Genomic DNA, 58,551 nt, shown 5'->3' with positions numbered 1-58,551 from the left:
ATGTAACAAAGGGGCAGGGAGGGATATAAAATATACTGTGATATCCTCATCATCATAAATTATATAGAGAATAGTATGTATTATAATACATAAAATTAAAAAAAGAACCAAAATTGGATTTATATTTAATGAGGAGATACTATAAGAATATCTTGTCCTAGCTCCCATTTGCAAATGTATTTTTCAGCTGGAGGGATATCTATTCTTTTTTCTCTTTTCTTTCTTTCTTTTTTTTTTTTAAATCTCCATACATGCAAAGGCTAAGACTGTTAACATTCAGAACCTCTTAAATCAAAAATATTCAACTTGCTTATTTGGTGTTTGACTTTTTATTTCAGTTCTTTTACAGGTGTTTTTTAAAAATAAAAGAGAGAGAGAGAGAGGAGGAAAAAATAAGATTTAAAAATTAGAACATTTCTTTATAATTTAATATTCTATTTTAATAAATGCATTTATTACATGTAAATGTAGCAAGGAACTGGGCTAATAAAAATACTTTTTATTAGGTAATTTATTATAAGAAAAAAAAGGATATTTTATTTTATGATAAAGTGATCCTTAAAAAGTTTGGAAGGGTTAGACTATATGTAGGTTAAAAAAAATACATTTGTATCCAGAGTATTGCTTAAAAAGTGTTTTTAATATATGTTTCTTTTTTTGTGTGTGCGTGTGTGTATGTAAAAGTTGATAGTTACAGTGCAAATGGCCCTTCCCAGAAATAAAAGTTACACACAGTTGTATGTATTTTAAAAAAATTAAAAATTAGAGAAGAGAAAAACCACTATGAATTCAAAATCTTGCTGCCATTTAAAACTCCAGTCCTCCCAACAGCTCCTCGTATGTGTCACTTCACGTATGGGAGTAGTCCTATTGCCTGGGGGAGTAAAGTTATCAGCAGGCATGAATCTGCAAGATTGGGCCCTGAGTCATTGCAGGATCGGGCCACAGCCTTTGCTAAATCAGTGACATGTTTCACTATGGCTACAGTCCAGGAACCCATCCCTGTATGGGAAAGCACTTAAGCATATGCTTAATTACCAGTAGAGTCGAGGGTTAATCATATGCTTAAGCATTTTCCTGTCTGGTGCAATCATGCTGTCATTGCAAGCCCTGATTCAGTGAAGCACTTAAACATGTTCTTAAGTCCCTTTGACTTGAGCAGGACTTAAAGTTAAGCATGCACTTAAGGACCTGATCCAAAGCCCATTGCGTGAATTCTTGGCTTCACTGAAGTTCTGCCTTTGACTTCAGCAAGGCCAGGTTTTCACCCCTTGACCCTAATGTGCTTTGGGTCAAGCCCTTTGGTGTGGATCAGAAGCTTGACCCTGAGGACTGTAGGGAGCGGGATTATTGATCCACCACAACCACAAGGGCCCAATCTTGCAAACACTATCAGGTGCCTGTTGTCATGAGTGGTTCCACTGCACCCAGTAGCTTTTACAGGATGAGGGCCTTAATGCAGCCTTCTTAGGGTATAGTAAGTGATACGACCAAGCCAGAAGGATGAGGAAGAGGGTACACAAAATAGAGCCCAACCTCTATCTTTTTAATATAGATTTCTGGCTACCCTGACCTTGCCCTCTTTTGACCTCCTACAAACTAGAGCAGTAACAGCACCTGGTGCAAAAAACCATAAAGATAATGCATCCTCTTTAAGAAAATTGTGGGCTTTTGAATGGGATGGTGGGCATGTTCATTCCCCTGCACCCTTTTAGCCATTAAGATCCCGATCCAGCAAAGCGTATGTTTAAATCCATCCCTGTTCAGGAAAGCACTTAAGTGCTTTGCATGATCTTGGCTCGAGGACCTGACTTGCAGAAGTGCTGAGCACCCTTGACCCCAGTACAAGTCAGCAGGAGCTGTGTTTATTCGCATCAGCTCTGAAAATCCAACCTTAATGGTATTCACCCTTTGCAAGGCATCAGAAAGGTGGTAGTGGGGTGTTTTTAATCTGTTGCCTTCTAAAGAAGCATTTTAAAATAAGAATTGTTTGTTTTTAACCAAAAAGAGAGGGAGGGGGAAGTTTGAGTTGATGGGTATAAAAATATTAAAATAATAATAATAATAATAAACATTGAAATTTATTTCATATAATCCTATAGAAAAGATTAAAAAATAAATAAACTTAACTAGTTCATATAGTAGATGCTATCCATATTGTTTTATCTATAGGAGAGGTGATGATCCCAGACAGAACAGAATGTAAACTAAACTTGTAAACAAGGTCAGTTGTTCCTATTTTAATTTCCCCACAGGTTCCATCCATTTTTGCTCAGTGCTATTTCCTGAAACTTAAAAAAATAATAAATTCAAACCTCCGCCTGGTACCTTCTGTCAATCAAAGTCCTGACGTTATTTTTATAGAGGGGAAAAAGTGGGATCGGATAATAAGTATTTTTTTAGGAAAGATCAATTTGGGGTTTTATGTTCCTTTCTTTAATGTATAAAAATTGGCTATCCACTGAACACACAAAACTGGCAAGTAAGGCCCTTGTTTTTGCCTTATTCTGAACTCCAATCTTGGGCTAGCATGGGTGGAAGTGGAGATTTCAGAGAAAGAAGGTTTAAAGTAAATATCTCGCAGTTATGTTTCTTGTACTATTACTTTGGTTTTTTAAAACTTCTCAAAAGCACTAATGGTTTTGGAAGGTCCCTGAAGCAGGCTGGTGGAGACAAGTTACATTGTACATAGGCAGAGAGGCAAAGGAAAGTGAAATCCCTTCTGTAAAGGTAAAGAAACGTGCTGTAAAAGGATGGTGCTTTTTAACCTCTTTATTCTTCCAAGTGTCTTGAGGTCAGAGGAGTGCGTTCACCACCTTGTGGGTCATGCAGTGTTGGGGCCTGCGTTTCATTTGCACCTAAGGCCGGTGCCTTCAAGTGACTGGTGTGAATGAGAATCAGGCCCTCTGACACTGTTCTGCCATAGGTATGGCTTCTAGGTGTGGGATTCGTCTAGGGTCCTGTGTGATGCACCGGTTGGACTCACGCTGTGCAACTCTCAGAGCAAAAACTGATGGCAAGTTTCTCTTGGAAATTCTAAGTCCAGCCTGCTAATATTCTGCATCCTGACCATCTGAGCCACACAGGGAGAGTATCAGGCCATTAAGCCCAGAGATGAAATACCCCTCTGGATGAGGTTAGCATCCAAAATGTTGAGTAAAAAAGAAAAGGAGTACTTGTGGCACCTTAGAGACTAACAAATTAATCTGTTTGCATTTGGAGAGGAAGATGATGTCTGTCTGTATCTGTACGAGTTTTTTCATGAAGTTGATAGATTTCCACTCCATACCGTGTCAAGTGTCTGTCTGATAGCATCACTGACCCTGTCCATTAGAGGGTGACACTAAACTGCAGAGGCATGGATGGATGGCACAAAAATGAACCTTGGCCTTTGTCATGTGAAAGTCCCCGGCTTGCTAGACAATTTACAGGCTCTGGTAGAGCCAGAGGAATTGCGAGGGGAATGTCATACCATCCGCTTTTTCATCCTGAACAGCTTAGTTTGTGTAGAGAAGCCAGTAGAATGACTGTGCTCAATCCCGTGCGCTTTAGCTCAGCCACAAGTGTTTGGGCTCCCTGCAGGAATCACCAGGTGAAATGTTCTGGCCTGCACTATGTGGGAGGTCAGATGAGATGATCGTAATACCTTGGAAAATCATGACTAGTTTCCATGGACAACTAGCATTAGCGGGTAGACCTAAGCGTTTGTACCATTCTACCAGGGCTCAAGCGCTGGAGGGCACAGAGGTGTCATGTTTGGGGAAAGCCTTTCAGACTTGCTGGGATGGAGGGAGGAGCTGGTTGCTCCATTCTCTTGTGCATCCATCTATGCCAGTTTACATCAGAGCTGTCAGTGCAGATCCTCTGTGGGAAGGTTAATATTTATGTTCTGATTCCTAGATAGAAAAGGAAAGACAGCAGTGTTATCTGTTGGTTAGAGAGAGGGACTGGGAGTCAGGAGTCCCGGGTTCTATTCCTGGCTCTGGCCTGGGAGTGGAGTCTACTGGTTAGAGAAGGGGGCACTGGTTGTCAGGATTCATGGGTTCGATACCCAACTTTAGAGGAGACGACGTGATCTAGAGGCTAAAGAAGGAGACTTCTGTGTTCTTATGCCGGGCTTTGGAAGGGCAGTGTGATCTAGGGGGCTGGTACAGGGAATCAGGATTTCTGGGTTCTATTCCAACCTTTGTGAGAAACAGTGTTATCTCGGGGTTAGAACAGGAGACTGGACATCAGAACTCCTGGGTTCTGTTCCCAGCTCTTGAAGTGAGCGTGGTCTAGTGGTTAGAGCACAGGTCCCACGCAAGGACTCTGGGATTCTATTCCGACTCTGCCTCTGGACCTTGGGCAAGTCACATCCCCTGGTTCTGTGCCTCAAGCTTCCTCTTCTTGATAACGGGGGCTAAAGCAATTTGAGATGCTCGAATGGAGGGGGCCAAGGGAGCGCAGAGTACCACTAAGGGGCAGGGATGGAAGTGAACGAACCACATACCTATTTTGTGGCTAATCTATGAATCCAGAGTGTAAGAGGGAACTATTCCCAGCTCTGCGGCTGAGATACTGTGATCTCAGGGACAGGTCAGCCTCATGCTCCACCTGCCTGACTTTGCCCTATGTAAAAGGGGAGGCAGGACTCCTGGGTTCTTTTCCTGGCTTTAGTAGGGAGTGTGGCCAATGTCTCCCTACCTGGCAGAACAGTGTTCAGGTTTAATGGTTTGATCCAAAAAAGCCATTGAAATCAATGTGACTTCAGTGAGCTATGGATCAAGGACTAGAGCTTTGAGTTCTGCCGATGAAATCTTATCTGGTGTCCTGGGCATTCACTCAAGGCAGGTTTTACAGTAGGAAAAACAGCCCAGAGAGTACATTGGACAGCTGTAGATGGGACAAAGGTTGCCCAGCAACCTTGAGTATTGTCATGCTACACCCTAGTCATCATTCAGAGTAGGGTGAGCCCTGTGTCCCAGAGCAGTGGTGATTGCACCAAAATCTCCCATTTATATATTATTATAAAATAAATAACATAATTTTTAAAATATATAGGTGCTATGAGAAGAAATTAACTACCGCAAAAGAGATGCCTCAGAGAAGTAGGTGTTGCCTTTGGTTTTAGTTTTTAATACTTTGTACTGTGATTCATCAACAATAACATCCTACAGTTCAGTAGCACCCGCAGGATCCCAAAGCATTTCCACAGGCAGTGCAGTCGCTGCATCCCTCACCCCAACTGCTGGAAATGCAGCTGCTTCTGGAGTGGGATGTAGCAGCTGTTTAACAGTGCACAGTAATGCCATTTGGCAGTTTAGGATGGAAGTGAAGACAATTGGTTCTTGTTATGCTCCTGCTTACTGCACTGCAAATCAGGAATAGCTCCATTGGGCCTGATTCTGCTCTCTTTCACAGGTGTAAATCAGGAGTAACTCATTGGGCCTGATTTCTTCTCTCTGTAACCAGGAGAGCAGAAACGGAGCCCTAACCACCATAGCCCAACTTCCAACAAAATTAAAATGGTGGCAGCTTTTTGAAAGCAAAGGGTGATGGTTTCTGGTTTGTGTGCTGGCCCGTTGGAGTTTGTGGTGGGTAGAGTCAAGGTCTAGTCCTTCCCAGTAGGGATCAAGAAGCAGACTGTTTGCTCATTCATTTTTATTTTACCTCATTTTTGTTTTTAATACTTGAACTGTCAGTGATTGAAGTTACGCAGTGATGCCCTGGACTGGAGATCAGATGCACTTTATATTAACTTTTACACTGGCCCCATCCTACCTCTGTTAAGTCCATGGCAAAATTACCATTGGCTGCAGTGATAGGAGTGGACCAGGAAAGGTTAACTAGTCGAAAAGTCGTTTCTCGGATTTTAGGGAGGGATTTGTATTTTTATTACTATTTTTCACATACTGTAGAAGCTGAAGGCCAGATTCTGCTTTCTCTGGTGGAATTCCAGTGTCGCTCCATTGGAGTCAATCTAGAATCACCTCACTGGAGTGACTCCAGATTCTATGCTGGGGTGATTCCATTAAAGTCAATGGAGATAGAGAGACTCCAGATTTTTAATCTATTAACTTCAGTTGAGTTACACCAGTGGAATCTGGACTCACTCTACTGATGTCAGTGGAGTAAATCCAGAGTCACTCTAGTGGTTACTCCACATATGTCAACGGAGTTATACTGGGATAAAATTTGGAGCCACTATTGAAGCGACACCAGATCTAGCCTGGCAGCTAACGGCAGAATTTTTTTTTCAGTCTTGTTATGATTTTCCAAGATTGTTTTGAAACAACTTGCAAAGAAATGTAGCAGCAACACCCATCAACTCTCTCTAACTCCTTGGATCTCTGCTTAAATTGGTTCCTTCCGCAGCTCTTTCGAGCTGGCGGTAGAAGGTCTGGTTCTTGCAAACTGCTTTGCTATTCTGTAAGGTAATCAGCACTTTTTTTTTTTTTCATAATTACAACTGACCTGCTTTTCAAAATACAAATATTCAGGGCCAGATCCTGTTTTGCCTACAGGATTTGCTCCTAGATTAGAAAGGATGTTAAGCAAACGTGAAGGGCTTCAGGGTTATGAGGCTGAGTTCTGGACAGTGGTGGCTGCTAAAATGACACTGCTGTTTTCACCTCAATTTCAGCAAATGCCATTCTCCTGTTCACACTGTTCCACTGTCCTCCGACTGAGCCAGATTCTGATCTCACCTCTGGCATATCTCCATTGAAGTTACACTGGAGTCAAACTGAAGTCGACATGGGAGATTCTTCTTTCATTTGTCTGTCTGGAAACCACATTCACTCCAATGAATTCAGTGGAGTTGCTCCACAGTTCACTGGAGCAACAGAGACTGGAATCCCAATCATGGACTTCAGCATGCTCCATGGGGACCCAGCGATGCAAAATTGGTGAGATGAGAGAAAGAAGAAGAATCAAAATGATCAATGGGTCAGATCCTCAACTGGTGTAAATTGGGTCCACTAATTTCAGTGGAGCAATGCAGATTTACACAACTAACGAATCTGGCTCAGTGCGTTCAAAGTAAATTACAAATGTCCCTTCAGCCCTTTGTGTATTTTGCTTAACAACAAAATTACCATCCTCTTGTCTGAGATTGCACATGTTGTGCAAGCTTGTGCGCGCGCTTCGTTTTCCTTCTTATCTGGGCACCGTTGTACGTTCCTATCACTTGGTCTAAAACAAAATATCTCTCTTGATAAACCAGCCAGCCACAAAATTCCCCAGCGTTAGCTTTGATTTCCCAGTTGTGCGGCCACTCTGTTGAAATGTTTTATTTTGTTCTTATCATAGGAAACCTGTAGTTGGGATTGTTACTAGCAGAAACAGATCATATGTTCCATCCAGCTATTTTCATCTCTCCGGCATCTCGCAAAAATAAATAAAGGCCTGCGAGAGATATAACCGAACATAGAAAAGTAGAGTTAGGCTCGATGTCTGAGTTTTGAGGCATATAGTAAAGGGGAGAAGAAGAAAAAAAATTAAAATAAAATAAAAAATTAAAATAATGATGTTGCACAACTTGTAGAAAACAAAGAAGGGAAAGGGTTAATGTATTAAATGTGCTAAATTACATTAAGAACTTAATTTTATTAAAGTATTATTACTTAAGAAACTTGGCGTCATGTCTTGATTGTTTCCTGCCTCTTCTTGCCTTCACTTTGGGATGGGAGTAATTCAAAGACTTGTTGACTGATCCAGTCAATCTAGCTGTCCATTCAGTGTGGCCTCCATCTAGGGATCCCAGCTTTGGGATTTGAACATAAGAATTGCCAGACTGGATCAGACCCAAGGTCCTTCTAGTCCAGTATTCTGTCTCTTACAGCCCTTTCAAAGTTGTTATAATTATGTCATATCTGGATATTGAAATCCATATCAATGTCCAATCGCTTTCTGAATCTTGGTATGTTTTTGGCCTTGTCAACTTCCTGTAGCAACGAGTTCCGCAGTCTAAATGATTTTTTATTGGTTTTGAATTTCCCACCCTTTTGATTTCATTGCATTTGAATTAAAGATTTGGGATTTCCTCTTTGAGCTTTAACTCAATCCCAAAAAACATTCAGTGACTGAAGGTGTCTTCCATGGAATATGTTTTTAGAACCAAAATCCATCAGATTTAGTTACAAACTTGAAGCATGGTGGTGATTGACCAGGAGGTACCTGAGGCTAGCAGGCTTTTTAATCTAGCAGACAAAGGCAGGACAGGATTCAACAGATGGAGGATGAAGTAAGAAGAAATCAGAGCGGAAACAAGGTGCACATTTTTAACTGGGTGGGTCATTAACCATCAGAGCAGTTTGGAATTCTCCCTCATTTGGGTTGATTTCAATTGAAATGAGATAGTCTTTCTAAAAGCGCCCAAGTGACTTAAGAGTCTATCTCCCTTTTTCAGAAGCCACACTGTGATTTAGAAGTCTAAAGCTCATTGATTTTCAACAACACTTCGACACACTCAAGACCCAGGCCCTCCAAGGTTTTTAAGCGCCTGACTCCCATTGATTTAAGTGGCTTCTTCAAACCTAAAAGTATAAAGAAGGGAGCCAATGCCACAAAAGGGTTCCAAAAAAAAAAAAACCTTATAAATCACTCGCACCCAGGAAACAGAACCTTTTTACCCTGCACCTTGGGCAAGTCACCACCATGCTCTGTGCCTCAGTTTCCCCTCTTGCTCTTTGTCAGTCCTGTCTCTTTATGCCTGTTCTACACACAGTTGTTGTCCCAATATAAGTAAGCTGGTGAGGGATGTGATTTTTGAAAATATGGACACAGTTATACAAGGAAAAAGGTGCCTTACAGCAGTACAGCTTCCTACCCCACAGCTATACCAATATAAAGTACCTTTCTATCACTATAGCTGTGTTCACACTAGTGAGGCTGTACTGGTTTCAATAAACCTGGCTAGTTAAAGCAGGGCAAATTTTGTGCGTAGACAAGGCCTTAAGCCAAAACCACCCTCAGCAGCAAGTTTCAGAGCCTGGGTCAACTCGCTTGAGCTTGCAGGGCTCATGCTGTGGGCTAAAAATACCAGCATAGACCTCTAGACTCAGGCTGGATCCTGGGCTCTGAAACCTGGCAATAGGAGAGGGTCGTGAAACCCAGTCTCCAGCCCTAGCCCAAATCGCTAGACTGTTTCTTTTAGCCTGAGTTGGTGGAGCTGGGCACCAAGGTGTGCTGCCACGGTTTTGAGGTATTTTTGTGGTGCAGTCTGTATGGTCCAGATCCTCAAAGGTAATGAGACTTCTAATTTCCCCTAAAATCAATGGAAGTCAGGTGTGGAGAGAGCTTTGAGGAGCTGTGTCCAAGCTCTGTGGGATAGGGACTGGCAGCAAGAGAACACGGCAGAGACTGGGGCTAGATTTTTTTTTTTAAACACACTTTCCTAAACTCCTTTTACCATGGGAAACTGAACAGTTGCTCTGCCCCTAACCAATTCAGCGTTGAGGAGCAGTGGGCGCTGTCCGGGGTTCTCTGCTCGGTGTCCCCGTCCGGTTCCCTTTGTTTGACCCTTTGACCGCACTCCTGTCCCTGTTATTTCATTAGTTGTCCCCTGGAATTTTTTGGGTATCTAGGTCCTGTGGATCCCCCTTTTAGGCTGGGGGGGATCCTTTAGCAGTGGATGGGCTTTGCTCGCCCACTTCCCGGATCCCAATAAGACCAATTCAGCGCTGCAGCCAGATTCCCACTGACCATGTGACCCAGTCACCTTTCCATGGGGAGGGACACGTCTTGCACCTGCTCCAGCTCCATGCAGTAAGAATGAGTCACCAGTCACAGTGTGTTAGAATAACATCACCCTCCCATTCTCCACCCTTGCAGCGCCAGTGGGTGAAGCAGTTGGGGACTAGGATGACATCACCACCTGGCGCTGAGTCACAGTGTAGGCAGATGGTGGCAAGGAAGGTGTGTGTGTGTGCGGGGGGGGGGGGGACAACACTTGGCTGCTTCATCAGCGTGATCGATGCAGGCCGAGTAATTGCAGCCACTTAGTGCGTGGCTGAGGTGCAATTGCCTCTTCCGTGCTCCACTCGGAAGGTTTTTTTTGCGTGTGGGCTCAGTGCAGAGTCATGCTAGCTAATAATATCATCCCACCTGGAGACAGTCATCTAAAGCTGGCAGGGCCTCAAAGTGCACCACAAACACCACACGGCCAGGGATTGGCTGCTGCACCGGGGATCAAACTGATGACCTCCAGGGCTAAAAGCATGAGCTGAAGAGCCACAGCTCGAAAGGGGGAATTGTAATTACAGATATCTGCTGTGGCTCAGCACAGGGCGGAAGGGGATCTGTAACACATTCCCCTGTGGGTTACAGTTGCTCCATCTGGCACTGAAATGCTGCTGCTTCTAGGGTGGAGCATGGCAGCTGTTTAAGAGCACACAGTAATGTTGCACTGGGATTGTTTCACAGGATGCTGAAATGCAGCCACCTCTAGGGTGGAATGCACTAGCAGTTTATAAAAAAATAAAAAACCCAGCACTCAGCAAAACTCACAAGCAGCGATGTGGGAATCTGGCTCAAGAGGCTCTGGTGGAAGGTCACTGACGCACTCATTCCCCTCCACCCCACTGGCTCCTCACCCTATGCTGAGCCACAGCGTGGCCCCGCACCCACCACCGACACAGATGGAAAGGGACTAGTAGTAGCCCAGCATTTCCTCCAGCTGACTTTCACCTCTGTTGAGCGTTGGCAGGGGGCAATCTCCCCCCTGGCACCCACACCCTTCACATGTGGCACTGCCACTCCACCACAATCCTGTACTGCAGCCCCCTCTACCAGTCCATTCAGGGGCTTCTCTTGAATAGCAGCTGCCTATCACACCATGAGGGTCCCCCCCCCAATACAGGGAAACGTACCAAGCAGCTGTGGCATAGATGAGATAAATGGTGCAATTTGCCCTAGCAGCTTAGATCCACAGTTGAACCCCAAGCCGCAGAAGTTAAAGTCTCATTCACCCCTGCCCCCCCCCCATTCCCCTGGGCCCTTCTTAGACAGGGGATAAAGGAGTAGCAATAATTGATTGGCCTTTAAATCCACCTGTTGAATGGAAAGGCACCCACTGTCACCACTAAAACCAGCAAATAGCACCACCTCGTGGCAGCAAGGGCATATAGCAATTTGATGTTCTCTTCCCATTCACCCTCCCTTAGCAGTTGATGGGGGTGACAAAGGACAGATGTTCGGACCCCTTTGTGCACCGGCAGCACACTGCCCCTGGAGCTGAAATGCAGCCAGTTCCGGGGTGAAGCGAAGTTCACAGCCATTTGGGAAGTGCATGGCACACACCCTTGAATCTGAATGGCAGGTGGGGAAATGAGCCTCCAGGCCACTCAATGTCACACCACACCACCTCACGGGCAGCCTCAGCAGAGAGAGACGGAGGCTTGATTGTGAAGACTGCACTTGGGGCCACCAACTCAATGCTTTTCATAAAGCCCCAGCTGCTGGCGTCCTGTGATTTACAGCAGAATAAACAATAAAAACATACATTTCCAGCCCTCCTGGCTGAGGAGTAAAGCTTGGAGACACGATTGGAGTATGAGCTAAAGGCTCAGAGACCAGTAAGCAAAAGACAGAGCATCCCAATAATCTTATTTTGTAAATGGATCTCACAATATTTTTGAGGCCAGCCACCTGATTTGTAAACTCTTGGGATCAATCCTATGAACTCCCCCTCTCACTCCTAGCTGGGGACCCTCCAGGACAGCATGCTTTGCAACGAGGGTTGCTTGCAAGGTGTTTCCCATATGCCAATCCCCACAGAGTTTGCGATCTGGCATCCTTCACCGCCACCACTGCGTGCCATTTTTAATAGGAACCTCAACTCCTCCTCCCCCAGATCATTTATGCTGGGGAGTCCATGCCACTGACCCCTGGAGGACAACAGCCTACTACCTCTGCCATTTAGAGTTATCCACTTGAGTAGGCAAGGCTCATGCTTTTAATGTGGAAGGTCCCAGGGTTCTGACCCCGCTGATGAGCCTGGTGGTGTGTGCTGAAGTCCCACACCCCATGACAGAGAGAGGGCGGCCATAGGAAAAGATGTTAGATATTTTATTTAAACTTTTTTTTTTTTTTTTTTTTTAAAAACACACGCACATTCAACAAAAACCAAGACACAGTCGAGAGCAGATGTTAAAAGGCTCCATGATATTTACACAGTTTGGGGGATGGGGGGGAGGGGCAGGTTCAGAGCAGCACACAATCCAACCACAGCAGACAAAGGAGGGGGAATAAGCCACCACCAGTTACCCCCCTTCCTGCTCATCACTGGTTGTGGCCCCAGCAGACAGGCAAATGACCATGCAGACTCAACAGCCCAAACTCCCTTCTCAGCCCAGGTCCCTCTGGGACAGAGCACTGGGGAAGTTTGCCCTGATGTTCCCCATTCTTGGCTCAACCAGGACTCAGTTTCCAAGACTGGATCCAGACAAGGGCATGCAGGGGTTAGGACTGCTTAAACTAACCAGCAGCCCCAGCTTGCCCTTTTCTACACATAGAACTGAGCATAGCTGTGGCTACACCAAAGGCTGAGTGGGGCTAATCTCCAGGTGGGCGAGACCTCACGGGCAATTTTAGTAGGATCAGTGCTGAAGAGAGCAAAGCTTTGGTTGCGGCAATGAAGTGACACCAGTTTAAGATTCCAAGCCAGCAGCTACACAGTTTAAAGCAGGGGTGGGGGCGGAAAAAGCATCAAGTTCTTCCTTTATCTCGAGTCCAAGGCTCTGCTCGGACAGCAAAGAATAGAGCCGGTTCTCCACTCCTGGCAGAAAACAGCCCCGCCTCTCGGGGGTGCCCTTGGCTCTCGGGATGTGACAGAGACAGAGCTGGGTGAAGCCAATGGGAGTTGATGCTCAGCCCCTCTGGAAATCCTGCTCTAGCCGGGGACCAAAACTGTCAGACATGGGTGCCCAAAACGGAGGCACCGCAAACTATGAGTCACTCGCCACGTCAGTGCTCAGCTTGCACTTTCTCTTGGGAAGTGATAAAAGGCCGTGGATTCCGATCCCATTGATACTGGAGTAAATCCGGAGTTAACGCCGCCGGAACTCAAACCTAGCCTGATTCAGGAAGGACCAGAAAACTGTCAGCCAACCTGGGCTGGGCTCTTAGTGTTTCTCATGAGATCAGTGGGGCTTAGCCCCAGGGCTTTCAGCAGAGTCACTCTGGATTAAGACGGGTGTAACCACACTCTGCTTCCAGCCCACCTCACCACAGACAGAAGAGCTTGGTGATCCACAATAGACTCTCCCCAGTGTCCCAATCAGACCAGTCTAGCGAGCCTGCCTAGCAGCCACACCTGCAGGGTTGGGCCCTCAGGGCCCTTTGAGTCTTGTGTGAATGCACACACACCCACTAGGCCATTAGGGATCTTAAAAAGGTCTTTTCTTTTCTCTCTCTCTCTCTCTCTTTTTTTTTTTTTTTTTTTTTTTTTTTTTTTAAGGAGAGGCAGGGCTAAAGGGGAGATCCCCACAATGTATCTACTCCCATTAGAGTAGGCCCTATATAAACATACATCCAATAGCGTGTGGGAAGGGAGGGGCATGATACCACAGGAAATGATTATCTCAAATAGATAACACCTGTCTCCCCAAGGAAACGGTGGTGGCCCAGTTATGTTATATAGGAGTTACATTAAGTACAACAGTCCATGGGTTGCGGGAGGGAACAAGAGACAGGGAAAGGACAGGATCTTCTATAACACATGCTCCGACACCCCGCCCCCCTCACAGGGGGGCGGTCCCAGTGAGGGACGACAGCAGGGGTCTGCCTGCCTCTGGTGCCTCCCGTCAGGATCATATGTTCTGGCAGCAGGGAGCCTGTTTCCTCTCCTGGTGAGTGGGCAGGACTTTGACAGGGTCAATGGCCGTGCTGGACCCAAACTCCGGCTCCTGCTGCCCGGTCATCTGCCTCTGCGACACGATGCGGTAGATTTCTGCAGGCGGGAGAAAGAGCAACCCCAGGCGGTGAGGGGGGGTTCGTGTTCATCCCTTCCCACCCTTGCCCCCCCACAACATGGGCCACGGTCCCCACCCCACGGGAGCCAGGCAGCTGTGGGCCCCGTACCTGCCAGAATGCTGTGGAAGGCCGTCTCCACGTTGGTGGAGTCCAGGGCAGACGTCTCGATGAAGGACAGGCCATTCTTCTCTGCGGGGACAGGAAGCGGAGGGTTCAGACGGACGGACACACCCAGCAGAACTCCCAGGCCACTGGCAGGTCCCTTTACCTGGCCCGACAGAGCCCCCTTTAATCCAGCCCAGGTCCAGATCCCTTCAGGCCCACCCCCATGGCCCTTGCCCCAGCTCCCTCCCCAAACCCCACACTGCAATAACCAGCTGCTAGTGTGACAAGCCACCCTGCCAAGGGACCTCCCAAGCCAACAGCAGCACGAGCCAAAGCGTCCCAACAGAGGGTATAACCATTCATCTCCTCCACGGGGCAGAAGGGAGGGGAACCTGTGACGCCCAGTCACCAGGGGGGTACCCTGCAATGTGCCCGTCTGCTCGATCCCCCTCTCAACAGACCCCATCCACCCACCCCTGGGGGAAATTCCAGCTGACTCCTTTAACTGGCCTCTCTCAGAGGAACTGGTGCAACCCACAGCCCAGCAGACCCCATTGCTCATTGGCCAGGTCGGGCTGGAGATGGGACCATCCTGCTGGCTCCCCAGCTGGGGTATTCCCTCCCCTCCCCTCCCCTGGCCTCCAGTTCAGGCCAAGAGGTGAATCTAGCTCTGCCTCTGCTCTGGAGCCTGCCCCCACAACTGTGGCTGTCCAGAGCCCCCCTCTGAGTGCCCAACCACTGGAAGGCAGTGCCCTCTGGACGCTCCATCCATCCATGTCCACGATCCTGGGCACATCCTCGTGTGAATGAGGAGGTGCCTGCTGCTGATTTACATGGATGGGGGGGGCGAGCAATCCCCATCCCTCCCCCCATGCCCTTCTCCTGATGTCCTCTGCTAATTCACCTCCATCTGCATTAGAGCAGCCCTGCCCCCTCATCTGGGCTGTCAGCCCCCTCCAGACAACTGCTCCCCGACCCCCACTCACGCTGAGGAGCAGGGCTGGCTGGGCAGGCCCAGAGGCTGGGGTTTGGGAAAGTCTCTAGAGTGAAATACAGCATGAAAAGCCACAACCCAGACAGGCTGTGCTTCCCACCACGACCCGGGGCCCTCTCAGTGCTGCAGAGCAGCAGTGGGGATGGAACTGGGAACCCCCACACCCAGGCCCCAGCTGAGCTGAGGGAGAATCTCCATCACTGGCGAGGGAGTATGACACACGGTTATGCAGCGCCAAGGCCACCCAGAAAAGGGCAATGTGCTGGCTCGCTCATGCGACCCCCCCCCATTTTCGGCAATATTGAAGAGGCAACACAAACCTTTCCAGGATTCCCATGCACACCAGCCAGCTGTTACTCCCGAGTATCACCCCCATCATTTAGCCCTGCCCCACTGAACCCCAGCCCTGTCCCCTCCCGGGATGCCAGCCCCATCTCCCTGCTCTGCATTAGATCAGGTGGGCAAAGCAAAGAGAAACAGGAGAGAATTCCAGCTCTGTTCTCCCTGCAGCCCTGGGGCAGCTCCCGAAGTGGGGGAGCCGGGCCCGTACCTGCAAAGCTCTTGGCCTCGTCAGTGGGCACGGCCCGTAGGTGCCGCAGGTCGCTCTTGTTGCCCACCAGCATGATTACGATGTTTGTGTCGGCGTGGTCCTGCAGCTCCTTCAGCCAGCGCTCAGCGTTCTCGTAGGTCAAGTACTTGGCGATGTCGTAGACCAGGAGGGCACCCACCGCACCCCGGTAATACCTGGGTGGGAGAAAGAGCAGTGGTGTTGTCACGGGCAAGGCAGGAAGCACAGGGAGGGGCTGGAGTGGAGTAGGTCAAGCTGGATCCAGCTCAGACAGGGGCTCGTTCCAGCGTCATAGGGGGAGCCTGGGAGTCAAGATTCCTGGATTCTAGTCCCAGCTCTGGGGAGGGTAGTAGTGTCTAGTGGGTAGAGATTGGGGGGGACTGGGGACTCCTGGGTTCTATTACCCGCTGTGCCCAAGGTGACATATCAAGCTGTGCCTCAGTGCACAATTAGCCTGTGTAACTCACTGCCACAAGATATCACTGAGGCCTTGTACCAGGTTGCTTTGCCCCTTTAAGGGCCAGCCAGCCCAGTTCAGTTATCACACACAGCTGCCAGGGAAGGGAGGATTAGAAAACGCCAGCGAGTGGCTCAGTTGTGGAGGGAACTGCAGAGGAGACAGGAGCTCCTGAAGCAGCTGTATTGAAAGGGAGGGAGTGTCTTTTCAGCACAGAGAGTTAAGGGGGGCTGGGAGCTGTGGCCCAAGCAGCAGCAGGTGCTGGCTGTTGTCTGAGACAGCATCCTGGACTATCCGAACCTTCGCTCCGACTCAGCCTGTCCATTTCTATATTACTGTGTGTGTTAGACAGCTGTCGTGTTCCACCCCAGAAGTGGCTGCACTCTGAAGGGCTGCACTGCCTGTGCAACTCAGGCTCTAGGGCGAAATGCTACTACTCACGCTGAAGTGATGGCGCGGTAACGCTCCTGACCCGCCGTGTCCCAGATCTGAGCCTTCACGGTCTTGTTGTCCACCTGGATGCTCCGGGTAGCGAACTCCACCCCGATGGTGCTCTTGCTCTCCAGGTTGAACTCATTGCGGGTGAAGCGTGAGAGGAGGTTGCTCTTCCCTACACCGGAGTCCCCGATCAGCACCACTGAGAGGCACAAAGCGCAAGGTTAACAATCGGCCTATGGCACAAGGGTGCTTGCAATCTTCAACTCTCACCTGGCATCCGCTGATGCAGAGGGAGTATTGTCCCCATTCTGCAGCTGGGAAAACCGAGGCATGGAGCAGCAATTTGGAGCACACTCTCAGGGCCTAGTCTACCCTGGCATTGGCCCTGAGCAGCTACACCAATGCAAATCCTTCCTGTAGGTTTTGCACCAGCGCAAACAGTAGTGGGCAGCAGCTTTGCCTGTCTACACTAGGGGCTCCGGCCGTGTGGCTATCCTGCCGGATTAGCACCAAGCGCTCTCCGTTCCATGGCCCAGCGCCACTAAAGTCAGCAGGGCCTGCTCTGACTCATGCTGGGTTTTGGCCCCCAGAGCAGCCCGGTGGCATAAAGCCATGGACCCCCAGTGCACCTTGTCAAGGAGCAGTCCACAGTCGACCCTCGATCTTACCCTAACGCGTCCCCGTCTGCTGCTGTCTCAGGGAGCGTGTGGCCGGGATCAAGGGGAGAAGTGACAGTTCCAGCAGTTGGGTTGAAAGGGACCAATTCTAATTGGGTTGTAATAGCCACATTAGACCATTCCATTTTTTAATCAACAAATCCTGCACCTTGCCGGTGATCAGACTATCTGTGTTTCTCAAGGACCAGTCCGCGGACCCGTGCCAGTCCTTGAGATCTCCCTGACACAGCTTAGAAAGGCAGCAAGCCGGTCCCTGGTATTGAAAAGGTTGAGAAACACTGGACTAGATGACCTCTTGTGGGACCTTCTAATCCTCTGATTCTATGAAATGTGATCCCAGAGCAGGGGTCGGGGAGAAGCAGCTCCTGTTCTCCGATATTGGAACCAAATAACTTATGGCCGTTTAAACAACACCACAGACACTCAACAGGCTTTAAACAGGCCTCAGGAAAATTCCTGCCCCAGAGCTGGAGATTGCAAAGGTTTCAATCTTCTGCCTCCTCCTTCCCCAATAAGAGACACCCAAAGCAAGAAGTTAGCACCTGATGCAAATTTTGAGCCAGGGTTTGGGGTGGATGGAATTTGATGGAGAACTATAAGCAGCAAGAGGAAGGAGGGTCTTGTGGCTAAGGCGCTGGGCTGGGATTTGGGAAACATTGGTTCCATTCCCACCTTTGCCACGGACTCCCTGTGTGACCTTGGGTGAGTCACCTGGTCTCCCTGGGTCAGGTTCTGATTTATACCACAGAGCAGCGTGAAGGGACCTTATAGCAACTGACCGTGTACAGTTACTTACACGGTCACTTCACCCTGATGTGTAACTCCAACATTCTGATCTGGAGCAGCTACCATCCAGTCAGTGGCCTGCATGGAATGAGTTTGCTGGGCCTCAGTTCTTTCCGGACACGCATCAGAAACTGCTGCTATCAATGGCATACACAGCCCCTGCCCTGAAGAGCTTACAATCTAAACAGACAAGACAGATGGGGAAACTGAAGCACACAGTAGAACAGGGACTTCCCCAAGGTCAGAGCCTGGACTAGAACCCAGGTCCCCAGAGTCCTAGATGTGTTCTAGCCACTAGGCCATGCTGCCCCTTGAGGACAAAGGCCTCTCTTGCCACAGAGAATAGTGGCCTACTACTGCTCTACTACTGCTGCCAGCTAATGGAGTTGCTCCTTTATCTCAATTAGCAGAGAGGTCTGCGCCCTTGGTGCTGAATGTCCAGAGGGTGGGTTACAAAAAGCATCTCCAACCAGTCCCAGCTTAGCCCTGTTCCTGGAGAACCTATGCATTAAAGTGCCTCAGTTAAACAAACAGTGGCGCCAGGGGTTTTCTCTCTGTGGTTTCTGTATCAAGTTGGTTCAGTTTATGACTCAGCAGAGAATGATTTTTCCAACCACCGGCTCTGCAAACCCATCTTGGGAGCAGAGACACAAAACTGCTGTCTCCCCCACAAACCAATGCTCCAAGGCAAAGCGTGTGTGTGTGTGTGTGTGTGTGCGCACGCACGCGCACGCACACATTCAATTAAACCCAAAGGGGGTGAATTCCAAACCGAACAAAGGAAAATACTTTTCTCCACGCCACCTACAAGAGTTCTGAGCAGGGTTAAACAAGGATTCGACATTTATACAGAGGATTAGACAGGAAGACCCAGAGTTAGAAGATTGAAAGCTTTGGAAAGGACAGACATCTGAACTATGAACCAAGTTCTAGCTAAGGGATGGTGGTGGGGGATATCATCAGAAGCAGATTACAGTCATGGCAAAAATTCTTGCACTTCTCTCTGGCACTGGCCACAGGACAGTCTCTAAAATGGTTATCTGGCTCCCGTTCTCGGAGCACCTCACAATTTCTAACATATTTCTCCTTACATCCCCCTTGTGAGGCAGGGAAGTGCTATTATGCCCATTGTATAGATGGGGAAACTGAGGGGCAGAGCGAGAACAAGTGACGTGCCCAGGGTCACACAACTGTGGCAAAGTAGGGAATTGAATGCTGGTCTCCCAAGTCCCAGGCCAACGCTGTAACCACCGGGCCATCCTTCCTCACTGGTCTAATCCACTCTAAATTACTATGTTCCCAAGAAAACCCATTTCGGGCTCCCTTTTATCCCCAGAAGGGCCAAGATAGGTGACTGCTTGTTTGCCGAGTCAGAAGACCAGACTCCAAGCCACAGGGAACAGCAAGAAAGTTTCATAAAAATTACTTTTTCTGACTAAAATCTCTTTTTAAATAAGCCCCAGATAACCAAGTAACGCAGGGCCGGGGGGTGGGGAAATCTCTTGACTGCAAGTGAATGGCAGCAATCTATGAAATCTACTGTAGTGTAAAATGAGTTGCTGTTATTAGCAAGGTCATTTGGAAGGCACAGAAGCGTCATTAATGATTGCAATTTTTTTTTAAAGGTAGGACGTAACTGGAAGGGGCTGGACTCTGGAAATCCTGAATCAAAAGTTGCCTGGTGTTAGATGGAGGCCAGGGAGGTGGCTGGTTTCTTGGCATATCAGGAGTGGGAATTGTACCTGGTATGACAGCGTCAGGCAGCAAAAATACGGACACAGGGGCCTGATTCTTATTCATGTTAAGGCCCCTTTGCACAGCTCTGGCATTGCTCACTCAACCTGGGGGCCATTCACATCACTGGCAGCATAAAGGGACTTTAAGGTAAGAATCAGACCTCTAGATATCACCACCTAGCTCTCATCCAGCATGCAAAGGAGGGCAGTATCACTATCCCCATTGTACAGATGGGGAAACTGAGGCACAGGAGGGGTTTGACCTGCCTGTGGTCACCCAGGAGGTCAGTGGTAGAATTGGGAATATAACCCATGGTCTTCTGAATCCCAATCCAATGCTTTATCTACTAGGTCAGGCTGGCTCCCATAAGTAGAATAAGGAGTCAACTGAATATTTCCCACTGCCTACATAGCCTAATATGCAGACCACTGAACTGGAATTCAGAAGACTTTTCTTTCTGTTCTCAGCTCTGCCACCAGCTTGCTGGGTGACCTTGGGCAAGTCCCTTCCTCCCATGGCTTGGGACAGAGCTACTCAGAAAATAGATTTTCCATCCCCCCAAAAATTTCAAGACTTTGCGGGGGGGGGGGGGGGAAGTCCTTCCAGATTGAGAAGAAAGAAAGTATCAGAAATGTTTTTGGCCAAAACAAAATTCCAAACACAATTTTGTCTGGGGTCAATTTCATTCTGCTTGTGACCCTTCATACTAAAAACGTACATTTCAAAATGAACAGTGCTTTTGAAACGACAAATCAAAACTTGCCACGCTGCTAGCGTGGCATTTAGACATTTTCAACATGCCTTTTTAAACACAAGTGTCCAGGTTGATTGGATTTTGCTAAAACCTTCTGGTTTTGTTGAAACTGCATTTTCCAAGGGAAAACTGTTTCAAGGAAAGTTTTCCAACAAGCTGTATCCAGGAAGCGACAAAGCCGGCATGCACACTTCAGAAGAGTGCACACAGTCACTCCAGAAATGTAGACGCTACAGGAATAAACTGGAGTCAGTGAGCTCTAGCAGGCCTCTCTGGGATTTGCCAATCAGCTTTCATCAACAGGAACGTACCACTTCCCCTTGCTTAACCACAGGGCTTCCTCCAGTTGCTGGTACTGCTAGGGTAACAGGTGATTCTTCCAAAGGAAGTAATGCTCACGCCTTTCCTCTCTGCCTACTTGAAAGGCCTGAACAGATGGCTTTCCCCCCATGCTACAGGTAGGTCAAGTTGAGGAAAGGAGAGATGATGTGACCGACCTGGGACAGCAGACCCCACTATACATACCCCCCAGTAAGAGAGTCCCTGCCTCTGAGAGCTTACAGTTTGAATAGACAAGGCAAAGTGTGTGTGGGGGAAACTGAGGCACAGACAGGGGACATGATTTGCCCAGCATCACCCAGCCAGGAATCTAATTCTCTCCTCCAGCCTCTCAGGCTATGCCTACACATAGGGCAGCGTGCAGAGCACAGGCATGTAGCTACACACCGCAGGGAAAGGCTCTGGCACGACACTGCGCTGCTAACAATGGCCGTGTAGATGTAGGAGGCACTGCCTGGGTGTGTACAGAGCTGGATAGGACCTATAACCTCAGGGTTTGAGTGTGTACGGCACTCTAGGGTACTCACCCAAGACATCTACATGGCTATTTATCCCCTTGCCAGCCGGGCCTGCAGTGTCCATACTCAACACGCCAATGTAAGCGTAGACATGCCCTCAGACACACAGGACTTGGGATCGAGTTGATCGTCCCATGAATTAGATATTCGGTGTCTTCCGCCCAGATGAACGGCGATATAGGGTGCTTCCACGGTTCCCGTCACCAGAGCAACTGAGCAGGGAAGCCCCCAGAAATATTTCACGTGGCCCAGGGCTCCCCGCCCCCTTCTCCCAGCCAGCCTCCCCATGCTTGTAGCCGCTTTCGAGGTTGACGTGATGTGTATACGGCTGCAGACGCCATTGCAGGGGAGCACCTGGCACCTGAGCATCCTCTGGGAAGGAGGGAAGTCGTTTCCTCCCCCCACTGTACAGATCAGAGAGGTTGATTGTGAGATCTCTGGACATCTGAGAAGAGGGCGAGTCTCCTACCATGCATATAGCAGCTGCCCTCCTATACAGCGACAACTTCCCACAAGGCAGCACACCTGAAGGATACTGGGATGCCTACCCACAGTGCAACCTGTTTTGGCCAAGCAGAGCCTGATGCTATGAGGCGGCAATGGGCTGGCACAAGCAGCCCAGTGTGAACCCCCAAAATAGCTGTGCCTATGGCCAACAAAACTACTCTCCAGTGCAACTGTCTAGTGCAGACCCAGCCCATGCAACTTGACACACATGGAGTCCACGACCCATAGGGAATTGACCCTGAGTCTTCTCAGTGTTCGGATAGGGTCTTAACCACAAGGCCATCCTTCCTGTCCTCGTAAGCCTCTTTTAGCTGCCTCTATAACCATCACTTCCCCAAAACAATACCCATTTCGCTAGCTGTTTTCTTGGGTCCGCTCTGGCCCAAGGAGAGGTGGAACAGCGTCTTGCCTGTGTCTTTCAGATGATTGTCCAGGTGTCACACATCCCCTAAGCACCAAACGGCTCAGAGCTCCCTGCTCTGGTTTTGTTTGCCGTATAAGAAGTGCTCGGATCTAACTCTTCTTGTTTGTTTCTAGCCCACAGGGGAGTATTGGGAATTGACGCTGCCATAATTGGTCACCGCCTAACTTCCTACCTGGTGACAGGAAAATGCGTCACCGTGGTAAAACCTCAGAAGATTGCGTGGGGGAAAAGGAGAAAGCCCCAGGTCTGAATTCTCACTTATGGTCGGGTCTGGGCTGCACCAGGCTTTTTACCAGCATAGCTCTGTTGGTCGGAGGTCTGTAGGAGTGATCCTTGACAGACATAGCTGTGCTGGCAGAAGGCCCTACTGTAGCTGCAGTTATACCTGCAAAACTGTGCTTTTACCAGTACAACTTGTTCTGCTGTGTGTGTGTAATAAGCTATCTGGTATAAATTGCATCCATCTAAGAGGACTTTGCCAGTATGGAGTGCATATAAGAACTCAAGTCACTGGCTTTGTACTTTTGGATACATTGTGAAAAACAATTACTCTTACTCTGCACTTCTCTAGCCACCTTTCATTCAGAAAGCATCTTACAAATGCATGAGACAATTCCCCTGGGGAGTTGGGCCTGTTTCCCAGGTGGGGAAACTGAGGCACTAATGCAACTTGCCCAAGGTCACACAGCCTGTCAGCGGCAGAGCTGGGAAGAGAATCCAGGAGGCCTGTGGTCTCTCTGCTCAAGGTCCCCATGCTGCTTGCCTGCAGTAGCAAAGGAGACAGGCAAGAAGGCAGGATATAGGGGAAGAGTGAAGAGACTTAAAGGGGCGCATGAGAGTGATTTAACAGAATATGGCTGCAAGGGAAGAGCGCTGGGGCACATTAGCTCATTGTCCTCAGAGGTGAGGTGTGAGCAGTAGGCTGGGAGCCAGGAACTCAGAGCTGTAATCCCAGCACTGACACCCCCATGGTTGCAGGATCCCGGCCTCTGTGCCTCTATTTCTCCATTGGTAAACCACAGACAATGATTCTGACCCCCAATTACAGCATGGGTTTAATTTATATTTGCAAAGTCGTCTGAAATCAGAAAGGCCCTTGTCAGTACCGTGAGTTAGTATGTTGCAAATGCAGTTATTAATATGACAAGCTTGGGAGTCCAGAAGGTAATCAAAAATAGCTTGTAAGGTCACTTAGGAACTATGGTAAGCCCCAAGCTGTTTACATGGCCATTTAGAACGTCACAGCAACTGTGGGAATAGACTCAGATCCCCTGGCACCTAAATAGAGGCCCTACCTTCTGACTTAAAGGAGAATCACCACTAGGTGTTAGCAGTATAGGGTCTATGACATACAGCATTGTAGTTCTGATTCCATCCAACACACAGAGCACATGAAGACGTGAAAGCACTGCAAAGCAGGCTACACATGAAAAAGGTATGTGGTCTAGGGAAGGCTTCCTAGCCTTGAAAATAAGTGGTTATAGGTTCAAGTCCCACTTGATTATTTATAGAAAGGGGTAAAAATACTCTGGCTGGTGCTTTGCAGGAGACCGGAATAGTCCCTTCTGGCCTTAATCTCTGTGCAATCAGATTTTAATAACTTCCATTCTGCAGCCACCTTGCAAACCTGCGAAGAATTCACCCTGCCTTACCCTTCACTCTGCAGTGCCTTTTGCACTGAATATCACGTGTCCTTCAAAGCCTCAGTAGCAGGGACCGTGGATATCCTTGAGACTCTATTGGAGATAACAATGGATACAGCCTTGAGCTTACAGGAGCACCAAGGAAGAAGTGGAGACAGAAGGGTTTGAAGAAAGACTGAATTCACAGCCCCTTTGCATGGCCAGAGCAATACAAGAATGGCCAGACTGGATTAGACCAATAGCCCATCTAGTCCAGTACCCTGGATCAAACAGTGGCCAATACCAGAGCTTCAGGGGGAGTGTACCGAACAGGGCAATTTTGGAGAGATCCACCTCGTGCTCCCCTCCCAGTTTCTGGCCCTCAGAGGTTTAGAGTGGCTGGATTATGGGATTGCGTCCCTGATCCTCTTGGCTAATATCTTATTAACTTATCTGGTTCTTTTTTGAACCCAGTTATGCTTTTGGGCATCACAATGTCCCATGGCAATGAGTTCCACAGGTTAATTGTGCGTTGTGTGAAAAAGAACTTCCTCTTGTTTGCATTAAACCTGCTGCCTATTAATTTCATCAGTGAAAAACTGCCATAAATTGAGGAGAATGGGCCCAATTCTGATCTCACAGACAATGATTTTAAAGCATTGCAACTCCACTGATTGCAATGGAGTTATACTCGATCACTATGGGGGTAACCGAGATCGGACTCCGGCCTGATGTATCCTGCCCGTGGAGCAACCTGCACAGAACTTGGAGGGAGGAGCAGAAGTTGCAGGAGGAAAGAGTTTGGAGGAGGCACCTGGAAGTCAGTCGGTGTGCACATGGCTAGCATGCTAGCTGCAGCTTTTGTGTGAACAGCTCTCTTAAGAAACAGTTTTAGAAACCTGGAGGCCTCTCATGTTATTACCCAGTGTGTGGTACCTGAAATAGACTCACAATGGAGATTTAGTGCCTTATTCTCGTTTATATTCAGGCCCCATTTACAATCCTCTGGCAGCAAAAAGGAGCCTTCAAGAGAGCGGTGATGACAGTTGTACATTAAGGTCCCTAGAGAGGAAGGATGTCCCAATGGTTAAGGTGCGAGCCAGGACTTGAGAGACCTGGGTTCAATTCCCTGCTCTGACTCTGTGGGTGACTTTGGGAAAGTCATTTAACCTCTCTGTGCTTCTGTTCGCCCTGTGGCACAATGGGGATAACAGCTCTGCCCTGCCTCACAGAGATGTTGTGAGGATAAATACCTTGAAGATGGTGAGATGCTCAGTATTACTGGGATGGAGCCAGTTATGTATCTTAGCACCTGTTGCCAGAGGGGTGTAAAGGAGAATCAGGCCATAGAGCTTGTCCACACCCAGGCTTAACTAACAGTGGGGTTGTTTTAAAGTCGACCAGTGAAAACCCTGGTTTATAGCAATTTAGCTCAAGTCAATTTCTTGCCCGTGAAGCTATTACATGCTGCTGCCTCCAATTGACCAGGAACCCCCTCAAATCCCCTTTACCTTCAATGGACTGGCATCTACAGAAGAAGGGCATCCCCAACTCTTTTACTAGCGATTGGGGTGAAGTTTGAGTTCCATTGGATTCGTATGTTTCGGGTACTGCAAATATCCCAGGGTTTTAAATGCCAGGGTGCATGGAAGTCATGAAATGATTCAATTAAGTGAAAATGAGCTGGGAAGGAGGCTCTCTTTATCAAAGCACGGATTCTGTCACCTGCTATCTTATCATTTACACCAGTGCGAAATGCTACCATGCCGGAATGGTAGCATTTTGCCTCAGTGTAAAGTGACTCCATGTGAAGGTGTGCAGCAATGGAGATTCAGGCCCAGGGCATCCTGGTCTCATTTCCCACCTTTAGGTCAATTTCCCCATTGCCCGTAAGAGCTTCACAAGAGACAGGTGTGTCCGGGAGGCGGGCTGGGAGCTGTGCAAGGAGCTGCTGGTTTTATAGGAAACCACCTGAAAGGCACAAGCGGCTTGAGCCATTTATGGCCTTTCAGAGAAGTGACTCATCAGGAGCGGAGCATGACGACTTAATGCATCCTGGACTCGATTCATCCAGTAGATGATATCTTGCCAGTCCAGCCTCTCCTTGCCTCCCAACCCTTTCTCTGTCCTCATTCATCTGCGGCTGGCTGCCGCTAGATGATTGCTAAACGGTCCCATGACAGGCAGGTGGAACTTCATGGCAACAATGAGGACAGAACCCAGAACCCCTCTAGCACAAGAGCCTGCCACCTGAATGACAGGAGGATCCCCATCAGCTGGCAGCAGTAAATGGCCTATGACACAGAGTGGAGCAGTGCTGGTTCCATCCAGCAGAGGACAGTGGCACACATGCGATATTATGATAATGTGTTGAAAAAGTCTTTTAAGTCCTCATAGCTTTTGCTGGAACTTAAAGATAGAAGAAAAGCAAGTGAGCTGGCGGTCAGACACACACACAACTAACAACAGCTGCTAGTGCCTGATATCCATGGATCTCAAAGCACTTTGCAAACATTAGTGCATTAGCTTTTGCATCCCCACGTGGGAAGTCAGTATTATTCCCATTACATACAAGGGGAAGCTGAGGCACAGAACATTGCTGGGACTTGCCCAAGTCACTAGAGATGGGTGTAGCAGAACCCAGGAGTCCTGACTCACAGCCCTGTGCTCCCGCCACAAGCCCCTCCCCTTCCCAATTGCAGCAGAGATAGTGACATCACTTGTTTCAATATTACTCACTTAAAGAAACCAGCATCACCTCTGTGCTTTGTGCACCAGGTCAGCTCAGAACAGGCTAGTGAAACCTGCCAGGTTCTGGGAGGGGCCCACGGTGCCGGGGCAGGTAGATACCAAGGGGATGGACACAGTTCAGACACTAGGGCTGCATGGTGCAGGGGGAGGTTTATGTGGGTCGAACTGTGAGGCTGCACTGAGCAGACTGGGCTAGCAAGGGGTTTCCCCCTCATCACAGCTCAGCTGGGGCATCCCCCATTGATTTTCCCTCAACTCTTTCACACACACTATCCACACCCAGGCCAGTAACCAGGGCAGAGTAGCCAGTCCAGCTGGAGCCAGAGAGAACCACAGGGGCTGTCAGTGTCCAGCAGCATCCATAAAGTAAGCCACCAACCCACCCTGCTAGGACGCTCTCTGGGCCAGGGCGTCTTTCCATTATATGTTTGTACATGCACCTAGCACGCCCTGTTTAGGCCACTAGCGCTACCCCAACACAGACAACCACCACCACCACCACCAATGTCCATCACTTCCCACCACCGACCCCCTGCAATGCGCCTGGTCGTAAAGGACTCTTGCCTCAGTGAGCAGCCCTCTTCCCATCCCCCCACCCTCAATATCCAAGCAGGTGCCATAAAGTCAAGGGGATGCCCCCCACACCCAATTCTGGGTTCAGAGCAACCCATGCAGGTGTTTTTTTTTCAAATGGGATCACGGATGATAATTATTTGCATTGCAGTAGCCCTGGGAAGCCCCTGTCTTGGCCCAAGATCCCATGGCACTAGGTGCTGTACAAATACAGAACAAAATGACACTGCCCCGTAGAGCTTGCAATCTAAACATGGGCCATAGAAGGGGGATGAGGAAGACAGAGTTAGACTAGCAGGATCCAAACCCCAAGGGTAGCTAAGCCAGAGGGTTCTGGTTTCGGGCCATCTCCGAGAGCAGCTGAGACTGATAATAACTCATCTCCCAGCCCAGGCTGGGCAGGTACCTCCCAGGGATAGAAGCAGTGAAGCCAGGTTGCAAAGGAAGCCCCAGGAGGAAAAGTTACCTTTAAAGAGATAATCATACTCATCATCCTTGCCACGCATCCTGCCGCCCGCTCCCTAGGTGAGGCTTCCTCCCCGCGCACACCTGTGCTCTGGTCCCCCTGCCCCCAGACTCTGGCAAGGCTGATCTCAGCTCTCTGGGATTTCCTGGACTGGGCCAGCGACCCCCACTAGGGCAGGCCTCACCAAGCCTTCCCTGCACACCCATTGGTCTGCTGCTCTCCGCCTCTCCTGCTCTGACTGGCCAGTGGGGCTGTCCCTCACTGGCCAGGCTGGCAAGGTACTCACCTGGCACAGGTATGTGGGGTGGGGTTTGCATGATTTTTTTTTAAAGGAGCCATGTCTCCTTTTTCCTCTTTCTCTCTTGGGTGTGATGGGAGAGGGTCAGGAGGCAGATGAATGGGGTGGATGGAGCAGGGAGGCTGGCTCTCTCCCCTAGCTGGCAGCCTCTTTGAGGGAGAACTAGTAAATCACATCCAGTGCCTGTCATATTCCTTTAACTCTTTGTCTTGAACACGCAGTCACATGGGGGGGAGAGATGGGGTGAGGGAGTTTTTGTATGACTATGTTAATAAAATGATCTGTGCACCACTGCCCCTGCTGGATGGAATCAGAACTGCTGGTCTGTGTGTCATAGACCCTTCACTGCCCACGGCTCCTGAACTAGGAGGATCTTTGTTCTAGCTGAGATGGAGAAGCAAACGCACACGTGTGTGCTCAGACACATGCATACTCCCTCTCTCTTGCACACTCATGTGCAGGCACATACACATTTGTTCAGAGAATCACAGGGTTAGAAGGGACCGCAAAAGTCATGTAGTCTAACCCTCTGCCAAGATGCAGGATTTGTATGTTCACTTGCACACTCACACTCATGTTCACTCTCTCACACACTTGTGTGATTGCATACACGCTTGCTTTGCACACTTGTGCGGGTGCACTTGTACTCCCTTGCACTCTCACAGGTGCACACTCCCACATGCACACATGCCTGCTCAATCATACTTGTGTGCATGCACACATCTGTATGCACATGTTTACACACATGCATTAATGCTTGTGCACACACACACACCATGTGGCTCTCACCAAAGTTTTGGGTTTGTTCCAATTAGCCCCAAAATTTCAGCACAAAGCCGGGCTGAATCAAGCCACTGGGCTCGGAACGGTTCCATCGACAAGCTCTAACCCAGCTCCCCTGGGCTGGCTGGGAAGCAGGGCCCCAGCTCTTGACTCCGGGAGCCTTGCAGCTAATCTGACCAGACTTTCAGGTTGATGGCTCATCGTGGGCCCCTGAGGCTGGTGTCATTAGCCAAGGTCCCTGCAGCTCTAGGGAGGGGCTGATTGACATGGCTGCTCCCTGGGAGGTGGGTCTGTATGCAGTGAACTATGGTACAAACTCTGTCCTCCCTCCCTCCCCCAGCCCCTACCCTGTCAAGTAGGCAGTTCAGCCCCCGCCCTCCCCGCAGCAGACCAACACTAAGGAGCCCCCATGGGTGAGATACAGTCTCTCATCCCCCATCCCTTAGCGTAACCAGCTCCTCTTGGGCTGCTAACAGGGCTTGAACCGAGGACTTTCAGAGCTCAAAGCAGGGAGCTGCAGCCAACCTAGCAACCTCTTCCATGGACCAGACACTAGAGGGCGACAATGAGACGCCTTCAGGGCTCCATTAGCTGAGAGTGGCGGATGACTTATCAACCGCTGCTTCACGCTGGCCACTAGAGGGCAACAAAGAGGCAAACTCCGAGCTAGGACAGCCCTTGGGTACGTAGAGTCGGACCCCCTGTTACCCAGAGCGCTGGGGGAACACCCATGACTTTCCGTGTGGCTGACCAGCAGGCTTTGAAGTCTGAGCTTAGAGTCCCCTGACGAGGAGTGCAGACTTGCAGGCCCTTTGGACCAGCTGCCTCTGTGCAAATCATGCCCTCGGCAACCCCTTTGTTCTCCTGGAGAGGGGTCCTCAGCGCGGGAGTGGCCCTGCTCCCCAGCAGTGGCCTGGCAGGATGGCAGAACGCTCTCCAGTCATGAGTGCATGAAGTCTCCCAGCGCTGCAGGGAAGCAATCTCCATGACCCTGTCGCACCATGGTGCAGCAGCTGCTGCAGGACACAGGGATGCTGCTGGCTAGTTTAGGATAGGACATGAAGGACAGCGCTGTCTCCCGCTGAAATGGCAGGGGGCATTCTGGGGGGGCAGTGTTCTGTGGTTTGGATGGGGGCACTGGATGTTCTGGGCCTGGTTCTCCGTCCCTGCCAGGCTCTGCTGGAAGTGCAAAGGGGGCTTAGAGTGGGTCAAAACAGCCCCCAGAGAATCCCCCCTGTGCGGGGGGGCCTCCTCATTCCATCTGAGTCAGACCAGCGTCTGGAAGCGACACGGGCACGACCCGCATTGCTTGCCTGAGCCACCTGGGCCTGGGACTGCAGGGGGCCAAGGGAAAGCACCAGCAGCATGGTGCGGGCATGTAGAGAGAGAGGGAAAGGAGGTGTGAAATCCTGACGTCAATTGTAAAACTCCCATTGACTTCAATGGAGTCAGCGTTTCATCCTCTGTGTGTGTGCATGTCTCTGTGTGTGGGTGTGCGTGTGTGCATGTCTGTGTGTGTGTGTGTGTCTGTGCATGCGTGTGTGCACGCGTCATGCTCTGGAAGGATCCCCTCGAGGGGTGAATTGGCCGCTCAGTCTCCATGGCCCAGTCTGATCTCAGTGTCCCAGCTGAAATGACCAGCAAAGGGCTAAGTCCTGCCAACGGGGCGGGGGGGGGCAGTATTATCATGTGGACGCTGTCTGCTGGACCCTAGACAAGGGGACTGATTTGCCTGGGCTGGGGCTTTGCTTGTGATTGCTAATACTGTAGCCCAGCTACCACTTCAGTTCCCGAATGCCAGGCTCTCTGCTTGCCATGCTCTGTGCTGCTAAACTCTCACTGTCCCCGCTGAGGGTGGTGCTGGGGGGGGGGGGCAGGGCTAGCCAGCTGTTGTCCAAGGCCTGGCTTCTTTAAGAACAGATGTTCAGAAAGGCTCAGCAGACCAAGCTGGGACCAGGGGCCAGTGACAGATCACTACCTCCAGTCCTGAGCATTATCAGGGCCTGCTGTTAGCTCTGCCAAGAGAGATTAAACTCAGGGGAGGTCTGCAGGTAGAGAGGTCTGGAACTGGGTGAGAAACCGAGGCAGGGTGACTGCTATGCTGAGGCCCCGCCAGCCCTCTGGGACTGACCCCTGCTACCCTCCCTTTAAACTCGGATGATTCCCTGTGTGATCTTCGCAGTAGGGCCCTCTCTCTCTCTCTCTCTCTCTCTCTCGTAGCGAGGCCTCGGGCTGACTCAGATCTCGTAGCGAGCAGCTGTGGGGTAGCTCTGCTGAGACCAATGGAGTGATGCTGATAGACGCCACCTGAGGATCGGCCCCACACCCCAGAGCCCTGTGGGAGCTAATACAGCGAAGAGAAAGCAGCTGAATTCTTCTCTCAGCCGGGGTGAGAGTCACCTCTCCGCATCGGCAGCAGCACAAGGGACAAGGCCCAGCTTTGAGCCCATTCAGTTGGAGGGTTTAGGCGGGGCTGGGCTTTGCCCTAGACGAATTACCCGAACTGTCAGCGGAGATCAGCTCTTGCTCCCCTTCAGCCCGTGGGCAGAGTTTCGTCACAAGGCAAAGTATGTAGTTTCTTTCTTCTGCGTAGACCAAATGCAACTGGGGACCATGGAGAGGGAATAAATGAAGCCCCCCCACGTCGGCTATAAAAAAATCTCACTGGGAGAACCCAGGGCTGGAACAGCTGGGGACTGGAATGGGTTGTAACGAGGGGCATCAGCAGAGCTGTGTGTGGGGAGCCCAGGGGATGCAGAGGTGGGGCTACGGATGGGGACTGAGATTTGCAATCAGAGCTGTGTGCTGTGAAATCTCCCGACACAACCGCCCCCCTGATGGAAGTAGTGCTACAGGGCCACTTCAGAGCTCACAGACACTTGGTCGTCCAATCTGAAACCCCTTATCTTGCAGGTTCACTCCGCATCCTTCCCATTAACATCCCTGAGAGTAGGGAAGGGATATGGAAAAATTAGATGAGATCCTAAAGGGAAACACACCAGGAATATGCAAGATAGGTAGACTGCTGTCTTTGAAACGTTCTCTAAATGTTTTAATGTTTGGGTCAAGGTCCTATAGTCCATCGCATCACGCACACTCCCTCACCAGGGCTGCTCGTGAGACAATCTGTACAAAAAGATCCAGCCCCGCTCTGGCGATCATATAAATAATTCCCACTGAATTCAGATGTTCACAAGATGCTGCGGTTAGATTAATGGCAGGCAAAAGCCAGGTTTAAACAAGAAGAAGAGGTGTGACAGGGATTTAGAATTTCTGTCTCGGCACAGAATCTGCCCCAATGAGTTAAATTGCACTGGTGTAAATCCAGAGGCACCTCCCCGGACTCCAATTGGCCAAATTCTGATCCCAGATACACCTTTGCGAATTGAGTTGCTCCAGTGGAACTGGGCCAAATTCTGATCGCAGACACATCCGTGCAAATCCAGAGTCACCCCACTAACTCCAATGGTGGTGAGCAGAGTCTGATCTCGGATACATTGGCGCACACAGTCAGAGTCAACCCACTGGGCTGGTGTATATCGGCATAACTTGGGCGGAGTTTTGCCTATTTACACCGGCTGAGACGTGGCGTTAGGGCCAGATTCTGGTGTCTGTGGATTTGTTCCACTGAAGTCAGCATGACTCCAGCTTCTCAAGATTGCCCAGAGATCACAATCCAGTCCAGGTCCCATAAAGAGCTCAGACGTTTAACCCATTAATTCGGGGCAACCTCCCCCTACCCCCATCTCCCCCGCAACTTCCTTCTCTATAAACTGGATCCAATGCCCATTGGACTCCATGGGGAGAACTTTGGTGACATCAAGGGGCTTTGGGTCAAGTCCTTAGCAGCCAGAAGTTAGGAGACCCGTGTTCAGTGTCTATTGACGGAAGGGATGATTTGGTGAGGTAGTCACAATTCCAGGTGGAGTCTACCGGAGCGAGGCACGGGCAGCCCCTCTGAAATCCAAGCCCTTCACTGAGTTATTTTAACAGAGTTCCTCCCTCCATCTCATCCTCCCGTTTCCAAGACCTCAGACCTTCAAGCAAGGCTGCCGCACAAGGAAAGGCTAATTAGGCAACCCATGCCCCAGAACTAGAGATGTCTGTTTTCTCTCTCTCCACTCCCGTATTGCCATTCTGTATAGGGCAGAGTCGTATTTTTACAGAGGCTGTCTATTCAGAGAAAGACATTCTGTACCCAGGGGCTAGGACAGCGGTGTTGTATGCACGCCACTAGGCGAACGACCAGGTTATGGGAGACAGTGAAATGGACGGGGTGTTTAAAGCGGCAGCATCTGGGCAAAAATCGTGGCTCCGATCCTGGAATCGGAGCCATGTGGCCGCACCCTCCACTGACTTCAACAGGGAGGGCCGGATTCTGACCTCTGATGCAGCTGTGTGAATTTGGGGCAAGCCCCACTGAGCTGAGTGGCGTTGAGGCCAGATTCTGAGCGTGCGTGGATCCAATGGCAGGACCAATATACTGATAATATTTAAATTCCTTCCTTGAAATCTCATGGTTGAAGGAAGAGAGGAAGGACTGCCCAGTGGTTATGGCGCTAGCCTGGAACTTGAGAGACCCAGGTTCAATTCCTAGCTCTGCCACATATCCCCTGTTTGACCCTAGGCATGTCACCTGGTCTTCCTGTGCCTCAGTTTCCCCATCTGTACAATGGGGATAATAGCACTGCCCTATCCCACAGAGGGTTGTGAGGATAAATACATTAAAAAGGTGCTCAGACACTGTGGTAATGGGTAACAGATAACTAAGATAGATGGGCGTGTTCCTATGGCTGACTCCCCCTCTGCTAGGGGGGAAGTTTGGCCAGCCCCCCCCCCCCCCAAGATTCCCCCTGCTGTGGCTTGGCAGACACCAGGGGGCAGAGGTCTGGGTATGCAGCATCCCCTTCTCTAGTGCTGCTATGGGGGGGGGGAACGGCTTTGCCGAGGGGCACATGAGAGGGGGCGAAGGGACTGCTCAGTTGCAGCCATGTTTCCGTCGCCCAGCCCCAGCCTGGCTCGGTGCAGAGGGAGGGGACGGATATTCCCCCAGTCAGAAAGCAGAGTGGATGGAGGGGCTTGTGCCTCCACGGTGACTCCCGGGCCAGCTGTCAGAGGCTCACGCAGCACGCTCGCTTCTCCTCCGGGGTCTGGGGTGCGCCGTGGGGGCTCTCGCTGGAGAGCGACACCGCGTTGTCCTGGGGGCTTCCCCGCTGCTGCTTCTGCACTTTGCTGAAAATGTCTGGAAGGGGGAATGATAATGAGGGATCCTGGAGTGTTCCCCCGGCTGTGGGTAACCCACACTGGGTGGTGCTGTGTCCCCCTCCAGCGGGGACTAGGCCACAGACAGGCTGATGAGCCTCCTGCTGCCTTCACCAACACAGTTGGCTCTATTAGTGCATGCTGTACCAGCTCCTGCTTAAAGCGCTAGCGGTCCCGGGTTCAATCTCTGCTGGGGCTTGGCATAATATGGGTGGATCTTCTGGGCCTGCTAGGTTTTCAGCATGGTGCGGGCCCATAGAGAGAAATGGGGGGCCCTGATACAGCATGTTTGCTAGGGTCCTACCTCCTCCCATTTCATTTTATTTACACCGACATTTTGGGGTGCCCCCTAACCCCGAGTTCAGGGCTCTGGTACGACTGTCCCTCTTTTATGCCCCCCCCCATCAGCCCTGCTTCGGGGTGTTCTTTAATCCTGTCCCCTTGAACCGTGGTGGAAACGGGCAGCATGCGGGTAACTCCTTGCCCACACCTGCTCCCCAGCCATATCTCTCTCCAGAGTGTCACACAGTGTTTTGTCCCTGCCGCTGACCTAGGAAAATCCCCTGTCTAGCCCCAAATGGGAGACCAGTTGGCCTAGTCGTTAACCTGCCCTTCTTGGTGCAGAGAGAAGCTCCGGGGGTAATGGTCGGACAGGGCCCAGTAGGATGTGGGAACAGATGGGCCAATGGGCTGGTTTGTCATGGCAGGAGGTGGGATACCGGATTCAAGGAGAGTGCAATAACCCACTCGGTCTCCTTAGTGCTCCCTGGTGGTGGGGCAGATATCGCATGGCACCTTGAGCTCTTTCTATGGAGAGTTCACACACCCCCCGCCGGTGCTTCTCCATCAACCACCCCCGGAGCGTGCTCTGCTCAGAATCCCGCACCCCGACTCTGTGTTCCCCTGCTCCGGGCGCACCTCTCAGTATGGTCTCGAAGGCCTGCTCGACGTTCGTGGAGTCCAGCGCAGACGTCTCGATGAACAGCAGCCCATTGTTTTCTGCAAGGACAGGAGCACCCAAGAGGCATGGGAACCATGGTACCATTTGGGGGTCCGGCTACCCGAACATCCCTTTTCCGGCCAGAACAGGGCAGGCCCTTGGCCCATCTAGCATGGCATCTCCCCCAGCAGAACGACACTGGGGCATCACAGTCAGGGAGAGGAGAGCATCCCCACCCTGATCCCAACAGTACAGCTGCCCCGGGATCAATACTAGTCAACAGGGAGAGTGCCCCCTACCGAGCCCCCACATCCTTGCAGCCTGGCACCCCTTGGTCTATCACATTACTGACCCTGTTTAGCTCATGCGGGCCCAGCACCAGAGAAGAGCAGAGACGGGAGGTTTTCAGGATGTGTTCTCGGGGTGGGATAGCAGAACCCAGTGGGCGCTGGCTGTCTCGGGGTGGGTCTGCCCGGGCAGGCAGCTCCATACCTGCAAACATCTTGGCCTCCTCGGTCGGCACCTCGCGGGCCTGGGCTAAGTCTGTCTTGTTGCCCACCAGCATGACGATGATGGTGGCCTCAGCGTGGTCGTACAGCTCCTTCAGCCAGCGCTCCACCACGTCGTAGGTCTGGTGCTTTGTGATGTCGAAAACCAGGAGGGCGCCCACTGCTCCCCTGTAATACCTGCCGAGAGAGAGCGGGCGGCATTTACAACAGGGCCTGAGCTGGAGCCTGGCACAGCCCCCCCGCCTCCAGTGGGGTCAGACCTCTTAGGGTATGTCTCCACTGCACGCTAAGCCCAGGCACTGACTCAGGTTTGAGCCCAAGTCTCTCTTTCGTCCTCACACAAATCTGTCTGACTTGGGTCAGCGAGCACTCAGGACCTAGGTCTAAAGTCTCTGCTTGGGGGATGGGTCAGAGGCCGAGTCCTGCTGAAACTCGGGTCCATGCCCTGTCAGTTTGCAGTGTGGATGCAGCTCAAGCCTCAGACCTGAGTCAGAAGGTCTGCACAGTGCAGTGTGGACGCATTAGCAGGGCTGTGAGACCCAGCAATTGTAAGCCCAGGTTTACAGGGCAATGTGAACGCTCAAGCGTGGGCTAGGAATCGGAGTCCTCAAGGTCAGGTCCCACTGACCTGGGCTTACTGTGCAGTGTAGACATACTCATAGTGCATCTACCTATAACCCAGCTGCTCGAAGAGCGGTCCCACAGAGTGGCTATCACATCTCTGTCCTTCCCCCTGCCCCCTCCCTCCCTGTGGCTGCGCTACTAGGATAACAACCTACTACTGCTTCCAAGCAGTGGAGTCACTCCTTTAACTCCTCCGGTAGAAATCTGTGCTGTGCCTGGGGAAAGCTGGGGTTCAAATGCTGCTGGGCGTCCCTCACAGTCAAATAAACACCCCGGCGTTGCTGACTCTCCCCCTCGCCATTTTCACAATAAAAACATTTCTCTTGCTGTTGAGGGAGATCCCCACCCCTGCGCAGTGAGCTTGGGCCTGTTGGCTGCTAAAATCCTGCTCGGTCCTGCATGTAGATCTGAGTGGAGCCTCAAGGAAATCAGGGACCCGACGCCTGTTTACACTTGCTGCAGATCCCGCAGTCCAAACAGCAGTGTCCTAAGTCAGTTTTGCACTCATGTAATTGACTCGGAAGTGCAGGACAATGGAGAATCAGGCCCTGTGACTTCATTTGGGTGATAGACACTCTCCGTCCCATCTGCCCTAGGGGTACCACGACTCCTCTAAGCTGGGGGTTAGCAGCAGGGATTGAACCCAAGATCTTTGGCTCTAAATGCACGAGCATCTACCACCTGAGCTAAAAGAACTGTTACCTCAAAGACTGCAGCGGAGTCATAAACCCCTGTGTGGCCCAGCCGCTGGAGGGAGACAGTGAGTCACACCGAGTATGGGCAGCTCACATACCATAGCCCCCTTGGCTACCCCCTGGGGAGTTCTGCATTGAGATGTGCTTGCCTCCCCTAGGAACTGCTGCTGCCGTCGCCAAGCCCTCCCGTTGTTGCATCAAGCAGTGTGGCCCGCTTACGCTGAGGTGATGGCACGGTAGCGCTCCAGCCCGGCCGTGTCCCAGATCTGTGCCTTCACCATGGCGTTGCCCACCATGACGGTGCGGGTGGAGAACTCCACGCCAATGGTGGTGCGGCTGTCATGGTTGAATTCATTGCGTGTGAAGCGCGAGAGCAGATTGGTCTTCCCTACGCCAGACTCTCCAATCAGGACCACTAGGGAGACAAGAGGGAAACTCCTAGCAAAATGAGATGCAAATGGCAATTGTGCACCAGGGATAGAATTCTGATCCTCCTAATTCAAAAGCACAGGAAGATGGAGAATCCTCATGAGCTGGAAGCAGTATAGGGCATATGACACCCAGTTGAGGTGTTCTGATTCCAGTAGAGAGCTATGGAACATGACTTTGACTGTAAGCTCTTTGGGGACAGGGACTTTTGTTCTTCTTGTATTGTGCCTATCACAATGAGGCCCTGATCTATGACTAGAGCTTCTGGTGCTACCGCAGTATAAATAATCGTACATACCAGCCAGTCCATCATTGTTTTATTAAGAATGTATTGAACTTTCTCATGGCGCACAGCAATGTACAAATGCAGAGGAATTGTTGTCCCCTATATGGCTGCAATGCAAATATTTTGGTGCCTGATTCTCCACTGCCTTGCGCCTCTTGTTGTCATTTACACCACCAAAAGTGGGTATTGTATGCTACCTAGCCGGAATTACCATTGTGCATTGGTGCAAATGATGACACAAATTGCAGGGAAATGGTGAGTTGGGCCAATACTCTAGTGTAACAGACAACTGCTGCATCTAGAAACATAGCAATTGCCACATGGGAGCAGCACTTGAGTCCATTTAGTCCAGTATCCTATCTCTGCATTAAGCAGTTATGGGAAAAACATGCCCATAAGGAAAATTTCTTCCTAGCCCTCATCTGTTATGTTTTTCCATATGCAAGGAGCAAATTTCAGTCAGAATCAGATTAAGGAAACCAAACAAAAAAGAAAGAACAAAAGGAAAGTCCCTTATGAGAGAGAGAGAACACAGTGGATACAGCTCCTCTGTAACAGTCTGCATGGAAGCAGCTTCACAACAGCTGCTGTCTCTGCATTCAGGGAGAGTTCTTAGAAATACAGCAGTGCAGGACAAAGAAACAAAAGTTTTCTAGCTACACACACACATGATACGACTGCCAATGCTGCCCCAAGTCTCGCAATTTTACATCAGCTCTTGAGACATTTGGGCGAACTTAAAGTCCCAGCTGCTGGAGTCAGCTGACTATGTGAGAATCTCAGCTTTCATCTCAAAAACCCCAGGAAGTTTCTAGCCCTTGTGTTGGTGGAGAAAAACTAGAAAACGTGAAGCAAATGAATCCAGAAGACAAATAAAAAGAACCCCCAAAATTATTTATTTTAAAAATCTCAAGATTTTAAGCCAGTCATGATTTTGGGGGCCTGACTCATGATTTTTGAATACTTGGGGTTGGTGATTCTGGATCACCCTAGACAACAATCACTTTGTTTGCTGGAACTTTCATAAAATACCCCAAATTTCTTCTACTGGGCTACAGTTTTCCTTCTTTTCATGCTACAGCCTCTTAACACACCTGTATTAAGCCAAAGTGAAAACAAAACCTAAGAGCGCTTTCTTTTTCTCTGTCTCTCTATTCTAAACAGCAGCTGAAAAAGCTTTATGGAAGATTTGCCTTTTCTTATGGTGCTATATCTTCTGATCTCTCTGTTTTGTGGAATGCACTTGAATTTTCTAGCACAGAGCCAGGAATGTGGCTAGTAGCTAGGGGTATGTCTACACAGCAGAGAAATACATGCAGCAGTGCGTCTCAGAGCCAGGGTCAAATTACTTGGGTTCATGCTGGGGGACTAAAAATAGCAGTGTAGATGTGCAGGCTGCACCTGGAGCCTGGGTTCTGAGACCACTCCACCCTGAGTGCCTCACAGCCTTTAATTTGTTTATTCTCACAAGCCCTCCTTGTGAGCCCGGGGCAGTGCTATTAGCCCCATTGTACAGGTGGGGAACCTGAGGCACTGACAAGCTAAGTGACTTGCCCAGCGTCACTTAGCGAGTCTGTGGCAGAGGAGGGAATCCTAGAAATGCAGGGCTGGGACCTCGAGAAGTCATCAAGTCCAGTGCCCTGCGCCGAGGCAGAACCCAGAAAACCTAGACTGACCTTGACAGGTTTTGTCCAACCTGTTCTTAAAACCTCCAGTGACGGCGATTCCACAAACTCCCTTGGAAGTCTGTTCCAGAGGTTAACTACCCTGAGATTAAAAGTTTTTCCTAATATCTAACCTAAATCTCTCTTACTACAGATTTAGTCAATGACTTCTTGTCCTGCCTTCAGTGGACATAGAGAATAATTGATCAAAGTCCTTTTTATCACAGCCCTTCATATATTGGAAGCCTGTTATCAGGTCCTGCCTTAGACTTCTTTGCTCAAGACTATACATGCCCCCTTTTTTTAACCTTTCCTCATCAGTCAGGTTTTCTAAATCTTTGGTCATTTTTGTTGCTTTCCTCTGGGCTCCCTCCAATTTGGCCACGTTTTCTAAAGTGCTGGACACAGGACTCCAACTGAGACTGCACCAGCGCTAAGTAGAGCAGGACAATTCCCTCCCGTGTACGTACGAAGCTCCTGTTAATACACCCCAGAATGCTATTAGCCTCTTTCGCAACTGCATCACATTGTTGACTTATATTCAATGTGTGATCCCCTCTAACCCCCAGATCCTTCTCAGCAGTATGGCGCCTAGCTGCCCCATTTTGTAGTTGTGCATTTGATTTTTATTTCTTCAGTGCAGGACTTTGCCCTGGTCTTTATTGAATTTCAGACCAAGGAATGTAAGCCACATCGCTTAATTACTACCCCAACCTCTGGGCCATACTTTCTTCTCCTGTCTCAGCCCTGCCAAGCCTTCCACGGTTTTGATTGAATTCGTTTATTTACACCACTGATTTTACATCCTAGAGCAGAGATTCTCAAACTTTTTTACTGGTGACCCATTTCACGTAGCAAGCCTCTGAGTGTGACCTCCCCCCCTTATAAATTAAAAACATTTTTAAATATATTTAACACCATTATAAATGCTGGAGGCAAAGTGGGGTTTGGGGTGGAGGTTGACAGCTTGTGACCCCCCCATGTAATAACCTCGCGATCCCCTGAGGGGTCCCAAGCCCCAGTTTGAGAATCCCTGTCCTAGACACTCCACTGCAATTAAAGTAACAATTGTCAACCCACAAATAAACTTCTCCCCAGTCCTTAAAAAATGCATTAAACGACCAGTGGGTGCTCACCTGATCATCACTGTTGTAATAATAACTTATGATCAAACCCACCTTATTCACTCCTCCCCTCCTAAATACCTGTGTAAACTTACTGCCTGTGCAGCCTGCCTGGAAAGTTAACAAATCCCCTCCACTTTTAAAGGGACACTGGCACTTTGTAGTTTAATCCGGATTAAGCTAACGCAGGGAAAAAGCACTCTTATTCTGGAATAAGAGCATCCACATGGGAAACGATTTCAGAATAGTTTATTCTGAGCACTCTCCTCATGTAGACGAGCCCTTAGTTTCAAACCAGGAGTTCACAGTAGTTCCAGGCCCAGCACATGCCTTGAATCCCTCTGTCCACTGTTGCACCTTTATAGTGCTCCTATTTCTCTTCAGTGCTTTTACCCCCTTCTCCGCCTGCCACACTTGAGATCCACACATGCCAGAGGGGAAACTGAGGTTGTGTCCATATTGAAAGAGAAGTGGTGTGATCAGGCAGGTAGGGCAATCTGTAGACATGGGTTCTATGCTTGGTGCTGCCACTGGACTGTGGGGTGACTGTGGGCATGTCCATTCCTCTCTCTGTGCCTCAGTTTCCTCTCCCACCCAATGTCTATGTAGACTGTTAGCTGTTCAGGATCAGGCATTGTCCGTGTGTACATATAGCCCCTAGCACACAGTAGGGTGCAGACCAAATGTTGCCAACTTTTGCAAAGGATCATGATATTTGGTGCTTTTCTTAAAATCTCTAGCGTCCAGGGTCACGTGAGTAAATGAAAGCTGAGATTCTCATGTCAGGAAGAGAAGGTAGTTTCTGGCTTTCAGGATTACAGAGCCAAACATGAAAATGTGACCTCTAAAGTCTTCAACATCAGAAGGCAAACAAAAGCAACCCCCCAATTCACTACTGTTAAAATCTCATGATTTTTAACACAATCTCATGAGTTCTAGGGCCTTGATTTATAAGTTTGAAGGCATGGGATTGAAAATACTGGTGATCTAATAATAACCGAGAGCTTGCCCTAACGTCATCTCCTGGCATAGCTGCACTTCTGCAAACCACTAAAGTAGACAGGAAAAACAACAAGGAGTCCTAATGGCACCTTAGAAACTAACAAATTTATTTGGGCAAAGTAGACAGGTTAAACCTATATATGCCATGATTTGCACTGGAATAATTTACCCTGGCTTCCAGAGTAAAATCCCCAGTTGGACTTCATCTTCATCAAGACTGGGTATGTTTCTGAAAGATTCATAGATTCATAGATACTAAGGTCAGAAGGGACCACTCTGATCATCTAGTCCGACCTCCTGCACAGCGCAGGCCACAGAATGTCACCCACCACTCCTATGAAAAACCTCACCCATGTCTGAGCTATTGAAGTCCTCAAATCATGGTTCAAAACTTCAAGGAGCAGAGAAGCCTCCCTCCAGTCAACCATGCCCCATGCTACAGAGGAAGGCAAAAAAACCTCCAGGGCCTCTCCAATCTGCCCTGGAGGAAAACTCCCTCCCGACCCCAAACATGGCAATCAGCCAAACCCTGAGCACATGGGCGAGATTCACCAGCCAGATACCCAGGAAAGAATTTTCTATAGTAAATCAGATCCCATCCATCTAATATCCCATCTCAGGGGATTTGGCCTATTTACCCTGAATATTTAAAGATAAATTACTTACCAAAATCCCATTATCCCATCATACCATCTCCTCCATAAACTTATTGAGTAGAATCTTAAAACCAGATAGATCTTTTGCCCCCACTGCTTCCCTTGGAAGGTTATTCCAAAACTTCACTCCTCTGATGGTTAAAAACCTTCGTCTGATTTCAAGTCTAAACTTCCTGGTGGCCAGTTTATACCCATTTGTTCTTGTGTCCACATTGGTGCTGAGCTGAAATAATTCCTCTCCCTCTCCTATATTTATCCCTCTGATATATTTATAGAGAGCAATCATATCTCCCCTCAACCTTCTTTTAGTTAGGCTAAACAAGCCAAGCTCCTTAAGTCTCCTTTCATAAGACAAGTTTTCCATTCCTCGGATCATCCTAGTAGCCCTTCTCTGTACCTGCTCCAGTTTGAATTCATCCTTTTTAAACATGGGAGACCAGAACTGCACACAGTATTCTAGGTGAGGTCTCACCAGTGCCTTGTATAACGGTACTAAAACCTCCTTATCCCTACTGGAAATGCCTCTCCTGATGCATCCCAAAACCGCATTAGCTTTTTTCACAGCCGTATCACATTGGCAGCTCATAGTCATCCTATGATCAACCAATACTCCAAGGTCCTTCTCCTCTTCCGTTACTTCTAATTGATGCGTCCCCAACTTATAACTAAAATTCTTGTTATTAATCCCTAAATGCATAACCTTACACTTCTCACTATTAAATTTCATCCTATTACTATTACTCCAGTTTACAAGGTCATCCAGATCCTCCTGTATAATATCCCGATCCTTCTCCGAATTGGCAATACCTCCCAGCTTTGTATCATCTGCAAACTTTATTAGCACACTCCCACTTTTTGTGCCAAGGTCAGTAACAAAAAGATTAAATAAGATTGGTCCCAAAACCGATCCCTGAGGAACTCCACTGGTAACCTCCCTCCAACCTGACAGTTCGCCTTTCAGTAGGACCCGTTGCAGTCTCCCCTTTAACCAATTCCTTATCCACCTTCTGATGTTCATATTGATCCCCATCTTCTCCAATTTAACTAATAATTCCCCATGTGGCACGGTATCAAATGCCTTACTGAAATCTAGGTAAATTAGATCCACTGCATTTCCTTTATCTAAAAAATCTGTTACTTTTTCAAAAAAGGAGATTAGGTTGGTTTGGCACGATCTACCTTTTGTAAAACCATGTTGTATTTTGTCCCATTTACCATTGACTTCAATGTCCTTAACTAATTTCTCCTTCAAAATTTTTTCCAGGACCTTGCATACTACAGATGTCAAACTAACTGGCCTGTAGTTACCTGGATCACTTTTTTTTTCCTTTCTTAAAAATAGGAACTATATTAGCAATTCTCCAATCATTCGGTACTATTCCTGAGTTTACAGATTCATTAAAAATTCTTGCTAATGGGCTTGCAATTTCAGGTGCCAATTCCTTTAATATTCTTGGATGAAGATTATCTGGGCCCCCCGATTTAGTCCCATTAAGCTGTTTCAGTTTCGCTTCTACCTCTGATATGGTAATATCTACCTCTATATCCTCCTTCCCATTTGTCATGCTACCATTATCCCCAAGATCCTCTTTAGCCTTATTAAAGACTGAGGCAAAGTATTTGTTTAGATATTGGGCCATATCTAGATTATCTTTAACCTCCGCTCCATCCTCAGTGTTAAGCGGCCCCACTTCTTCCTTCTTAGTTTTCTTCTTATTTATATGGCTATAGAACCTTTTACTATTGGTTTTAATTCCCTTTGCAAGGTCCAACTCTACTCGACTTTTAGCCTCTCTGACTTTATCCCTACATCTTCTGACCTCAATTAGGTGGCTTTCCTTGCTGATCCCTCCCATCTTCCACTCCCTGTATGCTTTCTGCTTCAGATCTGCTCCAGGAATTAGTTTGTGAAGGTCTCCGGCCTGTGTCCAACAGGAGGTTAGACTAGATGATCACAGTGGGCCCTTTTGGCCTTGGAATCTATAAATCTCCTCCCATTGGACATCACCTCCCCGGGACTGCCACAAGATACCATCTCCCCTTATCAAGAGCAGAGACCACAGTGCATCTTGGGAGATGTAGTTCGATTAGAGAGCCCGGCCAATAGAGGAGCATGGGAGCACGAGGAACTCTAACTACAACTCCCATGAAGCACCATGGCAGTATTTCTGAATGGAAATATTTTGCCAAAATCTCAAAATTTTCCAGGGTGGGGGAGGGGCAGGGTCACAACAAATTCCTGACCCTCTCTCCAGCCTGATTCTATTCCTGAGCACCCTCATGTCTTGGCTGTTTGGCGCATGGGCCCATCTCAAATGTCAAGGCAGTTTTGCTTCTCACCAAAATGGATTTTTGCAATGTGTTTCGGTGAAACGTTTAAGATCCCACCCATTCAAATAGACACAATCTAACTGTCCGGGGTTTGTCTTTCTTCGTAGTTACTGGGCCTGATTCTCCCATCAAACTGTCGTCAATTACACCAGTGCCGAACAAGTGTGAAACGCCTCCCGTTCTGAGTCAGAAACATTTGACACCCCACTTTGCCCTGCCGTAAACACCTGCAAGAGGAGCAGGAAGTATCAAACTCATTGTTGTCTTTTTAAGGCCAAGAAGGATCATTCTGGTCCCCTCAGTCAGGCCATAGAATTGCACCCAAGAGCCAGGACAGTTTCTGAGTAACTGGCCCACCAGCTGGGAATAGGCAGTAACAGCTGGGTAGGGCTAGTCCTCGTGACTCCCTAGGCAAATAGGTTCTGGCTGTTGGCTTTCTAACAAATCAGGTCCTCCATCTTTTTTCCTTTCCCCTCTAAGCCTTCCCCTGACTGACTCCATCTGGCCTCCACTCCTCACTCCCTACAGTGAGGGATTTGTCTTCATGTCAACCTGCCTCCTCCTGCAATTGGCGCTTTGCTGATGGCCCCCCTAGGTCTGTACATGTGCAGATGTCTTTTGTCCAGATGGCTTATGTAGCAGATATTCCACCCAGGTGGCAACGGAGACAGTCTCCACCCTGTTTCAAGCCACCCTGCAGCTGAGCTGAGCTGTGTCAGCTCCGTTTGCAAAGCAAACCGGTAGCTCTGATCTTTTGCTCCCTAGGGAACGGGGGCAGCTAACTCTGCAGTGGCTGCTTGAAACCTGGCTGAAGGATCCCGGCTGAGCTTGCCTGTGCTCTGACGCGGTCAGACCGTGTTGCTCGCTCATGCAGGTGTGGCAGGTGGCAGTGTGTGCAAAGTCTGCACAAACACAAGCCTTCCCGCGCCGTCGCGCTGTGTGAGTGGGACATTAAAGGGCCAAGCTGCTGTTTGTCTCCCTGGCTTTGTTCTGAAAAGGACATCGCCAGCTTACAATTCATGTAGCAAATCTGTGGCGGCCTAGGATGTGGCACTTCATGGTGACCCTGGGGACAGAACTCAGATTCCCACTACTTCAAAAGTTAAGGCCCCTGGCACCCAAGCTAAAGGCAACTCCTCATTAGCGACTTGCAATATAGGGCCTTTGACACACGGTTGAATAGTTCTGATGTGGGCAGTGACACATACCAGAGAGGCAGTGTTATCCAGTGACTAGAGCACTGGACTGGCAATCAGGAGGTCTGGGTTCTTGGCTCAGCTTTGCTGGTTCCCTTGCCCAAGACACCTCCTAGTTATGTTTCCCCTTTGACTATCTTGCTGTAAACTCTGCCAGGCAAGGGCTGTCTCTTATGTTTATGTACAGCATCTAATGTACTGTAATACAAGTGTCAGAGTAGCAGCCGTGTTAGTCTGTATTCGCAAAAAGAAAAGGAGTACTTGTGGCACCTTAGAGACTAACAAATTTATTAGAGCATAAGCTTTCGTGAGCTACAGCTCACTTCATCGGATGCATTCCTTTCCTTTCCTTTTCTTTTTGTAATACAAGTGGTGACATACACACGGGCCAGGTCATTATAATATTTCTAAACCCTAAATTGCTTTAGCTATAATCTTAATGACAACTCCCAAGATTACTGAAGCAGAATGACTTTTAAATGCCCGATGTACTTTCCCCATTTAAACTGCTTGGACAGTGTTTATGTTTTGCCTTCCACTCAGCTATGCCGGTCCAGTTTGCTTTTCTTTACTCCTCCTGCACTTTCACAATTCCACACCAACATAGTTTTCCCCACCATCACCAGCACTTAATTTCGGAGTCCTACAGAATACTGGGACCATACAAGGCAGCACCAGTGCTGGGAAAACCTTCCTGACCGTGGAACCAGACAACACAAAATGAAATAACAAGAATATAAATTACACCTCAGTTGGGATTTGAACGTGCAACTCAAGACCAGTCAGAGGCTGAAGCTAATGCAAAATGTGACAGACTATTCATTAAGGGGAGTTGCAGGTAGGGAGCCCATCAGTCCATGTTCCATGATCAACACTTACTCGTAAAAAGCTTCTGGGTGGAATTCAAGGTGTTGGCTTTCACTAGGGAGGATCAAAATATTTCCATCCAAGCCGCTTTTCTCTGGGGTTTTTAATTAAACAAAATTTTTCACAGGAAGTATTTCATTTCCTCGACAATTTTTAATTTTTTTTCTTGTTGGAAAAGCAAAAAAATGAGAATCTTTGGGCAAAATCCAAAAATGTTTCAGTTTTTGGACATTATTTCAGTGTTTTGATGAAAAATTGAAAGGTTCATCTGAAAGTTTTGAGGATTTTGTTGTTTGTGTCTAAGTTCACTATGGAAGGCCCCCACCCCCAAGGTTGTCCAGCTAGCTCTAGTTTTAACCTATCAAGCCCTGAAAGGTTTGGGATCTGGTTGCCAGAGCAGCTGTCCTTCTCCCAGTGAAATATGGGCATAAAGAACCGGCTAGAAAATAGTAAACATTTTCCTCAAAATATTTAGAATTGTTTTGAATGTAAAAATTTTTTCCCTGCAAGTAAAATTGTGGTTAAAAAATTGATTTTTTTTTTCCAGAAAACCAAAACACTTTCCTTTTGGGGGATAATGACTTTTGTTTTGGTTTTTAAAAAATGTAATTCATTCTGGCTTTTGTTGCAACTCCAGGTACTGGGCCAGGTTAGAATAAACTGCTCCCCAGAGGGGTGCAATCCTATCAGGCCCCAATCCTGTCATCGGGCATTACGCTGTGGGGGCGTTACTATTTTTTGTATTATGGTAGCACCTGGAGGCTCATACCAAAACTGACGCTCCAGCGTGACGGGGGCTGTGACTACACATAGCAAGAAACAGTCCCTTGCCCCTTATGGGGCCTGAGAAGCACAGAATAGCCACAGCACCGTGCATTCTGGCCACACCCTTGATCCACTCTCTATAGCCCTTACATCAGCTCCATACCAGCTGGGGCAGTCCCATGTGCAGGCAGGATCCTTACTGGGCTATTTCCATCCATATGGCTACCAGCCCCCCATTCTCTACTGCTCTCCCCCTTGTGCAGACATTTGCACTGGTGTGACCCATTCTGAGTCTTTGCATGGATGTAAATGAGCACTCATGGTACAGTTTGAAGGAGAATCAGCCCCCAGGGTGTTCAGTCCGGACATCCATCAGGATCCCTGGGGATCTGGGTCACCAGAAGCCCTCGTGCCTCCACAGTGGCTTTGCTGCCCTCCCTCTGTCCCACTCCAGTGGTTCCCCAGCAGTGTCCCTGCTGTACGGCTGGCCACATCCAATTGGCCCACCCGTCCAGATAGGCCAGCAGTGACCAGTACCTAATGCTTAAGAGGGAGGTGTCAGACCCCCTGACTGCACCCCACAATGCAGCTATCGGTCCAGGCACTGAGCTGGGCAGTGGATTTACTGACAGGATGCTCAGTGGGTTCCTTGCAGTGACAATGCCCGGTGGAGTGGCAGAGAGGCTCATCTGACCCAAATTCCAGGTGCATCTGCACTGACTTCACTGGGGCTTATACCCAGGTGTGGTGGGATTTGGCCTCAAAGATCCACCACCAAGGAATCTCCACTACCACAGGTGAAAGACCCTTCTGCCCAGCTGCCCTTCTGGATGGCTGCTTGTTTCCCCTCCACCCCTTGTTTGTGCTTCGTGCCCCAGACCACCACCGCCGCTCCAGCACCCACCCCACATCCCATCCATCCTCTGCCCCCTTGCCCCGGGCCCCCAATTCCACCGCTTTCAAAAGGCAGAACCAGCATGTTGCAGAATGGGCAGGCCAGCCTGAAACCAGCCACAGAAAGGGGGTGCCGAAAAAACTCACCCTTAAAGACAAAGTTATAGTCTTCCTCCGCCGTCCCCATCTCTCCAAGCCACACCTGGCCCCCCTCCGGCCTGGGATCCTCCTCTCAGTCTTTGCCTGCTGCCTTAACAGCCAGGGTGTGTGGGATGGTTGGGTTTTTTTTTTTTTCGCCACGATCTGATAAACCAGGAAGGTGGAGGACAAAATTTCCTCCCAAGATAGGGAAGTTGAAAGCGATTGGGAGGAGAATTGCCAGCGGGGGAGGAGACCCACAGGACCAAGTTCCCTTTGCTGCACCAGCCAAACAAACAAAAAAAAAGCCAGACCTGTGCTTCTTAGGCCTCTTTTCGAGGGGGCTGGGCGGGGAGTAACTCCTTTGCCAGGCGAGTTGAAGGTGCAGCTCTGCTGGGCTGGCTGACTCAATGGGGTGTGACCTGGGTGTCACCGTACAGGTTTGTCAGGTAGTGCTCACCGCCCCCACCAGAGTCACATGGCTGCTGAACGCAGCCAGGTATGCTCCCTCCGCTTTTGTTAATGCTGGACTAGGCAGGGGTGCTGATTGTGGTCGGACACGTTCCTGGGGGTTTCACCACATGGCGTAATCTCAAATGAAAGATTACGCTTTAATTCCTGGACACTCCAGGGCAATCCTGGAGGCGTGGCAACCCTAGGAGTGTGGCCCCGATCCTTCTTTGCTCTCCTGTGGAAGTGCCCACGACTTGCAAACTGGCCCAGCCTGCATAAGCCATGGGCACTGCATTTTATTGATGAGCTGGCTTCTTAGATCCCGGACCCGCCACAGGACCTCCTGGCCTAAGCGCAAACTGCAGGAGGCCAGAGAGCAGGGAGTGGGAGGCTGAGGATGGAGAGGGGAGCATTGTGCAGGTTGAACCAACTCTGCTGATCTGGGGGCAAGTGCCACAGATAAACATGCCTTGCCTTGGATGCTTCTGTACCTATAGCTGGCTCAGCTCCCCTAGCAACAGCGAGTGCCTGTCTGGTGGCTGATGCCCGGGACTGACCCAGGGACCTCCAGTGGGAAAAGCCCGAGCCCCTCTTGCGTGAGCTCAGCCCCGTAGGCAGAGGCCCGTTCGCTGTGGCTAAGGCAGAGAGAGAGGCCTATAACACACACTCTGGCTTGGGGCTTACACCATTTTTTTTCCCCTGGAGGACTCTTTGGAGGAGCAGAGAGCCAGGGGGATGTTTACATCACATGAGACGAACGACTGAGTGTTTGGGAGGAGAAGGGATGAGCTGACAATAAGATCCTGGCCCAGGTTGACAAGAGGGGCGGGAAAGGGGTTCCAATTGTACCAGGGCTCCTAGCTCAGGGAGCCCCCAAACACCTGTGTAAATAAAGTGAAATGGGAGGGACCCTAAGGAACACGATGTACTCGGGCCCCACATTTCTCTTGCTGCCCTGCAGACGGTCCCTCTGATATTGCTAAGGTGAACACGAGGAGCAGGAGGGAGACATTCTCCATCATCAGTATTTGTATGACTATAGCACCTAAACGTCTCCATTGAGATCTAGGCCCCCTCGGTGCTAGGTGCTGTACATAGACACAGTCTCTGCCTTTAGAGAGCTTACAATCAAAACAGAGAAACAGAGGCACAAAGGAGGGAATCGGAGTGATTTCCCTCACAGTTAACAGCAGAGTTGGGAATAAAACCCAGTTTGCCAGAGTCCCTGGCCAGTGGCCAATCCACTGAGCCAGGCTCTCCTCTCACAAGCATGTAGTGTAATTGCATCAGCATCTGCACTAGGAACTGGTATAAGAGACACTGGGAAGCTGTCTAGAGGGGTTGCTGGGAAAGGATTTAAACCCAGGTGTGTCAGTGGGGGACCCCCAATATATTTGTGGATTGTGAAGCGAAGGGGTTTCTGAGTTCCTAGCCTTAGATCCACTACATTCCAGAGACCTGGCTGCAAAAGAATCCACCATAGGATCTTAGGGAAGGGAGGGGGCGTGACAGAGCCAACAAAGGCCTTATTCTGTGTCTGGGACCGCACCTCTTTACTGGTGGGTGGACAGCTGGGTATGCTAATGCCACAGCCTACAAATGCAGGTGAAAATTCAGCAGGGATGGGAGAGGCCAGGCTCAAGCAGGAGAAACTGGATGCATTAGGGGATCATTGAGGCACAGCACCAATGCTGCGCTCCAGCAAGCCATTTAATGTCCACACAGGGGTTGTGACACAAAGTCCAGTGGGCTGATTCTAAGTTGCACTAAGGACCTTTTACACTGCTTAGGCTGCAGGCTCCACTGCACCCCCTGGCAAAACTCCCATTGGCCTCACTTGGGCCAGCTTTTCCCTCTGTAACTGTAGCTCATATTGTTCTTCTGCCAATCTCAAAGTACTGTACAAAGGAGGTCAGTAGCATTGTTCCCATTTTACAGACAGGGAAACTGAGGCACAGAGCAGGCAAGTGGCTTGCCCAAGGTCACCCAAGAGGCGGGAATAGAATTCATGTCTCTTGACTCGCTGTCCAATGCACTGTCTACTAGGCCACACTGCCTCCCGCTTAGCTATCAGGTAGCAAATGGCCTTCTATGTCCCATCATTTGTATTGACGTAAGGGGTGGCGGGGGACAACACACAATTTAGGACTCATCTACACAGTGCCGCAGCCCAGACTACAGGGTGGGGGGCGTGTGTGAATTGGCGAGTGCTCTCATATATTATACTCGACCTGCCCTGTGTAGACTCTGCTGCTGTGAACTAAAAGGTACCTAGTTCGTACTGATGTAGTCTTGTGTCAGACCAACAGAGTCTACACAGGGCAGGTCGAGTGCAACACATGTGAGCACTGGTAGAACGCTGTACCAGCCATACCCCTGATGTCCTTGGCATGACCCCAGCCTTCAGCCTGAGCACAGCGCTAGATTAATTTGCTAGTTTCACTTTAAAAAACACCAGGCCAGATTTTCCAGCTGCTGGTGTAGATCAGGAACAACTCCACTTACACTGATGTAAGCAGGAAAAGAATCAGATATTAGTGTGCACAGCTTCTCCAGCAGCTGGATTTACAAAATCATACTGGGAGGGTACTGGTATCTCCAAGAGCAGAAGCTCCGAATCCCCTTCTGCTGTCAGTTATGTGGGTGTAAATTGAGAGCAATGCCAGTGACTCGCTCCAGATTTACACCAGCATTACTGGCAGCAGAATCTGGCCCCTGTGAGTTTTGTGTTAGAAAATGAAAGTTGTGTTTCTTATCCTCTGCTGCCATCATGTGAGCAACAGAGGGAAAAACTAGCCATCACAGCAACCCCTGAATCCTTATGAGTTAGCCCCCTGCTCCAGATCAACTTGTTCAAAAAACCACCTCTGGCCGTGGCCAGCACCAGCTGCCTCAGGGGAAGATGCAAGAACCCCCTTTCTCCCCCACAAATAGGCAGCTATGGGATAATCTGCCCCCATCCCCTTTAAGATCTCCTCCAACTCCCTCATTGTTAGAGACTGATTGAAGCCTTGAGGCTAAGGCTTTGCATTGTACAGGGGCTCGATCAGTCTTAACTATTCTGATACTCTTGTGCTTGACAAGTTAATCAGGCCACTTAATGTACTAGTAGTGCTCAGTTACTAGAGCGATGAGCTGAACACAAGAACCTCTGTAAGTGTAGTCCTTTGTTAAATTCTTGTCCTCTGTATGATCTTGTGGCAGAGAGTTCCAAAGTCTAATTACACAGTGGGTTGAAGGGAGGAAAAAATACTTGTGAGACTGTGGCACATAGGCCTATATACATTACAGGAATCCCCAGAGGCACCAACCAAGATCTGAACCCCACTCTGCTCGCCTATGTAGAGAAACATAGCAAGGGGTATCCCTGCCCCAGAGAGCTTGCAATTGAAATAGAAAAAGCAGGAAAGGAAAACCGGAACAGAGAGGGGAAGTTACTTGCCCAACAGCACCCAGGCAAGTCAGGGGCCGTGCTGGGAATAGACCCCAGGACTCCTCATTCAACACGCCACCTTATGCTGCTTTCCCTAGACTCACAAAATCCATTTCGCGCTGGCTTTCTGCAAAGGTGGAGTTTAGCCCAAAGCGTATACCTCAGGAGCCTTAGCATAGGCAAAGCTAATTTAAAGATCCAGACGTGTGTTGGTGGGAGAGCAGTCTAGGCTCCAGGCAGCTGTAGCCGGCCCCCTTGTTAAAATATATATATATATATTTTAACACCAAGATCAGCTCAGGAGAGAGGAATATTGCTCAGAGGGATGCAGCTGAAATCTGTCCCACTGGTTGAGTCCAGCGACTCCATCCAGTCACTGCTTCTGCTGGACAGAGCCTAGGATCACATGCAGGATGGAGCTCTGAGGTTGGGTGGAAGTGGAGCTCCAGACTAACAGGATTCAGGTGTTACACCACTCTTCTCAGGTTACAGCCCTCATCCACAATGTGCTGATACAGCCATCAGCCTGTGGCTTCGATCAGGCTTTAGACATGCACTCTTGTTAGTACATCAGAACGGGAGGATGCAGACCAGTAGTTCTCAATCAGGGAGACACATACCCCTGGGGGTATGCAGAGGTCTTCCAGGAGTACATCAACTCATCTAGATATTTGCCTAGTTTTACTACAGGCTACATAAAAAAGCACTAGCAAAGTCAGTACAAACTAAAATTTCATATAGAGCAGTATAAACAAGTCATTGTACCCTATACACTGAAATACAAATACAATATTTATATTCCAATTGATTTTATAATTAAAAAGGAGATGTATATTTATATATAGCTGACTTTCTCCTTACTATCTAATCTATAGTAAAAAGGAGAAAGTCAGCAATTTTTCAGCAATAGCGAGCTGTAACACTTCTGAGCTTTAGGTTTGATTTTTGTAAGCTCGTAGTTTAAGTGAAGTGAAACTTGGGGGTACGCAAGACAAATCAGACTCATGAAAGGGATACAATCGTCTGGAAAGGTTGAGAGCCACTAGTGTAGACTAGAGCTGGTCTGGAGCTCTCAAAAAAACAAAACAAACAAAAAAAAAAAAAACCCACACACCACCACACAACGCCCATTTATCAAAAACAAGTTGTGGGGAAGGGTTGACTGGGCCAAATCTCACTTCAAAAAATTTTTGAGAAGAGTTTGATGGCACAGGATGCTCCATTTTGACTTTTTGGGGGGGGGGGGTAAATGAAAAGTTCTGTTTGAGTCAAAGTGACTGGTGCAAAAGTTAACATAGTAAGAAAGAAAAAGGTTGAAACAGACAAAATGTTGCCATTGCCCCGATTGAAATTTGTTTGGAGATTTTTCAGTTCACAGCAACTTGCACGATTTTAACTTTTCCATCCCAATTTGCGATGGGAAAGTTTTGAAAGTCATAGGACAGGAGACCTGTTCCTCAGCCAGCTCTAGTACAGACCCATGCACCTCTCCTTGTCCTAACCACCCCCTCCACACACACCTTTCCACCTCTTTTTAACCTCTCGAGCCTGGTCTACACTAAAAACTTAGGTCAACTCAGCTGTACCCTGAGTGATGTAATTAAGCCAACCTAACCCCTGGTGTAGACAGTGCTAGGTCGACAGAAGAACACTATGACGACAGGAGAATCCTGCCCATTGGTGTACGTAGTGTCTGCACTGCAGTGGCGCAGCTGTAGAGTTTCAAGTGTAGTCGAGCCCTAGGATGAAAGTCTCCAGCCCCTTCCTCATCTGAAAGAGGCAAGACGGGACTCAAGTGTTAAATACTCCATTTTATTTTTCTTTTTAACTATATATAAAAAAAGGCCCCAAGTGCCCTCCACTGCTGTCAGGTAGTTTTCAGTGTGATGCCAATGCCTGGATTGCCCATGGAACCATTCACAAGCCCACTTCACCGATTCTCCGTTATAAAGAGCTTTTGTGGGAAGGGTTCTTTGCCCTGGAGCTGCGACAGCCTCATTCATCCTCTGCTCCGCCCCTCTGTCGCTTGTTCAGGATGCTGCCACTTGCGTGAGAGGTTCTTCCAGATACTGGACAAGGGCTTGGGCCTGTAACAGAGTATTATACCGCACAGTGAGACGAGCATTAGTGAATGGGCAATAAGCCACACTCAGCCTTGACTACAGCTGAACTGCTCAGAGGTCGTGAAATATTATCCTAATTTTACAGCGGAGAAACTGAGGCAAACAGCCTGCCTGTGGGCACAGAATTGGGACTATTGGGTGCTGTACAAACATAAAAGACAACCCAGGCCCTACCCTGAAGTCACATAGACTTTGTAACAGCCTACAAAAATCTGTGCTATACAGCACAGATCCCACCTTCACCAAACTCTGGTAGTTTACAGAGGCCTTAAAATGTAAGTGTAATTTATGCCCAATTTTAGGCTCCTCTTTTGCTAGGATAGGGTTAAGGGGCCCTTTGGGTAAAGTGAGAACAAGGCTTTTTGGTTCCCCAAAACTTCATCTAGGTTCCACCCCTAAATGCCATTCTACAAACTCCCCCCTTTCCCCAACATCAGTTAGAGATCCGCTCATCCTATGCAGAGTTGACTAAACCACTTTTCAAACTGCATCTACACAGCCTGCTACCAGCAGCCCCCACCCTCCCCTCAAATGTGATCAGTCAGCTCAGCATCACCTTGGCTTTCAGCATCCCAAATCCAACAGTCTCTTTTGCATACATGCAAAGCAAGAGATTTGCCACCCGGGTGATAGCAACACGGCCCTCCTGCAAAATGGGGGAGGAGAGACAAGATGGGGTTAAAAAAAATGCATTTGATTGATAGGTTTGCAGAATTCTGCCCTAGCACCCCATGTCCCAGTGTCTGGGGGTGTCCTAGAATGGACATTTTGACCTTCCGCTATTAGAGTCAAGACACTGGGGACCTGGATTCTCTTCCCAGTTCTGCCACTAGCCTACTGGGTGACCTCGGAAAGTCGCCTCATTTCTGTGCCTCAATTTTCCACCCGTAAGACTGGAGACTGAATTGCTGAGAAATCTACTGATGCTAGGGTGCTGCTTCAGAGCTAGGTACTATGTTCCTACTGCCCTGCACAAGGTGGTCAAAACAATTGTACAATGTTATCCAATTGGACTGTCCAGTCACACTTGAAGGTCTAGGTCATTCTTAAAAAGCAAGGCATTTGCTTTGAACTAATCCCTCTCAACTATGTGGGGGTGGGAATGGCAATCTTCTTAAAGTTTTGGCTTTAGATAACTTTCATTCCTATAGCCCCTTCTATTATAGGAAGGTCTAAGCAACCGCCCCCCACCCCACAGCTATTAGCCTCATTTTACACGTGGGGAAACTGAGGCAGAAAGAGGCAGTTGCCCAATGTGAGTCGGTGGCAGAGCTGGGAATAGGAGTCTGTAGTCTTCTGTTCCAATTCCACCCTTGTTTCAGGGATCTATGGGTTAAACTCGGAAGAGCAGGGACCTGCAGCAGCGTTCCTCCAGTCCTGCTGAGAAACTCATCCTCCCTATGGGAATACAGCCCTTTCCCCATTCCTTCCGCCCTCTTTCCCCACCCCCCACAACGTACCATGCAGTCCATAAGGATGAATTTCAGATTGTCCTCGTTGAAAGCCTGGTGTCCGTTCTTGTCATAGGCTACCCAAATGTTACTGGCAATGGCTGCTGTGACCCTGGCATCTGTGTCTCCATAACCAGAATATGCGAGCAGAGACCCCTCATTGTTCAGAAGCCTACGAAGAAGAGAGGAGGAGAATTTGAGGTAAAACGCCCACAAGGCTTTACACCACTTCTGCTTAGGCATGGACTTTATTCTTAAGGGTTTCTATGATGCTCCATTGCCTTAGTACCCAATCAGACAGATCATGCACTGACCCTCCTGACACCCCCTCTGAGGCAGGTCTCATCCTCATTTTATGAGAAGGAATCTGAGGCTCAAGGTGAAGTGACATGTCCAAGGTCAGATGGAGGAGGCAGTGACAGAGCTTTTCCTTTATCCACCAAACCATCTTTTTTCCCTAGCAGGGGTGCTCTTTTTCCATGGGTGCAGCTACTAGGAAGAGGGGGGTCAAGGGGGAACAGATCCCCCAGTTTTTTTTTTTAACCCTCTAGTGGATACAGCCACAGAACTTGTGCAAAGCTCTGGATTCCCCACTCCAAGTTCTCATGTTGTTGGAGCTGGGCCCGCCCTCAAACTCCAGCCCCGTCTACAGTGGGAAGGGACATATTAGACACCATATTTACACAGATCCCACTGTTACCCACTCCCATGTCTTTGCATTGGCGTAGCTGCCTCCATGCAAACTCCCAGCATGGCTGGCCTAAACAAGGAACACAGACTACTGTCATGCAACGATATGGTGTCCCTCAACAGGGAGAATACTAGTAATCTGTTCCCCAAGTCCCCTCCCCACGATGCCTTTTGGTGGGGGGATGAGTATTCCTTATTGGGGTGCACTGGGCTGCCCCCTCCTCCCCACTTCTTTCAGATAGGCTGTATTGCACAATTCCTTGGGTGTGGGGGACACACTGAGATGTCCCTGTTCCTAACTGAGCATCGAGTGTGTGCGCGGGGAGACCATTTGCACCCGGGGGCACTAATCCTTAACAGTAACACTGATCTGGCCACAATACTTTAGGGCGAGGGTTCCGTGACCCATACCCAGCCACCCCACACTCCTCCCCCAAACACCTTTATACTCACAGGGTGCTCTGGACCCCTCCAGTGTTGGCCTGGCTCAGGACCTGGGTAAGGGCCTTGGGGCGCAGCATGGTAGCAACAGACCCTCTCTCCTCCCTACAGGGGTGGAAACACACAGCTCAAAGATCCTGCTTCCCCATCAGCTGATCAACTCATGTGGGGAACCTCAGCCCAGAGCATGCTGGGAATTGTAGTTCCTTTCCAGTTTTTTGCATAGTCAGGCCCATGTGAAGGACATGGCATTTCATTCACACAGATTTGCCTGTGTAATTTCTCTTTGTATGTTACAAAACTCCAGAACCCTGAGATCCATATCTACGTGTGATTCTCACATGACTCCAGGAGCTTTCACTTTAAGTCAGACACCAAATACGGAGAGGTGTATGATTTAAAGAAAAGAAAACAAAAAAACCCCCACAAACCTACAGTTTGGCAACATTGCAGATGCAAAGAAAAGCTTATAAGCATGACATCTAAAGACTCAGAAAAAAAAGCAAATACATGTTATTTTTGGAAGAGCTTGTGCTTAAGCCAATCTCATGGCTTTTGGGGGGGCTGACTCATGATTTTGATCATTGGGGGTGGGGGTGGGGAACATTGCTGCCTCATCCATGTCATTTTCCCTACTGCTGTCCCATCAGTTTATAATTTTCCCCACTACCACCCCAGGTACCCCAAAATCCTGTGGGACCAGTGGAAGAAAAGCCTAGGTGGCTGGATGAGTTAACTGGGAAACAGTTACAATTTTGTCTTCTTAGCACCACATCTTTTTAACAGCAGAGAATTCTGGATCTATGCAAGGGCACCTATCAGTCTATGAGGCAGCAGGTTACTGACGGTCACATTTTTTTGCAAAAAGGTAGATACAGCAGTTTTCACTCCACCACCATGATCACAGGGGGACAATGAAAACACAGTGACTCTTCTTCAGGTTTCCAGAGGAGCACACATCCCATTTTATACCCAAATCATGACTTTTCTTTTTTAAAAAATAGAAGCACTCAGCTGGGCTGGACACAGGCACGCACACATTACAGTAACACCTCAGAGCTCCAATCGTGGAGCAGGATCAATGCTGTAGTGCCCCAAAGACTTAAATAAGTCTAGCTATAAGTATCCCAGCAGAAGCTAGCCACTTTAACAAAGTCTACTCCCAATTGAGAGTGCTGAATATCGGGATTGGGGTAGGGGGAAAGAGAACTAGCTTCACACAAACTCTGCTTTAACAACATAGTACCCACAATATAACTACATTTGTAGCACAGGTACCCCCTAAAATCAAGAATCAAATAACTAATTAAGTCATTCACACTACTACTTACATTAAGAGACTCATTTTCTATCAAAATACTACAATCACTCTTCTTCTACTTTAGCTTCCATAGGAACACCTCACAACAAGGCTTTTTATAGTTCCTCTGCAACAGCAAATGAGTGTGGGTATGTGGGAGGAACCTTTGAACCCTCCCTCTGACAGGCTTTATAGCTAAAGTGGGACTTGGGGATTCCCTGCTCTGCCATAGACTTCCTGTGTGACCTTAGGCAAATCATTTAATCTGTCTATGCCTCAGTTCCCCATGTGTAAAAACTGGGGACAACTGCACTTCCTTACCTTACAGGGGGTTATTTACAGAATAAATACACTGTAACTTGGGAGGGACTCAGATACTAAGGTAATGGGGGCTAATGGACCATATAAGTACCTTAGATAGATACACACTTTAGAAGAAACAGCTGGGCCCTTGTCTTTACCTGCTGATCAGCCCGAGGCTAATGGCCCCATTGTTGCAGTTACTGAAATATTAGTACCAATTTT

General features: G+C 49.0%; 3 protein-coding genes across 3 annotated transcripts; all 3 read right to left on the bottom strand.

Moving 5' to 3' along the window:
- Positions 1–13,427: 13,427 nt before the first annotated feature.
- Positions 13,428–27,927, bottom strand: LOC119848104 (ras-related protein Rab-11A-like). The gene is made up of 5 exons (XM_038383478.2): positions 27,673–27,927; positions 16,522–16,717; positions 15,606–15,799; positions 14,065–14,145; positions 13,428–13,933 (listed from the first exon to the last, which is right to left on the bottom strand). Exons 1-5 carry the CDS (start codon positions 27,710–27,712, stop codon positions 13,794–13,796), a joined length of 651 nt encoding a protein of 216 aa, XP_038239406.1. The 5' UTR covers positions 27,713–27,927; the 3' UTR covers positions 13,428–13,793.
- Positions 27,928–31,790: 3,863 nt separating this feature from the next.
- RAB25 (RAB25, member RAS oncogene family) lies at positions 31,791–48,552 on the bottom strand. Its single transcript, XM_038382775.2, has 5 exons — positions 48,145–48,552; positions 37,003–37,198; positions 35,448–35,641; positions 34,934–35,014; positions 31,791–33,995 (listed from the first exon to the last, which is right to left on the bottom strand). The coding sequence occupies exons 1-5, from the start codon at positions 48,182–48,184 to the stop codon at positions 33,865–33,867; spliced, it is 642 nt and encodes a 213-aa protein (XP_038238703.1). The 5' UTR covers positions 48,185–48,552; the 3' UTR covers positions 31,791–33,864.
- A 5,265-nt stretch (positions 48,553–53,817) lies between these two features.
- Positions 53,818–58,183, bottom strand: LAMTOR2 (late endosomal/lysosomal adaptor, MAPK and MTOR activator 2). Its single transcript, XM_038382475.2, has 5 exons — positions 58,058–58,183; positions 56,739–56,831; positions 55,605–55,767; positions 54,701–54,790; positions 53,818–54,108 (listed from the first exon to the last, which is right to left on the bottom strand). Exons 1-5 carry the CDS (start codon positions 58,069–58,071, stop codon positions 54,052–54,054), a joined length of 417 nt encoding a protein of 138 aa, XP_038238403.1. The 5' UTR covers positions 58,072–58,183; the 3' UTR covers positions 53,818–54,051.
- Between the last annotated feature and the right edge of the window lie 368 nt (positions 58,184–58,551).

Source organism: Dermochelys coriacea, chromosome 24, assembly GCF_009764565.3.
Source record: "Dermochelys coriacea isolate rDerCor1 chromosome 24, rDerCor1.pri.v4, whole genome shotgun sequence".
Taxonomy (NCBI): domain Eukaryota; kingdom Metazoa; phylum Chordata; order Testudines; family Dermochelyidae; genus Dermochelys; species Dermochelys coriacea.
This window is presented reverse-complemented; position numbering and strand designations above follow the sequence as displayed.

Coding starts and splice junctions, on each gene's coding strand:
- RAB25 (XM_038382775.2), bottom strand. CDS start 48,184: ATGGGGACGGCGGAGGAAGACTATAACTTTGTCTTTAAGG. Junction 37,199..48,144: donor CTATAACTTTGTCTTTAAGG/GTGAGTTTTTTC, acceptor TTGTCTCCCTAG/TGGTCCTGATTGGAGAGTCT. Junction 33,996..34,933: donor CTTCGAGACCATACTGAGAG/GTGCGCCCGGAG, acceptor TCCCCCTTCCAG/ACATTTTCAGCAAAGTGCAG.
- LAMTOR2 (XM_038382475.2), bottom strand. Junction 54,791..55,604: donor TCATCCTTATGGACTGCATG/GTACGTTGTGGG, acceptor CCCATTTTGCAG/GAGGGCCGTGTTGCTATCAC. Junction 54,109..54,700: donor TTGGGATGCTGAAAGCCAAG/GTGATGCTGAGC, acceptor ACTCTGTTACAG/GCCCAAGCCCTTGTCCAGTA.
- LOC119848104 (XM_038383478.2), bottom strand. CDS start 27,712: ATGCGTGGCAAGGATGATGAGTATGATTATCTCTTTAAAG. Junction 15,800..16,521: donor TACCGCGCCATCACTTCAGC/GTGAGTAGTAGC, acceptor TCTCCCACCCAG/GTATTACCGGGGTGCGGTGG. Junction 14,146..15,605: donor CGAGGCCAAGAGCTTTGCAG/GTACGGGCCCGG, acceptor CTGTCCCCGCAG/AGAAGAATGGCCTGTCCTTC.